The following is a 70,501-nucleotide window of genomic DNA, read 5'->3' as shown; positions in this document are numbered from 1 at the left end:
ATAAGACTTTTATCCTTAAGGAATATTTTTTGTCACACTACTTGGACTTTCTCTGCTTAACTGAGACGTGGATAACTGCTGGTGATTCCAGCGCCTTTGCAGAACTTTTGCCTTCGGACTGCTGCTATTTTAATGTCCCACGCAGATCTGGTCGAGGTGGAGGAGTAGCTACTATCTTCAGAGATCACTACAAGTGCAAGCAGGTTTCATTGGAATTTTATTTTTCCAGTTTTGAACTGTTACTGTTTGAAATAGCCTGTTCTCCCCCTGTACTGTGCACAATAATATACAGGGCCCCAAAATACAGTAAAGACTTTATAAAGGAATTTGCTGCATTTCTAACTGAAGTCACGATAAAATATGACTCCTTTCTTATTGTTGGGGATTTTAATATTCATGTGTGCTGTCCAGATAAGCCCATGGTTAAAGACTTTTTGAATCTTACTGATTCTTTTAATTTAGTTCGATGTGTGTCTGCACCCACGCAACAGTGTGGCCACACTCTCGATCTGGTTTTAGCCCACTTACTGCCTGTTTTTAATCTGAAAGCCTCCGATCCTGTTTTCTCTGATCATATGCCGGTTCTGTTTGACATCTCTTTATCTAGAAATGAATTCAGGGGGCTTGTCCCTGCAAAGACATCTCGTTTGTTAAATTCTTCCACGGCAGCACGGTTCTCCACCTACTATAAGCAGTTCTCCATTCCTGAGACACTCCAATATGTAGAGGAACTCAGTTTTTGGTTTCATACCACTTGTCAGACTGTCTTGGATATTGTTGCCCCTCTAAAAATTAAGCATCCTAAGACAAAGCTTGAACCCTGGTTGAACGATGAAACCCGTGCTGCGAGGCGTGTCGTAGGGCTGAGCGGAGATGGAAAAAAGATAACTTACAGGTCTCTTTACAAAGTTTAAGAGAGTGCTGGGCCTTATATCAGCTTACAATAAAACAAGCAAAGCGGAAACACTTTGCAAACATTATTATGGTGAATTATCAGAAACCACACATATTGTTTAAGTCAATTGAGACTATTTTAAGCCCTCCCTCTGCTCTTAGTTTTGAGCCTTCACTTGAAATGTGTGAAAGGTTTCTGCACTTCTTTATAAACAAGGTAGCCTCGGCTAGGGCGCAGATTATTTTGCCCACATCTGACCCCTCTGATCTTCCAGTTTGCTCAGCTGTCTTTCAACAGTTTGAGTCGGTTACTCTTGCTCAGCTACAGGAGGTGGTGGATCATTTAAAGCCTGTAGGCTCACCTTATGATCCTATCCCTCCCCTTTTTCTGAAAGAAGTTTTTTCTACCTTAGGTCCAACTATTTTAACCATTTTAAATAGCAGCCTTACTTCAGGTGTGGTTCCAAAGAATTTCAAAGATGCAATTGTGCAACCACTTCTTAAGAAACCTGGGCTAGATACAAACGCTGTTGAGAACTTTAGACCAATATCTAAGCTGCCCTTTTTATCTAAAGTCTTGGAAAAAATTGTATATGACCAATTGATCTCATACTTGAATGCACAAAATGTTCAGGAGATTTTTCAATCTGGTTTTAAAGCAATGCATAGCACTGAATCAGCACTTTTAAGAATTTTTAATGATATATTTTTATCATGTGATTCTGGTGAAAGTGTCATTCTTATTTTACTCGATTTAACTGCTGCATTTGACACTGTAGACCATGAAATTTTAATCTCACGTTTGGAGCAGTGTGTCGGTAAAACAGGTGTGGCTCTGAAATGGTTCAGGTCTTACTTAACAAACCGAACCTTTTCAGTTCGCTTAGGAAACTGTGAGTCCTCCCGAGCTCCGTTGTCTCATGGAGTACCACAGGGTTCCATTCTGGGCCCTATCCTGTTTTCACTTTATTTACTTCCATTGGGCTCAATTTTTAGAAAACACAGACTCTCGTTTCACTGTTAAGCAGATGACTGCCAGATTTATGTTCCTCTTAAAAAGAAAGATGGGTCGTCTGTAAATCGTTTACAAACATGTCTGGAGGACGTCAAGTCGTGGTTGGCGCTAAACTTTCTTTGTTTTAATGATTCTAAAACTGAAGTAATGGTGTTCAGACCTGCCTCCACTGCTGTTCCGTGTGTTGATTTGCAATCCCTGAAATCATTCTGTAAACCAGAGATTGTTAATCTGGGTTTTAAAATGGATCCTGAGCTTAAGCTTGAAAGCCAGATCGGGTTGGTTGTAAGGTCTAGTTTCTTTCATCTGAGGCAACTGGCCAAAATTAAGCACTTTCTTACGAGACAGCAATTTGAAACAGTAATTCACGCTTTTGTAACCGTTCGGCTGGATTACTGTAATTCTCTTTATTTTGGGGTGAGCCGATCTTCTGTTTTTCGACTGCAGTTAGTCCAGAATGCTGCTGCACGCCTTTTAACTGGCACTCGTAGATACGAGCATATCACCCCAGTTTTATATTCACTTCATTGGCTGCCCGTGCATTTTAGGATCCATTTTAAGCTGCTTTTATTTGTTTTTAAATGTTTGTCAAATGCTGCCCCTGTGTACCTCTCTGAGCTTCTTCATCCATACATACCTTCCCGGTCCCTCAGGTCGGCAGACCAGCTCCTCCTGAGCGTGCCCAGGACTAATCGTAAGCTCAGAGGGGATCGGGCGTTTGCTGTGGCAGCACCAAAATTGTGGAATGAGTTGCCTTTACATGTTAGACAGGCACCTTCCTTATCTGTTTTTAAATCACGTCTTAAAACATATTTATTTACCTTGGCTTTTAGCACAGCAGGACTTGTTGATGTCTCTTAATACGTTTCTTATTGATCACATTATTTTTAATTGTAAGATATTTTATATGTAATTTAAACTGTTTCCTCTCTGTTTTATATTTGTAGCACTTTGGTCAACATAGTTGGATGTAAAGTGCGTTATAAATAAAGATGCTATGCTATGCTATGCTGTTGATCTTATATAGTTCTTGGCATTCCAGGATCCAGGAGTGGGGCATCGAGTCACAGGCCTTCTTGTAATTAATCCAGGCAGTGCACAGGTTGGTCAGTCTGGTCTTGCAGTCTCAGCTGACTGCTCTGTGTACCAGCAGCTGGTGTTTTGCACCTCTGGTATTTTTGCCCATCCCTTTCTGTGCCCCACTCATGTGTTGACCCATGTGCCTCCTGATCCTTGAGAATCCCCAGAAGGGATCTGGATCCTTGAGGATCAGGACTGTCCGGCCTTCGGTTATTGTCTCTCATCAACTAGCAGCTGGTTCATTTCTGCTGCCAGGCACTCGTGGAGTGCAGTCAGCTTCTTCAGCCAGTAGGCATGAACCCTGTCGGCGTCTGGTGCTGTCCAACTCTTCATACTGGAGACCCTTACTTCAATGCCACTGTGATGGTTACTGGACCCTGTTCAGGGTCTGCCCTCAGATCCACTAGCCACTGAGCATTGCTGTTATGGGTTGCATCCTTCTCCCATATGCTCTTCCAGTATTGCTCCGTCTCTAGCCTTGCTGTTCTCATATTATTCCCCTGCCACTGAGACTACACCTTGGCTTGGATGTTTATTCTCCTGCCTTCAATCTTTCTAGTGTACATCTTCAAGCGGCTGGCCAAGGCTATGAGTCTTTGCTTGGCAGTTTCCAAGGCCTCAGGTGTGAACAGCTTGCTATATTTCTTAGGCACCTTCATCATCGCACCTTTCTGGATCTCCGACAGTTGGCTAACCTCCCTCCATGCTACCTTGATCTTAGCCTCTAGCCTCCTTCTCCATGGAGGGTACTGCCCCTTGTGGCTATTCAACTTGTAGCCAAGCATCTGATCACCGCTGCCATGGTGTAGATCAGCTTATTAGTCTCGGTAATGGTGGCTGCAGGTATCGTCCGTAGTGCTGAATTAACATCATCTAGCAGACCCTTGTCAGGGTGCCCGGTTCCTCAACACCTGAAGCGGACGTTGTTGATACGGGCGATGTCCGAGCCGGCATGCCTTCATATTTCTTTGTGTCACACATGTGTCACACACACATATATATATATATATATATATATATATATATACATATATATATATATATATATATATATACATATATATATATATATATATATATATATATATATATATATGTATATGTGTGTGTGTGTGTGTGTGTGTGTGTGTGTGTGTGAGTGTGGAGAGAGAGAGCGAGAAAGCATGCATAGTATGCAAATTGCTAACAAAAGCCATTACAATTCATCATAGGAGACAAATCAATCAACAATGGCTAATTAAAATTGTGCTGAACACAGTCCAAAAGCTTTAATCCGCCCAGAGGTGGAATCACCGGCACTATGGAAAAATCCAGCACTCTCCTGGACCATGACACCTTTAGGAAACTCAGCATTAATGTCACAATATTAGACAGTTGGGTTCCTCGTACCTGACCCTTTGATCAAAACTTGACCTTTTTCAATATTAATACATCTGCTTTTGATAATGTGTGAGTGAATGTATCAATGTGTAATTCTTAGTAAATTGGTAATCATTTTATACAAAGATTTATTTATGTATCTTTTTGGCATATCAAAGGACACTAAGTAAGAAATATCAGTCATTATCAGTCACAAAGTCCCACCCCTTCAGAACCTTTTTTTCCCAAAAGGGAAATGCTTGTGGTCTCACTGTTACTTGTTCACATTCTAAGCTGCAGATTTCATCAGATACAAACTCTCTGCCAAAGATGAGGGATTTTCTGACTAATTTTCCCTTTAGGGCTTTCAGCATTTTTGTTACCATCGTTGGCAGTTTTACTTACAATATTTTACTTGAGCGTGATATACAATGCACGTGCAAAAATGTAGCTCTAGACTGCTACCCATACATGCTCATACCATTTTGCATTATATTTTTCTTAATACTTTCGACAGACAAGACATTACAGAGGATCTGCAACTATACATGTGTGTGTGAATCATGCCTGCCACGTTTCAGGACACAGTTATGTGGCGTTTTCTGGAGTCAAATTTTCAAGGCATTTTGTGTTGGTGTGCTATGGGTCGTGTCTGTGCTCGTTGATGGAGACTGGTATGTTTGCTGTGAGAGGAAAGCACAGAAATCACAGTTAGCCTGCAAAGATAAAACCAACATCACAGCTGAGGAAAATGTGATGATCAATTCTCTGAAAAACACATCAAGGGTGAGTTTTTCCTTTTGTTGTTGTTGTTTTTTCTCTCATCTGCAGCATTTAATTTTGTTTTGTGTTATTCTAACTGATCTTTGATAATTCCTTTTCAGCTTATTGGATTCTCGGTGCTCCTTGGTATTGTTTTTCTGGTGGCCCTGAAGTCCCTGTGTTGTGATTGCCGTAAATGCTGTGATTGCTGTAAATGCTATGATTTCTGTAAATGCTGTTGTAGCAGAAGAGCTGTTTATGACGGAGTGATCTTGGAACAGGCAGAAGAGGTACTGAAAGAGACTTTAAGAGAAGCTGCAAAAGAACAGTTGACCAAACGCATCTTTGAGAAAATAGATGGAAATTCAGATGAAGCGGAACCTGCAGTGGAACCTGGAATGCAAAATAAAGATAAATGGATAAAAGATCTTAGAAATATCGCTGTAGAAATGATTGAAGGCTCAGAAAAACCAGTGCTTTCTAAACAACAAAAAAAACAGTGGAATGACCTACAGGAGGTTCCACAGGCACAGGGGGAGCAGCAAGTTGAAGATGACTGACTGTTTCTGACCTGACGAGTCTGCTGCAAAAGAAAAAAAATAAAAAAGTGAAAATCCAAAAAAACACAATTTGGATGTTTTGAATGGTTTGCTGAAATCAACTTAAAAATTTCAAGCTCATTGACAAAAATCTATCTTTTCCCTTTGAATGAGTTACTTTTCCTTTCCACTCCTGTACAGACTCACATCAACTGCATCTATCTATCTATCTATCTATCTATCTATCTATATATATATATATATATACAAATATATACACACATATATACACATATATACAAATCCTACAAATAAGGAGTAAGAAATGAAAGAAAGGAAAAGTATTGCTTGATACTTTTGGATCTGCCTATTTTTGTATCTACTTTACAGCCACATAGGGGTACGCTGCCATCTTGTGGCACTGCTCTAAAAAAGTATTTTTTGGTCCGTTCTTTACTTGTACTGTATTTCGTTACCCTGTATTTATACATGTGTAATGACAATAAAGTTGAATCCCAATCCTAAATGTTGCAGATATTTAAATTTTAAGTTAAAGAAGCAAAAATTTCAAAATGGCATTATTGTCTTTATCCAAGCATGGCATGAATTTGGTTAGGCTCCTGTCGAGCATGTGGAGCCAATGATGCTCTTCTTTGTTTGATTTTTATGGTATTTTCTAATTTTTTTTTCTATTTCATTTTCATTTTATTATTCCATTAACCCTTAGCTGCCTCCATAATAAAACTCAGATTTGAACTAAACAGAATCTTTGTTATTTTGACCACACATAAGCCCTTTGATCTCCTATATTTGAAATGTCAAATGCTTGTAAAGAGTTCATGTTGGTGTCCCAACTTCTGAAAAAAAAAGCCATAAAAACAATTTTATTCTCACAACAAAAGGTACGTCACTTCCACCAGCTTTGGATGTTATCAGTCCATTCAATGGGCGTTATTTGCAGAAAGGCCCATAGATATGGACCAGTAGAGCCTTCTACAGAGGAGGATCACTAACAGGAGCATGGAAAGACTCTAGAATCCACTCTCGGTGGACTCTGGTGGATAAGGCAGCGTTTACAGGTAAGGCCTTTTAAATGGTCAGCATTTATAGAGTGAGGATAAAAAGTCAGCAAGTGTCATCAATGTTAATGGCAGCTTCAGGTGGGTTTTGATTAAGCTTTTCACTGTAGTCTTCGCGTCTTCTCCAGCGGCTTCTGGAATACCAGAAAATACTGTACAAGATTGTCACGCATGCCACGAGCTTGTAGATCAATAACTGTCTCTTTTATTTTTTTTATTTTCTCTATTTAGCTGGGTAACATTGTCTGTGAAACATTTCACTGACTCCCTTAGCGTGGCATTTTCAGCAGCGAGCGTTTCCACCTGCTGCTGGCTGTACTCCAGGGATTCTCGCAAGGATTTAAATTCCCGGTGAAGAATCTCCACCAAGGACAGCTTTGCATCGAAACTGGACAATCGTTTGTCGATTGACTCCAGTATGTCGGCAATATCTTTACCGGCTGGCGATGTTGTGCCGGGAGAATCTGCCGGGCGACATCTTTTGGATGACGGCATCTCAGATTTGGCCGGGGAAGATGCACTCTGAGCCTTCTTCATTACGAGATCCTGGAAGCACTGATCAATGTGTCAGGGTCCTGGGTCTGAGTGACCCTGGACCCTGAGCAGTTATGGACTTGTCTTGTATTGCATGTATATTTGGTGTTGCTGTCCCTCTTCTCCCTGTTTGCGGATGTGTGTATGTGTTTCTGCAGGCGCCTTCAGGCCTGGTGGGTGTGGCTCTGCTGGCGGACTGGCCACACCCGAAGCTCCTGCCACACACCTGCTGTCATTCAGGGCTCGTGGGGGAACTATTTAGGAGAGTGTTGGAGCTCCCACCGGCGCGGGATCATTACGTTAGACTCCCAAGTCAGTGTGTGTGTTTAGGAAGTGCAGACCGTGTGTGTGTGCCCGCGGGGGTCAGTGTTTAACGGCCGCCTCTATTGTTTTCCTACAGGAGGAACGTGGAGAGGAAGGGCAGCACGCACAGGGTGTGCAGAAACTCTACAGCGGGGAGCACGAACACAGACGTCTGAGTGGGAGACACTCACGGGAGTCTTGGGGAGCAACAGGGATGAATGGTGCATTTATTGTTAACTTCACTTTAAATAAATCTGTCTTTATTCAGAGCTCCGCGGCTGGGTCCTCCTTTCCCTGACACCTGAGCTACAGGGGTGGCTGTAGCTCAGGTGTCAGAGCAGGTCAGCCACTAATCAGAAGGTGGTTCGATCCCAGGCTGCCTCCTGGCTGCATGCCAAATATCCTTGGGCAAGATACTAACCCATGTTGCCTACTGGTGATGGTCAGAGGTGGCCAGTGCACCACCGAGCCAGTCCATCCTGGACTTTCTGCTTTCTACCCTCCACTTCCACTCTCCTACTCAGGCTGCTCACTGGCCCGGGCAGCCGGTGGATTCACAGCCTGACACGCCGGCCCCGACGTCTACACGCCGCCTGCGCTCCTCATCACAGCCGGATTCCTGGACATCTCAAGAGCCGGCTGGGGTGAGTAATAAGGACAATTTTTCGTTTTCCTCACCATCTTTGTCTGTGTCTGCAGTGGATGATAACGCTGCTTTTAACCAGCCGTTAACGCAGGCAGCGTTACCTCAGTCAGAGGTCTCCACACCACTCGCGGCTTCACCATCTGCCGTGGCTGTATCACCGTTCTCTCATCTGCCTGCAGCCGCCATTCTGCCATCATCTTCACCACCTGCTACGTCGCTACCCGGACCTGCTCAGCCTGGAGCTCAGCGAGCCGAGGCCAGAGCCTCCGCCGGAGGTGGAGCTCAGCGAGCCGGAGCAGGAGCTCAGCGAGCGGGAGGAGCCTGCACCGCCACCAGAGGAGCTCAGCGAGCAGGAGGAGTCCGCGCTGCCCGCGCAAGACCTCGGAGAGCTGGAGGGGCCAGCACGTCCGCGACCCGCCCGGCCAGCACGTCCACGAACGGCACGTCCGCAACCAGCACATCGTAGATCAGGTGCCACATCTCGTGGTCGCTCGTCGGAGCTACGCCGCAGGCCGCTGGAGGAGCAGCGCCGCCACTGGACCCGGGGCAGGCCGCCGGAGATGCAGCGCCGCCACCGCCACTGGACCCGGGGCACACTGTAAAATCTAATTAGTTCACAGAACTCAAAACTATGTAAACTCGTTGCCTCAAAAAAAAAAAGTAAAGCTTACTTAAGATGACTGTTAGGACAACTTATTCATTGCAAGTCTGCAGTATTAAGAATAACTTGATATTTCCAACTGTACAATACTAATTGTTTACCTACTGACAAACATTTCAAGTTCAACTAAATGAAAAAAACAATTTGTGGTAATCTGAATATGATTAAAAATAATTAACTACACTTTTTGTAATGATGTTAAAATCAGCCCAACTTTTATTTTCAAACACAACATAAGTTGTGTATGTTTGGACTGGGGGGGGGCAAGTACAGGCCATTTCACTGCAGGGCAACCTGCATGTAAATGGCCTGTATTTGTATACCGCTTTACTAGTCCCTAAAGACCACAAAGCGCTTTACACATCCAGGCTATGTCCACACAAACCAGGTATTTTTGAAAACGCAGATTTTTCTATGCGTTTGCACCTCTCGTCCACACGTAAACGGCGTTTTTGGTCACTGAAAACGGAGATTTTTAAAAACTCCAGCCAGGGTGGATATTTTTAAAAACTCAGATTTTGCATTTACGTGTGGACAGAAAAATGGAGAAAATGCGGAAAACGCAGTGTCAAAGGTGTGCGCATTTTTTGACGTCACACTGTGCGCCACGTTATTGCTTCGGTGAAATGAATTTCTAGAATACTGTTACTGTTAATTCTACTCTCTGCAGTGTTTAAATGCTTACATATACACACAGTTACTGTCCCTCCACACATACGACTCGGTTCTGCTTCTATGCCCCAGCTTTGTTTACTTTTTCCCACCGAGGCTTCTAGACTTCTGATTGGCCAACATTTTTGCACGGTTAGGAATCTAGCGCCACCTGTTGCTTTGGCATGTTCATAGCAGCGTTTTCCTTCATTTCTGCCTTTATGTGTGGACGGGATTATTTTTTTAAATGAAAACGGAAAATCTCCGTTTTCAAAAATACCCGTGTACGTGTGGACGTAGCTCCAGTCATCCACACATTCACACACACATTCACACACTGGTGATGGCAAGCTACATTGTAGCCACAGCCACCCTGGGGCGCGCTGACAGAGGCGAGTAAAGCCTTGATTGATTGATTGATTGATTGATTGATTGATTGATATAGGACCACACATGCTTTTTTCCCCAATCGTTGCTCATTTGCCTTCTGCGAGTGCCGTATTGAGCACTAATGTACTTTCTTCAAGATAACCAGGCAGTTTTGATTAAACTGCACGGCAGTCACAGGTAGGTCGCATGTTTGTCCTCCTATCCATTTTCTAGATTTAAGCAGTATAGTAGCTTATTCGTGGTCCTGTCTGTGGAGTGGCCATTTTTTTAATTCCAACTGTTGTGGAGAGGGCAGCAGCACTACTACAGTTCCAAAAGTTCTAAGATCTAAGTTCTAAAAGTTATACTAGGGCTGGGTCTCTGTTTTTTTATTTTTTTATTTATTCAATTTGATTCGAATCGGGAAAATTTGCCTCAGGCAGTCAGAAATATTATAATTCTGATCACTTATCAGCAGAGATGGGCAGTAACGCGTTACTGTAATCTGATTACTTTTTTCAGGTAACGAGTAAAGTAAGGGATTACTATTGCAAAAACGGTAATTAGATTACCGTTACTTTCCCGTAGGAACGCTGCGTTACTGCGTTACTAAAACCGTGATTTTTTAGCAAAAATGTCTCATGACAGTGACGTAAGCGAGGGCAACGTTCGTGACAACAGCTGTGTGCAGATCAACAATGGATCATATATCGATTGTGGGAGAGAGTATGAGCGTGCAGCGTTTAAAGCGTGGAAGTACTGACCTTACTTTGAGTTTGATTCCATAAAAAGTGACAAAAACATTAGTGTCCGCTGTGCGTGGGAAGAAAACTTCTTTTTACAGCGAAAAAAACCCCTAAACTTCCAAGCAAGCACCGAATAGCTACGACGTAATGGGAAACTCACAGAGAAACTCGCGGATTCTTCCACTGACCGCGGCACACCTGCACCAGGGTAAACCTCCGCCTACCCCACTCCTGCTTTACAGGTGAAAATAGAGCAACAGGACCGCTGAGTGTTTGATTTTATTTATTTTCTGCTGTGTTTTACTTGCATCTATTTGAAAGACTGAGTGTAAACACAAAAAATATTTTAATTTATGTGCTGGAATGTGCAGACAATAGGTTTAAATTAGGGCTGGGTATCGTCACTGATTTCTAGAATCGATTCAATTCCGATTCACAAGGTCCCGAATCAATTCGATCCACGATTCGATTTAATTCGATTCGATTCGATTTGAATCTGGGAAATTTTGACAGTCAGAAATATTATAATTCAGATCAGTACATTTACATATTTTTGTATCTATTAAAAGGAAGCTGACACACGCAAGACTTTATCACAGGTGTGAGCATCACAGCAGATGCCTTTGTGTCAAAGTAGCTGAAGATAAAACACAGAAAAACATGAAGGTGATTTTCCTGGCCTGGGATTTTATAAAAATAATCTGCAGTACATCAAAAACGAAAGAAAACCATTAATCAACACATGAACATCACCTCTGAAGTTACAGCGGTTTTATTAGAGACACGGCTAAGCGTTTTGCATTTTGCTTAATTTTAAAAAGTTTAAATTTGTTCAGTATTGAACGGCAGAAATTAGGTTTACTTTTCGGAAGAATGTAAAAGGGAAAAAAACCGTCGGCCGACAGCACTGTAAACAACGGTAGACTTGTGCGTAACAAGCAAGCGAATAATGCAGAAAAGAGAGAGAGAGCTGTGCATGAAGTGTGATTTTTATCCTGAAAAGTCAGCAAAAGTCAGAGGGAATTCATGACGATGTTTATGTGAAGCGTAGTTTGGATCTTCTTTTGCTGCTGGTTCGGTCAATATTGTTTGGAGAGAGATAAAACTAACAGTCGTATGATCAGTGCAAAAAGGGCATAAACACACAGCGCAGACCCGCGGATCAGAATCAGCGAGCTGTCGGCTTTCAGCCCCGACCGTCAGCTGAGAAAGGCAACATCTCACTGATTCTGATCCGTCGGCGCTGTGTGTTTACGTCTTTGTGCAGAAGCCGTGTACCTGCTCTCATTTACTGTCTTAACTGTTTGGTGGTTGTTGAAATTTTGTGATCTTTCACCTGAGATTCTGGCATTTCGGGCAAAATAAATTTATATTAAAAAATCGATTCAGGATTTTAATGAATCAATTTTACGTTATCCAAGCCAGAATCGATTTTAATCGATAAATCGATTATAAAAACCCACCCCTATTTTAAATGTTAAACAAATTTCTTCCAGTCAGAGAATGTTGCATATAATTTAATTTTTGCTTGATCCATAAAGTTAAAAGGTTAAAACTAATAAAAATGTTTTAAAAAGAGACTTTTGGATTTGATTACATTTTGTATGATGGATTATGCAGAAAAAGTAGAATTGGGCTGAAAGATCTATCGCTCTATCACCTATTCAGGTTGTAAATCGTGTTTTTAAAAAGTAACTAAGTAACTAAGTAATTAATTACTTTTGAAAATAAGTAATCAGTAGAGTAACGGGATTACTTTTTTGAGGAAGTAATCGGTAATTAGTTACTGATTACTTTTTTCAAGTAACTTGACCAACACTGCTTATCAGTACATATCCATATTTATAGCAATAAAAAGAAAGCTGATACTTGTGAGACTTCATCAGAGGTGTGAGCATCACAGCACATGCCTTTGTGCCTTTATTATCCATTGATTAAAGATCCCTGATCAATGGCCATGAGTGCCATTCAGAGAAATTTGGTTGAATGGCTGCAATCATAGCATTGTAACATAGAGAAAGATGTACCCTTAGGTCCCCTCAGGGAAACCAAATAACCTCTGGCGAAGCGGATGGCACAACACAGAAGAGCTACCTCATCAGGCCAGTGGACACTCTTTCAAGGATGAGGATGTAACATCCTGGACAGGGAGGAACGCTGGTTTGAGTCATGGAGGCCATTTATGTGAAAAGGGAAAGACCATCTCTGAACTGATTGCAGCCATTCCCCAACTCTCTGTGAATGGTACTCATGGCCATTTATCAATGGTCTTGATCAATGATCTTTCATTAATGGTCTTTGATCAGTGGTTATTGATCAATGGTCATGACAATTTGCATATTAATCATCAAGGAGCTGACCTCACAGCCCATTGTTCATTCAGTGGTGCTAGTTTCAGTTATTGTGCAAATGTTTATAAGATTGGGGAAACCTGCAGTCAGCTGAGACTGAAGAAGTTACTTATACATGGCGCAGATTTTTGGGGGGTTTAAAAGCCACAGAGACGCAGTGTTTAGAAAAAAATGCGTCTCAACTATCCCGATACTCCTGCCCCATAAGGGATCACTAAGGGTTTTGTTTAGTCAGCAGTTGTCCTTCTCTCCTGGGTCGGCTGGAGCTTTCTTTAGGTCCAGCTGGGATAACCACATTTACTCAGGGCCATGATGCCACAGTTATGCTTCACAGTATGAGAAACACACATGGAGAATTAGACTAAGACACGCAACTTGCCATGGGAAGACAATAGCATATAGAGCAGACAAAGCCAAGAGACAGAGAGCGAGGGGGGGAACAAAAGTGGCTGACACAAACAAAGAAAACAAACATGAGACAGCAAGCGAACAAAGAGAACTGACTGAGGACTGACTAAGTTAGACAGTAACTAGGAACTAGAACTTAAGTTACAAAACTCAGAGGCAGCAAACATCAGAATCTCATTATTTTGCAAAAAATCACAAAAAGCTTAACAAACTCAAAAATGATGATGACCCAGGACCATGACAGACGTGGGAAGTAAGTAGCAGCTAATGAATAATGTCTGCTGTTCAGCTTTGTTTCATCAGATGCCCCTTAAAACACAAGTTGACAGTTTCCTGGCAGTTTCAAGTGTAATGTAGTGACTTGAATAGATCACAGGGTGACACTCTTGACCTGCGTATACACTGTAAATTCGAGCAATTTGGGGCATTTGTCCCCACAGGACACGGTAGTTTCTCATTTGCGTGGGCGCCATCTTGACTCAGTGTGATTGCTTTGTAAGAAGGTGAGTACTGTTAGTGGCATCCCCCATGAGTTTCGTTTAAAATAAGTATTATACTTTGTAAAATGTCCAGTCAAATTATGTATACATTGAGTGTATTCAGATGTTCATGTACCGTCTGATGAGAGTGTGAGGAGTTTGTAGTTTTATGTTTTGTTTGGAAATATCTGCTGCGATTTTGTGCTATGTTTCCTGTGTTAACAGAGCACTCATTCATGCACAGTAATACAAGACAAAGCATTAGCGCTTCAGCTACAGTTTGCTAGCAGTCTTTTTATGTTCATTTTGTCTCACACGTGCACCTGGACCCAGAGATTGTTGTAAACGTTCCTTAATTACATGATTATGTTTCGAACAATTTGCTTTTTTGTTGCACTTAACTATATTTTAATTTTTAAGCAAAGTGTTTACTGTAATTGCTTTGCAAGGGCCAGCAGCAGAGATGAAGTGGTTTATGCCCTGGTGTCTAAATAAATGGTGCAATGGTGCAATCCCAGCCACAAACTGAAAGCTTGTGTCTGACTGGTCTCTGTGCTGCACACACCAATCCAACACAAAGCAACACAACGCAGAGCTTGGAGCGTAGGAAAGCTGCTGCACTGGTAGGGTTACACAAGGTATTAGAGTTTCACTCAATGTTGTTAAACTGTTTTAAACCCTGATCTCTGCCTCACTACAGTTATGCCTCAGCCTATTGTCCTTATGGTGTAAAGAGTTTACATACTTTGCTGAAAATCCGCTGGAAAGATGCATTTTATTTATCTAAAGCCTAATTGCCCAGACAACTAAAAAACATATGTAATGTAATGTAAATAGAGGCCACTGGAGGTCACTGCTGTATCACTTTTTCTCGGTAACCTCTTGTTAGGTTGATATTCCAGTTATTTTCCTACAGTAGTTCTGTTCAGGCATTTCTTTCTTTCTTTTTAATTTTCTTTTCTTTTTCTTTTTTGCTTCTACATCTACATGATGATAACCTTTGCTTAAGTTCACAGTGATTTCCTGGAGGACATTTTGCCATATTTGTTGTATCAGTGGTGGATGTTCATGTTCAAGTTTAAAGTCTCACTATATAAGCAATGCTTGTGAGTCAAAGCTCAAGAGATCCTAATATGGTCATCTCAGGTGAGCACAGACTCCCCACCCATCTGCTTGTTGTTGTGAATGGTATAATCAGAAGAAAGTTAATTTAAAGGAAACTTGGTCTTAAGGAAGGAGGAGTTAAAACAGCTTATTTTACACAGAGGATGAACTGAGGGGCTGCACCAAGGCCCGATTTAATATTAATAAAGATCATTCTTCTTAAACTGTGTATCATGCTAGAATAAAAATATTGAGGTGGAAATGAACATTATAGAATCGTTTAAAGCTATAATATGTAATGTTGTTGATTAAACATAGTCTTCACAAAATTATATAATTTACATAATTTCCTCTCAAATTAGTAAAGTATTATCCATCCATCCATCCATTTGCTTCCGCTTATCCTTTTCAGGGTCGCGGGGGGCGCTGGAGCCTATCCCAGCTGTCATAGGGCGAGAGGCGGGGTACACCTTGGACAGGTCGCCAGTCTGTCGCAGGGCCAACACACAGGGACAAACAACCATTCGCACTCACATTCATTCGCACATTCACACCTATAGTATAGTAGTAAAGTATTATGATTCTAAAAATTTATAGCCAGGTATGGCTATCAAATAATTCATAGGATCAAAATGTGTGCAATCAAAGAGATGAGTTGTGAAAAACAGAAAGCTGTTAAAGGATAACAATATGAGGTTCAGATAATATTATGGCGTATGCAGGGATTATTAAATCATATACACATTATTGCAGTCTAATACGATCTGCCTCAACAGTAAAAACAGTAACCTGCTTTCAATCATATCGTAGAATAAGCAACCAACAACTGGAGAGCAGAAAGGTCAGGGCTCGCTGTCATCCTACCACATTCTGCTGCACTTACATCCTTACATATCCTCATGCACCATATACAGTCTGCACTCACAGTATTCTCTCGCTGGACCTCCTGCATCAGGTGACGGCCGTGTCGCCCCAACAACCTGGGGTTGTGCAGCAGGCATCATGCATGTTAGCTGCTGGATGGTTTCTATACTGTAGCGCTATCTAGTGGTCATAGTCATATCATGATATCCATGTGCTGTAGAGATTAAAGATCACAAGGGATGGAAGTCACTACAAAATAATCACAACTCCTAATAAAGTAAGGTATTTTACTTATTGTACCTTTAATTGATAGTACCACCCTGGTTTCAGATAACACTGGTTCATTTTAACTCCTGAATATAAGAGACAATACTTACATTACCAGATAATCAATATTCTAAAAATACAAAATTTTCTTTTCTCCTATTACTTCCGGTCTAATCAGCTGCTCTTTCTATTTTCTGCATCCTTTCTGTCTCTCTTTTGTTTCTTCTCTCCATCTTCTCCTCATGTCCCATTATGACACAGATGACAGTATGAGCGCTCCCTGTGTCATTAAGGGAAAGAATTAAAGTATTTTACTTGTGAGCTGAATTGCTTTCCAGCGCTGTGCTGAATTACCATAGAAACTAATGAAACAACTTCACAGGGAGCCGCTGAAGTCAGGAGCGCTGTAGTGCACTCAGACTCCCCTGTCTGAGTCATTCAGTCATTTTTGCCTTTATTGTTCATAAGGGAAATTTGGTTTGCAGACAGGCTTTGGAGGAAAACGCACAGCAGCTAATCGCACAGCATACAGAACATCAGCGAGGTAAACGACGGTGGATAAGAGCAGACGGGGAGAGCAGAGCAATAAGAAGCCACTGATGAAACAGAGAGCCGTTAGAGAGACCTGCGAGGCGGCATCATTGCATGTACAAATGAAGGCGAGTGATTGCAGCGGGACAAACAAGCCCGGAAGTCTTTTACCAAACAACACGCATGTTTTCAGTCTTTACAGAGGAAAGTCTCTGAGGTGAATCTGATCTGAGCTTTTAGGCTATACAAATAAACTTGACCTCTGACCTGCACTCATGCAGGCTGAGACGTATGATGTGGAGACAGGACTGATGAGGACCAACGTGAAAAGAGCTAAAGGGAAACCAAAAATCCAGCATCTCCTGAGATTCTTGCAGGAAGGGATGGAATGAACTCGTATTTGAGTTGTTTGTTTAATATTTCTCTTCTTGGCATCTTATCAAATGAACACTGGCTTAGTTTAACGTCAGCATAACAGGAAAAACCTGAAAAACCACCCGTTACTCTGACTTCAGAGTAAAAATGCTTATTAAAGGTGGCCTCTGCAGACCTGTTACCTTTCTTTTTGTGTACAAAACAAATCTTCGCTGTAGTACAATACAAAGCAACATGTTAGAGTACTCAGATTACTTTTTTGTTATAAACAGTAGCAAAATCATTAGTGTTCAAAAAATGTGTTGTTTTGTTACTTTTATAAATAAAAGGAAATCCCGTCTGTATGCAGACAGTGTTCGTCAGGAGCTTCAGTGGACCAAGAACAATGCAAGTTTTTTTACACCAGTGAGGCGAACACTACTTCACTATTGAGCTATACTGGACCACCTTGGAAACATGGAAGCAGTGACTGGGGAGCTCAGTATCTCTGCACAGACTGCTACCCCTGTGGCCAAGACCCAGACAGACGCACTAGAAAACCAATGAACAGATGGATGAACGTGGCCTTAGAAAACAATTGTCAGGTCAATAAACTAATACAGGTGTAACACATGACTATTGGTTGACATGAAAACTCAAAACTGTAGCTCCACAGTGCCAAATGAGGCTGGCTCCAAAAGCATGTCAGTCCCCATCGACTGTGTTAAAATATCCAACTTTACAGCATCACAAAGCATATTTACCGCGTGGTACACAAAAGTTTTCCCCTCTATGTCTCTTCCATCTTTGGACTATTTCCTCCTTCGTAATATTTCAGAGTGATATGATTTTTAAAAAAAAATTATTAGTCCATCTGGATAATTGAGTTAGGGGCACAACTGTTTTTCGGTGTTTGACGCAGGTAGCTAGTGTTGATCGGTTTATGTTAGGCCTCATCCACTAGTTCATGTTGGTAAACCTTTTCTACTGTTGGAGCATTTTTGAGTATTTTTGATGAACTGAATGATAGTTTATGGTTTTTCAGGGTGATGCAAACCACAAAACACGTTTGTGCATCTGGTTTGATGAGCAAAATTCTAGTATTTTAATGCATTAACTAATAAATATGTGTGTACGTACCTAGCACCCATACAGTTTAAAGCAGCTGGAAGCGGCTGTTATGATTTGGCCCTATAGAAATAAAACTGACATGAATATATGAATTCAGCTAGCTCATAAAGCTAACTAACATTAGCTGATAAATTAGCATCACATGCATATAAGGTTGCTAATGGCTCTAAGAAGCATAGCAGCAGTCAGAACACTAATGTCAAAAATTCATAAAGTAGTCCAAAACCACTGGGTGGCATCATGGTTACTACTTTTTAAGGCTACTTCCTATAATACAGCAAAGATTCAGTCTAAAAAGGTGGAGCCATGGAAAGTGACACATATTATTTTAAAGTAGGAAGCTGTTAAAAAAGGAAAATAAGAAAAGACAGACGGGACAAAGTTCCTTTTATAGACACTTGAAAAAGCAAGTCAGTGCCACAGACTCCCATGGTAAAATCTCCAGCTTTACAACTGATGATGTGATACTCATGATGTGGATGTTATTCAGGCCTAAAGTCAGATGTGTGTCAGCTGACATGGGCAGAATCCTGCTAGGTTTTCCCTCTACTAACCTGAGTCGCTGAACTGGACCTCTCTGTGTGGTACAGAGCACTATTCATCAGACATGGAGGTTTGTGAAGTGATCAAGTTTGGGAGTGACTGAGATGGACAGCTCAGGTTGGAACGTTTGGAGTGCAAGAGGCAAGACTGGGAATGATGTAGCCACATCAGAAGAAACATAATGGATATTCTGGGAAAAGTGTGTCGAAACCTTAGCTGCTAAAGAGGACAACAAAAAAGGTTACCGGATATATGAGAGAGGGCATGATGTGTACAGGGTGAGATGGGGCAGATTATTCATTTTGGAGACGTCTAAAGGGAGCTGAAGAAGAAGGCCTGGGCACCCGTACAGCTTCCTAATCGAGTTGCTAGCTGATAACAGCACTGCGCCCTCTTGTCCAAATATGGTTACTTCTGGTTCCCAAAGATGATTCCAGACTAAACACCAACACCAAGGCTTAAAAATGCAGAACCAAAACCAGTGAATGATATCATAGTAGTTGCATAGCTAGCATATGCTGGCGGGCAAAGTGCCACAACCAGCTAAAATATGATTAGATATTTAGTTTAAATGCAACATTTGTTTGAGAAACTACAGCAACACATTTCATCAAGTCTGATTATCACTATTATAATTTCATGTTGTACAGGCCTTCCTGTTGTGACTTTGTTTCACTTTCCATTTTGTATTTGCTTCACACGATGACCACAAAAAATCGTTTGATTGTGAAGTCGTTTTGTTTTTGTCTTTTTTTAATTGACAGTAAACAGCAGACCGCAGCAGCTAACAGCAAACACGGCCATCAGCTTTTCAAATTAGCTTTTTAGCTGCACATAAATGGCACCTCAGCTCTGAAAAATAACCTACAGCCACACCGCCACATAACCGTCTCCTGATATGAGAGTCGTGAACAGCAGAGTCTGTTTCTGTTCATTTTATTTCTGTGGTGAGTGCTAATAAAGTTAGCGGGGTTAGCCTTCCCGGCTGTGTCCCAATAGGTTTTAATCCTGGTGCTGCTCATCTGACAGCTGGAGAGAAAAAAGATGTGGAAAATCAGTTTGTACAGCCCCACTGTGAAACACTGCTGATAGCCTCAAACACACACACCAAATAAATACACAGAGTTAAAGCCTGTGGCGTGCAGTCTAAGGGGGACCCATAACCTTGGACGAGGGGAATAGAAAGCGTATATGTACGCAAAAAATGTGTGTGTGTGTGTGTGTGTGTGTGTGTGTGTGTGGTAATGAGTGAGTGGGTGGATGCAGAAAAGGAAGTGGCGACGAAGGTAGAAGTAAAGAGAGAACAACAGAAAGCAACAGCAACAGATGAGAGAGACGGAAGAAGAGAACAGAGAAGAAGAAAGAAGAGAGGAGGAGGAAGACCAGAAAGGCGGGAAGGAAGGATCGAAGGATACGGGGAATCTCTGAGAGGTGAGGAGGAGGGGGGGGGACGGGACTTGGCAACCTGAGTGTGGATGCAGTGTGAGATACTTGTGATGGACATACTTATAACAGGAATACAATATGAATGACAAACTTTTATCATACAAAGTTTATGCAATCTTTACTGCTGGATGCTAAAAACGAAGGTAAATCTGTTTTAGTGCATGTAAAGTACTAATATAATATTTTATACATACATCTACTGAAAATAATATGTTCAGACTAAATATTACTTTTAGGTGTTGATTAAAAAAATGATATAAATAAGATTCTTAAATAAAATGTTTATTCTTATAAATATGTCTCACACGCATTGTGGAAAAATCAGGATAATAAAATTAAATGTTTAAAAGAACTGACAAGATATACTGTAAAAAAAAAAGGTAGTGCATGAATTATTGTTATTATTTATGTAAGTTAATTTTACCTGAACAAATTTGAGCCTCAATTTCTGGAACAGCTGTTTGTGAAAACTGTGACCAACAAAACTTTCACAAACATGCTTTAGATGTGGAGCGTCTTCTCCTCCCACTTTAAAGTAATTTCAACATTTTTAAAAGCAAGTTGTTTTACAGAAATACTGAACCCGGCCACGACCGAGTGAATACATATTTCTGCTGATGTTAACTGTTTCAGATAACATCTTAAAAGTCATAACTGTGATCTCGTTGCAAATATTGTTTTTCATTGGTAAAATGTGTAGTTGATCACAAAATGTCTTTACAAAAGCTACTGCAGTAAAGTACAGTCAACTACCTATACTAACTATAACTGCACCATTGCTGTTTATTCCCCACAGACTGTTTTTAACTTTATATATACTGCATACAATAACATTACTGTATTAAGTGATGTTATCAATGTACGAGAAACCTTTCAAAATCCTTTATGGATCAATCTGGGTTCTAAATAGTTGTAAATAATCTTTCAGTGTTTTCACACTGAGTAAAGTGTTTTAATATTGGGGGGTGTTTCAGTTTGGGGGGGTACGTGCACCGTGGGTTCAGTATTTGCCCGTGTGATGTGATTCTTGGCCACTCGGCTTATTATGTCACCTGTAATAAATACAGATAAGTAGCGAAGGGAAAATCCGACCCTCTCTTTAATTTTATCTCTCCTCACCTGACAGCCAGCATGACAAAAAGTAGCAACCACATCAGTAATGGTTAAGAAACTGTTGCTAATGGTTACCAGTACTAACCACGATAATTAAGACACACATTACAAACACAGAAAAGTGTTTGTCCTTTTTTCCCTGTGCAGCCTTTATTCTTACGCTGGCTCTCAGTTTCTAAATATCAACTCAAACCAACCGTCAAACCCTGGAAGTCTTTTGGATGAGTTGCATTCATTTGCTCTGGAAGCGCTCCAGAAACAGAATCATTAGTAAAACTCATTAACAGTTTTGTTTAATATTGTCACTCATCTTTGTGTTTATTGCACATTACTTGTTGCTATTGAACTGCAGACTTCAGCCCAGTATTTTCTCCAGTAACATATGACTCAGTTTGTTGTGTAGCACGCTTTCAAAAAACAAAAAATGTCTTGTACCATCGGAGGTAAAGAAACTTCTGCTGTGAGACTTTTCACACAGAGCATTTGTCGTTGTGAAAAGAGCACAGCTGGAAACTGCTGGTGGAAATTTGTACGTTAATGTAACTTGACTTTAAAAAAACATGCAAAACTAGAGAAATTTCAAATGGATGTTCATCAGTTTATCACTTTGAACGACTTGCTGACCAATCAGCTTTATTTATCTCACATCTCCACCTACAGCAACCACAAAGATAGATTTAAAGCCAGAACGTTATCGCTGTGAGGCAACAGATGGAGCTAATCTCTGCATCGCTGTGCTGCTAAAATACAAAACATGTCATTCAAACCTTTTTATATAACTCAAAGGAAGAAGCAGCAAAATGTATATTTTTGTTACAGTATTTGGTTATAGACTGCCTTGAAAATCTGCACATTAACACCCAGAAGAAATGCTGCAAATATTTACTTTTTGCTTCCTGGTAACATGAAGTTTTGAGACATCTAAGAGCCACTTAAAGCCCAGTTATTAATCCTCAGGGCCTGTGTAGACTGTTCTGTTATTGTACCTGTGCTCCTGAGTAAGTATAATATGAATATAATATAACATGGCATAGAAAGATGGATGGATGGTATAAGACAGTATGAAAATACATAGTGTTTAACTTCTCTTACCAAAACATGATTGAAATTGAGACGACAGTCTTGCATATTTTCATTAGCGCAGTGGTGACTGGCTGTGAGGATTTGGTAATGAAGTCCAGACTCCCCGAGCATTCACCCCTTTAACTTCACTTAAATTCCACTTAGTGAAAGTGAAATTCAAGTCCCTTCCCTCTTATTGCTGCACAATATTAAAGTCCTAGATGCAGCTCCATCGTCGTGTTATTTTGGGGGGTTTTGTGCAATTTTTCTCAAAATTAGGATGAGCATCAGCCCCTATTAGTTAAATGGAAGAATGCATCCATCATTTCTGACAAAAAATAAAAGCAGGCCATTTGTTTTTTAGCCAAAAGGAGAAAAGTTGCTGGAAGCTAAAATGAACTCTTTGATCTGCAACCTACTGAAAAGTCTCCAGATGAGTTTTACATGTTTCCAGGTGACTCAAATGTGGAGTTTATGGCTCCATAAATGATTTGAGTAAGATTTTCGTTTCTGTTACTGTTTTTAATCCTAATATAGAATATGTAAAGTAATACGGGCAAACTTCTCAGTCTTTGTTAGCAAGCGTGTAAAAGTTCAAGTAAATTTAGCTTCCACTTGTCTTTAGGCTCCAGTGACTATTTAACCTGCCTGAATGCAGGTTTTAGACGCGTCTGCAAGATTAATGCTAGGTTTGTTTTGCTCTGTTAATTTCACAATATTTTCTAGAAAGCCTGATCCAACCCTTCTACTTGGATGTAGGAAGAATATCTTGAATATTACTAGAGATATATATTTCGGAAAGAAAACCAGCATTTTTGTGCTGACTACAGTAAGTGTGGTGCAGCATAGATACATAAATTGCTTTTGTAACACAGCAAACAGTCGCTGCTGATTCCCCTCTGCACTGATCCAGTCCCACATGCTGTCCACTTCAACAGGTGGAGTAAAATGCCTAGTATTACATTCTTTATTTCTCCAATTTAAAGTCATATTGAGATTAAAACGAATGAGAGCAGCTCATAAGTACAGTGTGCTGCTCTTCAGTAGGCTTCCAGAAAGAGCCCATTCAAAAGTGAGCTTTTAGGGAGATGGGAGATAAAACAGGTGGCTCGAGTGGAGTTTCACGATAAAACAAAATAAAAATGTTCTAAAGGAGCAGAAAGTCCTTTAAACAAAGTCACACATTTGGGGTTCAAAGGTCCAAAGGACAGAATTTTCCATTGTCAAGCGACGAGTGAAAAACAGTGTGGAGGTGTGAGGTTGAGTCAGTGTTTTCTCATAAAAAGGGTTGACTTTTAAGTTTCCTCTGTGGTAAATAGCCATCAGTGTCAGGGGGTGCAGGCTAATATTCCTGTTTGTTATTTTGCTGTTTTATATGAATGCGTGTTACATTAGTGCATGTTCCTGTACTGCTGCTGTTAGCGATGTGCTGTGTGATTTGACATGAATGATTCATGAGCAGCTGTTGCTGGTGTGTTAATAATCAACGCCCGGAGCATTTCACTCTTCCTCTCTTTCATTATCTCTCCATCTCTTTTTTCTTCTTTTTCTTTCTGACTAATTTTCCCTCTCACTCGTTCTCTCTCTCTTTCTCTCTCTTCCCTCAGGTCTCTCTGCCTCTCCCTCTCTACCTGCACACCTTGAACCAAGGTAATAACAGCCAGAAAAACAGGACAAGTCTATTCCTGCTGCTTCTTCTCTCTCTTTCACCTAATGTTCTGTTTTTTCTCCCTCGTTTACTATCACTTTCCCTCTCCGTTCACTTGTTTCTTCTTGCCCCCAGTGTGTCAGTAAGTAATTAGTTTCATTTGAGGAAGGTGGGAAAGAGAGAGAACAAATGGGGAGCACCCATTTATTCCAGTGCTAGTTAGCGATTTGCTGAGCTGCTGATTAGTTTATTAGTTGTGCGAGTAAAGTGAGCAGGAGCTTCAGTATCAGAGACGGATTTACATCTTACAGACCTGAATTACACAGAACATCATGGCTAAGAAACATCTGGTAAGCTTGATCAATTTCAGACATTCTTCTCTTCTTATCTCTGAAAACCGTCGATAACTCTTCAATAACTGTCCCATGTTTCATCTCATGGGACCTAAAAAGATGAGTACTTTTAACTATAAATATAACCCACAGCAACAAATTGTTTTAAATTTGTTACATGAGTGTAATTAGAAGCTCGAGAGGATGCGGTGTTTCCAGGAAAATGTTGTGCACAACAAGCAACCTCCTGAAGATTTAGCGTTTGCTATGGCCAGGGGTGTGTCCAGGAGGGGGGGTGTGGTGTTCATGTGTGTGTGTGTGTGTGTGTGTGTGTGTGTGTGTGTGTGTGTGTGTGTATTGTAGGACTAACATACAGTTAACTTACAATCCTCCACATGATTGGATGACAGAATGGATAGGACCAGCAGAGGAATGTAATGTAATACTTTAGCATCTTTATGTTATGGCGCGTTGCACTTTTACTCCAAATACTTCAAATATAAACAAAGTGCTTTGCACTCAATACCATTTATTTTAAAACTGCAGATTTTGAAATATAAATCAACTCGCATGTTATGCTGCATTCAAAATGTACCCAGAAATATGGAAGTAGTAAAATCACCTCCAGCTGCCACATTGAAGGTTTCTAGTTAGGTGACAGAAGAATCCCGATGTTTGCATGATTCAGCATAATAAGTTCATTTTGTCAGGAACCTGAAAATATGCAGAGCTGTGAAGTCGCCTCGCTGTTCCTGATTTTTTGCATATTCGTCAAACTTACATGTTTCAGACGTTTCCTGACCTCTGTGACCTCGGTTCTTTAAACATTTATAAAAAGCATTTTGCGAGGAACAAACACGTGAATGCTGTCATCAAAGCTAGCTTCTTTCATCTCCAGCTACTCACAAAAATGAAATCTTTCTGCTGTTTCAGAGACTTTGAGAGCGTTAGCTGTGCATTCATTTCACTTCGACTTTAAGAGTCTTTATTCAGGTGTCAGTCAGTCACTGCAGCTGGTCCAAAATGCTGCGGGACAGTTATTAATTTTCAGATGCAAGCGAGACTTCATGTCCCCCATATTGGAGCTCCTCCACCAACTGCCAGAGTTTGCATGGGTTTGCACCGTCTTGCCTCTGTGATCTTTTAAGTTTACACATTATGTCAAGATCCCTGAGGTCTGCTGAACAAATGCCCCCAACTGTCCTGAGGTCCAGATTAAAGCACAGAGGAACAAATAACTCCTCACCTCAGGACCTCCCTAACATTAAACCCATTTTTTATATCTGCTATTTATTACTGATTATCCAGAATTACTTAAACCATAACCAAAGAGATAAGGTGCCTCTGCAGCCAGAGAGCGTTAATATGCATTTTTTCTTATTGTCAGTTTGCACTCTGGGGTTCTTATAACATTTACTGTTTTCTAGGTAAAAGCCCAAATGAGCCGTGCACAAAAAGAAAACAAAAATTCATTACAGCAAGACGAGAATGTTTGACATCCATGAAAATCTGGTGAAACTCGATTGTCCATTTCCATCTAACTCCTATCTTGATTCTCTGTTAAACAGCACTTCTGAGAACTTAAACCAGTTTTGTGAATGCACAGATAACGTACGTGTTGATTTGTAATTCTGGTTTATTCCAGCCTGCTGTGTTTCCCATTAATGTGTCTATTGCAGCTCTGTGAATCATCCAAACTTTGCTAAGCTCGTGGTAGAGTTTTGACTCATGATCGAGTTGCATAACAACAGCATCAAGCACAAACTCTCTGCAGCTTTCTAAAGAAACACATTTTGTGAAGTTCAATTGAGTCTAAAAAATCTAAATAGTAATATATGTAAGTCTGGCCTTTATGTTTGAGTCTATTGACTGAGGCGTGTGTTTGTATGAGTGTGTTGAGTAAGTGTGGGCGTGCTGACTTCCTGCTATGAGGAAACTCTCTTCCGATGGAGACACGCTGAAACGTTTCAGGTCCGAACTGATGTGGAAACACACTGAACAGTGACAACACACACACAAACACAGACACACTTATTTACACACACTTGTTTTCACTTCATCAGGGTTCAGGCTGAGTTTGCTACCAGCGCTCATCGGGTCTCGTCTGTCGGGTACTGATGGCAGATCTGTGCTCCGTCTGACGAGAGCGCTGCCTCATCATCGCATTAATAATTTGTTCAGCATGTCAGATGACAACAACGAACTGTTGCGATCACGAGGGCTGTCAGCAGCGACACGTGGAGTGTGATCTTCTTATTTTGTTTGGAAACTCCTGAATGGCAAAACAGAACAGAAATTTAAGTTAAAGTGAAGCTGAGAAGCAACAGAGGAACAGAATGGTGAGTGCAAACACACTTTCTGTTTTTGGAAAACTGGCCACAACAAAAAGGCTTAGAAATGCCAAAATGCCGCTTTATTCAGTTTTTTTGCACTGTAGCTTCTCTAATTGTATACAGTTAAGTCATGCAGTTGCAGAGCCACATGTTTCAGCATGGGGCTGTAACGGTCATTCAGCTTATGCTGCCTGCATTCTGCTGTAATAACAATGACAATACAGGTTCTCAGATATTATTGCTTGATTTTTCACACAGTGCTTGTATTTTTAGCTGTTATAAAAAGCAGTGGGAAATATCTGTTGTACTACAGGCCCATGAGTCATATTCAGTATTTTTCTCTTATGATGCATTCTGAGTTACTGTGACCATAATTACATGATAAAAGCTGCTAATGTCTTCGTATTTCTTCCTGACGTGCCTAGACTGATGTTGTCACTCAACCAGGTTGGGCTAGAGGCAAAATGGACCTGAATCTTTGCCAGACTAGAGCCAAGAAGAACTACTGCTGATCCAAAATGCACAGGAGCAGAATACTAACAGGCATACAACAGAAGCAGCACCAGATGCATGATCATCTATTCAGAAATTCAATTAGTTATCGGGATGCATCAGTCTAATAGTAATAATGCACTAAGAGTGGATGTGAACTCACAGAAAGTAATTTATAAGCAAATTTATGTAAAAATGGACAGTCTCGGTTGTTGTGTCCTTGGGCAAGACACTTCACCCGTTGCCTACTGGTGGTGGTCAGAGGGCCCGGTGGCGCCAGTGTCCGGCAGCCTCGCCTCTGTCAGTGCGCCCCAGGCTGTGGCTGTGGCTACAATGTAGCTGCCATCACCAGTGTGTGAATGTGTGTGTGAATGGGTGGATGACTGGATGTGTAAAGCGCTTTGGGGTCCTTTGGGACTAGTAAAGCGCTATACAAATACAGACCATTTACCAAAAAACAGCTGAAATTCCAGCAATGTTTATTTCACTGAGGCTGGTAAAGAGAGCCTCTGTCTTCTTCGTGGTTTATATTCTGTGTCTCATATCAAAACACGCTGTTTTTTTCACGCCACGGTCGAAAACAGAGGTTAAAACATTTTGGCGTTGCTTTAAACGTAATTCCCAGTCAGCAATCTTTCTCAATCTTTCTTACTTGTATTGGCAAGTCACTTAAGCCTGTTTTACATTTTTGTGTAGATCTCACTGGCTGATTTTACACTTGAACATCACCTTTGTGACGTCTTAATTTTTTGTGAAGCAGTTTTACACATTTACAGAAAAAACAAGAAAAAACCTCCAAAATCATTTATCTACAGTTTAGACTAAAAATTAACTTCAGAAACAGTGTGTACTTCTTTTCCCAGAGTTCAGCAGACTTTGGTGGGTGCAGTGACGCTTGAGCATAGTGGCTGCTGATTGGTTATCAGCAGCTCTGATTCGCACGATCACTCTGCCAGCCTATCCTGCTTCCTGGTTACTGAAAAACTAAATGATGTGGGGATATTAAAGCTCCTTCTCTCTCTGTACTGCAGCATGCTGTGGTGAGGCGCAGATAAGGAGGACCCAACCACTGAAATACACCTATACTCACCATGAGCATGTCAGCAGTGCACTCCGCCTCCCCTCCTGCTGAGGAACCAGTGACACCCCCACCCTTGACCACACCTCCTCGCAAAGCTTCAGTCCGGCTCCAGGAGAGGTGAGCATTAACTATGCATAATCTTGCTTTCTAAAACCCTCAGTCCTCTAAAAATGTCATTTTTTAAATTTACACTTTTGTGACTAAAATGTGTTTGTTAAAACTCTCAATATATGTTTTCTTTAGTTAGTTTAAAATTGCTATCAATCATCTTTTTCTCTTGAATGTTTTCTTATTTTGCAGGCGGGGCTCTAATTTGTCTCTTCTTTTGGATGTGAACACTTTGGGGGTGGAGACTGTCTGTTCTGTCTCCACCCCAAAGGAGGTGTGGCTTCAGCTGCTTCACACCTCCTCACGACCACTCACACACACGCTGCTGCAGGAAGCTGCCATTGACACAAATACGCTGAATGTAGAGTACCAGGTACACTCAAAACATTGCAAACATTCAACACATTAAAATTAAGCAGAGACAAAAGGGAAATATGAGGTGAAACAAACTAAATATCTGCAGGACTTTGAACTGTTCCTGCTGTGCATGTAACACGTGCCAGCAGTAACTGCTGATTCTGGATTGAACGTGTTTTTAGGTCTACCTTCAGTAGATTTGTGATTTGCTTCATGTCTTACAAGCAGCACTGTGTCAAAGTCTAAACTGGCCCAACTTTCATGTTGATGATTGTCACTGCTGAATATTAGTCTTCACTGTAAAAGATAAACACCGCAGATGGCTCATCAGCTCAGGATGATGGGGTTGCATTCTGAAACTTCTGAAAAGTTCAGGTTTTGACACAGTGAAGCACAATCACTTTGTGTTGCACTTTGTACTGTCATGGACAATGGAAAACCCCTCAAATTGCTCATATTGTGAAGTCTTTATTGGAGTCTTTTGCCCAAAACAGTTGAAAACAAATGTCTATGAAATTTTTTACCTTCCTCCTCTCCTTCCTGTTTGTCTGACTGTATGTACCTGCAGTACAAAAGCAAAGCTATGATATCTAGAAAACATCAGATCCACCAATTACCTTAAAATCCTGAACATTTACTCCAGAATTAGTGCTTTCTAGCAGGTATGGAATAGCTTTCTGAGACTGTTAAACTCTCCAACTTTCAGGACAGTTTTAACATTCATTAATATTCCCGTCTCCCCAACAGAAGATCCCTCCGAACTTTGTGAACGCTGCTGACCTCGATGTTCCGGGACACATGATGAAAGACCGATACAAAACCATCCTCCCCAGTCAGTTACTGTCCGTCTCACCTCAGTAGAAAAGCTCTTGGTGTGTTTATTCCCATTTATCACCGTGCGTTATTTGTATGTTTGTCTTTAGACCCTGAGAGCCGAGTGATCCTGAGGAACCCGGACGATGAACCTGGGCCTGATCGCTACATCAACGCCAACTACATCAGGGTAAGAGTCTAACATTATTTCTTACCAAGTCAACTAACCCCACAGATTTCTGTCATCTCACACTCTATGTCAGGTGGGCCTTTCCCACCGACCACATCAGGTCTCTGTAATCTCCTTTTTTGTCTCAGCACAAATGAGCATGTTGTGCTCTTGTGGTTTTAGTTGCTAATTTTAATGGTTTAATGAAAAGTGTGATATATTTTCTGGAACTAATATATTTTTTGTTTAAATAAAAATTGATAGTATACACTCATCAGCAAACATCTAAGCCACAGGATCACAGGAAAGAAGCTCAAAGGATCTGGACATGTGGTCAAGATGATCTGGTGAAGTTCATTCTGAGCATCAGAATAGGGAAGAAAGGTCATTTAAGCGAATTTGAATATGGCAGCTATTTCAGGAACTGCTGAGAAATACTGGGATTTTCACACACAGAGTTAAAAAAAAGTCATAAAAAGAGAAAACATCCAGTGAGTGGAAGTTCTCAGGGTGAAAGGTGAATGACCGGACTGGTTTGAGCTGATAGGAAGGCAACAGTAACTCAAATAACCATGTTTCAGCAAAGGTACGCAGAAGAACATCTGTTAATGCACAACATGTGGAAACCTGAAGCAGGTGGGCTACAGCAGCAGAAGACCACATTAAGTATTCTGGAAAACAGAAGGTTGCCTGGTCTAATGAGACCGCCGACATGTTTTCTGCTGCAACATTTGGATGGTCAGAATTTGGCATAAAGAACATAAACATAAACATATTGTTGCTGACTATGTCCATCCTTTCCATCTTCCGATGGCTGCTCCCTATGAAATTTCCATGGCTTATTTCCAGTGTTGTTCCTAAAAACAGAAAAAAAGACAGAAAGTGACGGTTAAGAGGCTTTTTAATTCAGGCTCATGGTGGTTTAAAAAGACGTGTCAGAGGTCCTTATCAGAGATCCTTGCCGTACCGCAGCAGAGAGAAACTGAATCCTGGACATTTCTCCTAACTCTAAAATTGTGCTGGGATGATTAGGAGCTTTTAAAGGCTTGCACTGTCAGAGTCTGGGCTGTCATCTTCGGGGCTGCTGCATCTTCTATGAGTGTATATTTATTATCTATACTTGAAAAAATGTACTGCAGATAAAGTTTTTTGAAAATAGATACTGTTGTTGAGATCTCAGGTTCAGTAACAATGTCTTTTCTTTCATTTGAGCCGTTTCATTTTATTACTTAGTCCTGGATTAAATGAGTCAAGTGACAGAAAAGAAAATATGTTTCCTTCAGGGTTTTATTAAAAAGGAAACAAGCTGATAGAGTGTGTGACAGCGTTGTCACTCTGCGTGGGTGTCTTCTCGTTTGTGTGTGTCTGTGTGTGTTTTGTGCGTGTGTGTGTGTGTGTGTTGGACAGCTAAACAAACAGAAACTCAGATATGAGCCGTCGGTTTGTCAGCGTGGGAGTTTGCAACCAGGAAAACCACAGGAAGTGAGGGAGGAAGTGACATGTCCCCGACTCCCCCTCCCCCTGTCTTCCCTTATGGCCCACGCATCCCTCACACTGTGCAGCCTCAGCTCAATTTGTGTGTGTTTGTGGAGTGTGCGCCTGTGTTGTTAATTTTTGACAGTTTTCATGAAGCACCTGCTGCCTCTGCTGATGTGCAACAACAAGTAAAAAGTAGCATTCATTCATCTGCCCGTTCAGTTAAACTCCTGTTATATTTGGTGGCGTGCTGGTTGGACCCTTGACAGTTGTTATTGAATCTGAATCATTCACTTCCTGCCCTGTGAGGCCAGGGTGGTTTTAGAAGTCTAGGGGATATGATGAATGTGTGTGACAAAAACAACAAGTGACATTTCTTAATCTGCATTTGCATCCTGAGAAATGAAACAACACGAAGAAAACGGTCAGAGTGCATCCAGCTCTGCTGGAAAATACCTCATAGTTGATTTGTGCAAGCCTGGTCTGGAAATGCCCGGTCCACAAGTCAGCAAATGTGCTTGTCAGTCACCTAATCAGAGCTGAGATGGAAACAGAGAACACTAAAATAGAAATTAGGATGTAAAACATGCTTTAAACTGTGGCGTCGGGGCTGGGCAAACTGTGCTTTGTCTCAAAGACACAACTGCTGCAGCTACGATGCTGAAAAGGTGTCCCCTAGATGTCTCTACCACAAGTACAGAACTCTGTGGACTTTCTCTTTATTTTATTTGACAACTAAAGTCTCAGTTTCCTCCAAAATATCATTAAATATTTCCTTCCTATACCTACATTTTTGACACTAGAACCTCCAGTGGTTCTAGTGTCCTGGTATTGACCTCAGAGTAAAGCATTATACTGTGAGAAAGTTTACTGACTGATTGTTGTGAGATTTGATGCTCTTTATGTGGCAGGGCTACAAAGGGGCTCCCAGGGCCTACATCGCTACCCAGGGGCCCATGGTGCACACCGTGGGAGACTTCTGGGACATGGTGTGGCAGGAGAGGAGCAGTATCATCGTCATGGTTACGAGGCTGAAGGAGAACAACGAGGTGAGGAGACACAAGTGTTGTTTCCCTGTGTTCATTTCATCCTTTTGTGTAATAGCTGTGCTGCACCGCAAATTTGTGGAAAAACAAACTGAAGTAGTGACATTATGCAGCGGCACACCCTCCTCTGCACTGCTGTCGCTCTTGAGACACTCTCTGGTTGTCCTCATTTCACTGGATCTCCTCCATTGTGTCAAAAGTTCAACCTGAACTTTATTTCGGGGGAACAGGATGACCTCACAGGGTGCCAAATCTGTCAGGTAGCCTGAGTGATGAGCAGCCAAAATTGTTGTGGACTGTCAGTACACTGGGAGCCGTTGTATTCAAGATGGAGCACAGCAGCGCCTTTTCACCAAGGTTCAGATTGATTAAAGTGACAACGTTAAATTAGAAGTCGCAGCTGAATTCGCTGTTGCACAACAACACAGATATCGCACAAAATAACAACCACAGTTCTAGTCATGCATGTTTACTCACGCAGCTTCCTCTGTATTAAGAAATTCTGCGTGGGTGATTGGCAGGCCAGCTTTCATCAGTAAATATGATGTACAGAGTCCATTAAAGAAAGCTGCTTTTTATTATTATTTATTATATTTATTATATATATTTATGTTGTATATTTTCTACTCCATTTAATGTGACTTTATTCTTGTATTCTACTGTGCACTGAGCTGTGCATTCATGCTACATCCATCTGATTATGGATCTGAACACTTGGCTGTTTGTCTGTTTGAAGAAATGTGAGGTGTACTGGCCACAGCCGAGAGACAAGACGAAGAGGGTAAAGGAGGAGGACGAAGACACGGAGGAGAAGGACGGGCAGAGGGAGAAGGAAAATGAAGAGGAAGGAGAGACGAGACAAATCGGCAGATTCCTTATCAGAGTGAAAGACAGCCGAGAGAAAGACGGATTCACGGTCACAGATATGGAGATTCAGGTACAGTAGAGTTCGCAGATTTCACCTCCATGAGCCAGATGAAGCCATGTGTTAAATGTTTGTCATTTCTGAAGATCACTGTCTAAATGGATGACTGATGTTATTGCAGTCCTGCTCTACAAAGCTGCACTGCTTAAATGCTTTGTGGTTAAACAAAGATGGACCGATTAGACATCTGCAGAGGTGTTTGGGGTTTTTTCTGGTGAAACCACTCTGATTACAGACTTATGAAATATTTCTTAGGCTTTTATCAGCTTCTTAAAGCTTCTAGAAGATGTTATTAGGTTTGTACATTCATAGCAGTGAGTGGAAGTAGCTGAGTGAACTAAAGCAGAATCATGATCAGTGAAAATGAAATTACGTCTTTTAAAGTTTTTACTATTTCTTTTCCATGTGGGTTTCCTTGTCAGTCTAACAAAAACATCTTTGTAACGAATAAAAAAAACAATTCATTCACATTTTGCTGATAGGTTTAGTTTACTTAAGGTTTAAAACCTTTTTAAATTTTAGGAAGAAATAAAATAGTACTTTATTATAAATGCACGTTTCCAAAATAAAACCAACAGAAGCACCTGAGTCTGTGCACCTGGTTTTGTTTGATAACTGTGTGTTTGTGTGCTTTCAGCTCCATTCAGAGTGTCGACACGTCAGACACTACTGGTTCACATCTTGGCCTGACCATCATATCCCACAATGCATAGCTCCATATCTAAGGCTGGTGGAAGAGGTGGAGACGTACAGCAAGTCCCTCGTGCCGCCCTCTAGCTCTCAGGAAGTCTCTGCGCCCGCCTCCAGCCCTGGACCAATCATCATCCACTGCAGGTCAGTTTTAGTTTTCCTTCAAAAAAAATTGTGATTTCTCAAAATGGATAAAATTGGTTCTGGTTAGTTCACGTTACCTGATGAAACACAGACAGGTGTCATATCTTACTCAACTAAAGCGTCACTTCTCTCGCTTCATTTTGCTCACAGCATTGAGAGAAATAAACAAGTTAGCCAAATAAATAAAATCTGCTGTCAAGCTCCAGTGGCTACGACTCAATTCCTTTGATTTTTATTTAGTATATAGCACCAAATCACAACAACAGTCCCCTCAAGGTGCTTTACATAGTAAAGAAAAGACTATTTAATGATAGAGTGCAAACCCCAATAATCATATGATCCCCTCCAAGCAAGCACAGTGGGAGGAAAAACTCCCTTTAACAGGAAGAAACTTCCAGCGGAAACAGGCTCAGGGAGGGGCGGGGCCATCTGCTGTGATTGGTTAGCAATGAGTGGAGGAAGACAGGACAAAGACAGGCTGGGGAAGAGAGACAGAGATTTATAATAATTTATGATTAAATGCAGAGAGGTGTATAAACACATAGTGAGTGAAGAAGAATCACTCAAAGCATCATGGGAAACCCCAGCAGGTCTATTGCAGTGTAACTAAGGGAGGATTCAGGGTCATCTGATCCAGCCCTAACTTTACGTTTCTTAAAAAAGGAAAGTTTTAAGTCTAATCTTTAAAGTAGAGATCGTGTCTGTCTCCTGAATCCAAACTGGGAGCTGGCTCCACAGAAGAGGCCACTGGCCAATTAAATCTCATTATGAAAAAGTCACAAGAGAACAGAACAGCTGTTTATGCTGTTTATGCATTAAAATGAAGAAGTTGATCATTGCACCATGTTTTTATAAACAACGTTGGTAAAAGAGAACTAAGTGCTAACCAGCTACAGTTTCATTTTTCTCCTGCACTGAAATAAACGCAACAAGTCCCACCCTGGAAGGGCAAAAGAATTTTCTAAATAAAAGCTTGTGTGCAAAAAATTTGCTTCAAATAAAGTCACAAAACATAACTGATTTACAAACTAATTTTACAAAAATAACTTTACGTTTACTTGTGCTTGACGACAAGGCAGCTGTGTGACCATTCAGGAACATGTTTTTAAACTGAAGTATAGACCTCTTTGCACAAGAAGGTGCTTTGCAATAATCCAAAAAGACAATAATACAGTAAAATATAAAATACATTGTGTACATAAAGGAGAGTGAGGACCATAAACAGAAGTTAAAACATGCATCAATAAACCACTCTTGAAATACATCCGCTGAGAGCAGCGTGATGGTTATGGGTGAACAGACTGCGATGTGTCAAACCAGAGCCGCGGCCGATGTGTCGAAAGCTGCTTCCTGCCTGAGAGCAGGGGTGGCTGCCTTGACTGAGCAGCCAACCACAGCAGAGAGGACAGATAAAAGTTTAAAGCGATGGGGCTGCGGTGACCTGACACACGTCTTTGAGTACCAATATGCTGCTGCATGCCTGAAGCACACAGAAACCAGAGATTCTGAGCAAAGAGTAAATAAATCTGCTGTGACTGAGTTCAAAGAAAAGTCAGCACAAAGGTCATGGATCTTACCAACTTTTCTAGAAACCTTCCCTATCATCTCCTCCACATTAGCCGCTTTTTAGCTGAATATCGTAGGACTGTCACAAGACAATCTTTGTAATTGTTCCTGTTCTCAAGTAAGAACTGCATCCAAAGGTGGAGCTCTAAAAACTTTGATTATTATTTGATTGATCAAGATTTTGTTCTTTGTGTTGATGAGACAGATGGATGAGTCGGATGAATACAATACTCATCCTAAATCTACACTGCTGTTCTCCTAACATCTCCCCTGTCCTCCCCTCTACAGTGCAGGTATCGGGCGGACAGGCTGTTTTATAGCCAGCACTATCGGCTGTCAGCAGCTCAGAGAAACCGGGCAAGCTGATGTCCTGGAGACAGTTTGTCAGCTTCGACTCGACAGGTGGGTGTTTTCCTCTCTCTTTCCTTTGCAGTCCGTCTTTAACATGCAGTTGCATGTTTAAAACCTGTGGTCTGCTCATTTGCAGGGGCGGTATGATCCAGACCTCAGAGCAGTACCAGTTCTTGTACTCCACACTGGCCCAGTACAGCTCCCAGCTGCAGCAGAAACAGGTACACAGCAGCACCCTGCCGAGACTGCTGCCTGTGGCCTTCAGCTCTGAGCCCAGTGGTTTATACAAATGTCTAAAAACAACAAACAGATCATTCAAAAAGTCTAGTTTTCTGATTTTCCTTCTTTAAATGTGTTTGTAGATTTATTGCACATTGAGTGGCAGCAACTATAAAAACAGTTTTTGGGGGTCCTGGTGTTGTTGTCGGGTATGTGCCCTATGCGACAATTCATAGACTGTATATAAAAGATGGAGTCAATTGTGGCGGTGTGACCCACTAGTTGGGGCACAGTTTTTTAAACTAGACCTGGGGAGTGTGCCTGAATCTAAGCATGATACTGAGGGACACTATAGGCTCACAGGCTTGTCCATCACAAGCCTGTGAGCATACCCTACTTTAGCCTGTTTTTTAAGTGTATTTGCTACCACAAATGACATGATAAGTTGTACTGAGCTGTATTGAGTAAGTGCAACGGGAGCCACAGTCTTGTAAACAACCAGAAATGCAGCTTTAAGGCACTTCCACACTGACTCTGTTCATACAGTCTGTGGGGACTGTTAGAGCCTCGAGTGGCCATTATTGGCGCTGCAGCCACAGATTGCTGCCTAGTGTTAATATATGCAGTCATTGCTGCACAGCGCTTTGCACCAAAATAGTTAGAACTTGGTGGGAACTGTTTTCATCAACAGTTGGTGCGGTGGTGCATGTCTGTGGTGGCAGGATGATGTGGTTGGAACTGAATCCAAATAAACAACAGTTTGTGTGTTAGCAATGAAACATGTAACATCAGCCGCACCTTAATCACCTGAACCACAGCAGCCATCAGAGGACAGCTGCGTCTGTAATTTTTGGTTTGAGGTTGTAAACAGTGTACCAATTCTGAATATTTACAGAACCAGCCTGGCACACTGCCTCAGAGCCAGCAGAACCCAGAGGACCAGGTCAGCATACAGCTGCAGAACCTCGAGCTACACAGCAAACAGAACAGGAAGATCTCATAGAACCTGGATAACCAGCAGTGTCTTCAGAGAAGTCCAGGAGAAGCGAGGAGAAAGACGCCAGCAGCAGCAGAACTGATGCACCAGCAAGGGGACGAGGAGGATTCTACAGGGGCCCCAAAGAACTGGTGTTTGGCTCCAATTTGACTGAACAAGCAGAGAATAGGAATAATTAGAAGATCAAAAGCATCATGTTCATGACAGACTAAGACTGAATCAGACTAATTAAATAAAATAAGGCAGGAATATTCATTGGCTTGGCTGTGGTATTTTTCGAGCAGCTATTTACCACACACATTCATTTGTTTAACTCTAAATATGGCCTGCTAAGTATGAAGACATGTTTTAATAGTCAGAACATTTGAGGGTATCAAAACAAATCACATAGATCTCTTCATGAAATGCGACCAGGACAGTTTGTCACATCAGCAGTGGCATGTTTGACAATCACAAATCATTGGATCACCATGTTTCTCTCTTATTATTTGACCCATTCTGTTAATTTATGAAACAAAAACACCTCTTGAGCCTTGTTGAAATCTGCTGTTTTTTGATCTCCTTTAGAGACTAATGTGTATAAAACAATCAGATCAATAAATTATGAATATAAATACTTTTTCACTCAGCAATTTTTAAAGGACACATTCAGCCGACCAGCTCTGCATTAAATTTTTTTCAGAAAGTTTAAATATTTTAATTCTATGTTTTAAGCTTCCAATAAAGTCCTGTGAATAAGTAAGTACACCCTATGGAAATATCTGGACAGCAGGTAAACATGTAAGGACCCTTGTGTCCAGAGATGAGGGTGGTATGCTGAAGAAAAATGCTTCTTCAGCCCTTCGAGCAAAAATATTAAAAGATGTAACATTCTTCTGTTCAAACAGCGCACCTCCTGACATCAGAAATGATTTTTCGTTGGTGTTGCTGTGCATTCAAAATTCCTTCAGCTGCCAGCTGTTCAAAGTGAATCATCAGAAAGCAGATCAAACATTCAGGGCGCTGGTGCTTGTTTCTGGTCCTCTGTGTCATGGACATGAAACTGGGGCAGCTTTGCCTGGAAACAATGATCTGTGCCGTGACCGATGTTCAAAGTTTGTTATAGAAAAAATGGTCTTTTAACAAAATGTGATTCTGGTTTCAGATTCTGCCACGTGTACTATTTGTCCAATTATTTTAATTAAAAGCCTTAAGTCCTGCACTTGACATAATCAAGGCAAAACATGACCCATCCCATCTACTTTCAGTGCCTGTAAATGGGAAACACTTTATTAAAATTATGACTAATTCATTTTTACATTATGACTTGAATCACGGGTCCATTCCAGGTTCATGTTGAACTCTAAGATGAATGGCTTCATATTACTGGAATTATAACTAAGAGCCTACGATTTCACATGCAAGAAAGGAAACATACAATCATTTCAACAGTAAATGTGCAAAAGATGAATGTTTAAAGTGTTACTAATAATGCATTTATTGCACAATCAATTATCAATAGCGTGAATATTGCAAAGAAAATTGCTAATAATGCAGACATGCACAGTGAGTAAGTGCTTCATATTAGCTTTAATTATTCCAGAAACAAAAACATTTATTTCATAGTGGTGACTGTCCTCGCACATAATGTGCAATAACTTGTACATTGTGTGAAAGTTATTGCACAAAACACATTAAATCATATTTATATGATTTAACACAGAGCAATGAGAGAGCGAGATGGACGAGAGAAGCTGACAGAGAGGTAGGTCAGAAGAAGAGAGAGACACGGATCATCGATGTCTGCTGAGGCCCATCATTGTTATACATCTTAGATTTAAAAAAATTGTTGAAACCTGTTGTCCTTAATTAGATGGCCCCGTAGCAGCTGCCAGAGGGCAAGAGATGAAACAGGTTAAATCGAGGATGCGAGGGGTCCTTCTAAACATTTTTGGCCTTCGTGAGGCAGCAAAGGTGTACAAGCCCTGCTGGGAGGGCAGAGAGCAGCCGACAGTCTTCTTTATAGAGGGGATGTAAAAGGTCAAAATACATATATCTGGTTTGCAGAACGTCATTTCTAGAGATGTGCCTTAAAATTTGATCTGAAATGACTCGTTATTCGTCATTGATAAGATATTACAATATTTACTTCCCTTTACTGCCAAATGTGTTTCACGAATGACGCACCTCACGGTGTCCCCTAGTGGTGGCCCTGGTGCCATTCCCGAGTCAGTCCTTTATGAATTCATTTAAAGAAAGTGCTCCAAGTTAAATAATTATATAGCAAAGCAAACGTTTTAAAAATGAGAATGTGTGTTTTTCTAACGTGATAAACTTCTATTATTATGAAGTTTAAACCAGAAAAAAGGAAAAAAAACTTTGTATTTTTTTTAGCGTGAAAAGCCGAAGGAGGGCAGTGTTTCACTCATACATACGTCTGACTCCTCTTTGCTTTGCTTTCTTCTTCATGTATCAGCCCCACCCAAACAGGAAGTAGCCCCTAAACCCCCCCCCCCCCTCCCCAACACGTTAACTAACAATTTAAACGTACCTAATGAAAATTAAAACTGTAGACTAAAACAGCTTTAATTTTATTTACTGTAGAGACCTTCTTGTATACATGTATACGTGCCCACGCTAAACGTTTGTTTAATATAAGGTTTGAACATACGTTTTTTGTGTACTGTTTTATTTTGAAGGGTGCCACACCGGATGTGATGAGCTGCGTTACTTTCGTATTTGACATAGCCGTGAGTAAAAGGCGTAGCTAGTAAACACCACAGCAGACGTCCGAGGCTGAAAACACCGATTGATTAAACCCGTGCCCCGGTACATGCTAAGCCTACCGGTGTGTTTGGTTCTCCCGGTGCCGTCCGCGGTTGTCATAGTGACTGTCAGCCTCCAAAACACCAGAACTGTCGGGGCGTTAGCCAGCCAGCTAACAAGCTAGCATAGCCATCAAGACGTAGCAGCATCAGTCGCAGCTAGCATTAGCATTAGGAGCAGAAGACAAAGATGATAGCCCTTATCAACAAGCTGCTGGACTGGTTCAAGGCGCTCTTCTGGAAGGAGGAGATGGAACTGACCCTAGTTGGGCTGCAGTACTCGGGGAAGACGACCTTCGTTAATGTGATAGCGGTAAGGCTAATTTTTAACTGCTAGCAGATGTGCCAGCTGTCAGTTAGCATCTGGTTGCATCCATTGTTGTCCTGCAGCGGTGAGGTCAGCGTGTCTCCAACAGGAGTCGATAAGGTGGTTGTTAAATCAGTTTCTGCACAGAGCTGCAGCCCGACTTCATGCCCCCCCGGTGATAGAAGCTGCTAAGGCTTCGCATGAAGCCCATGATCGAGCGATAATTTATGACAACTGCTTTTACATTTGCACCGGTGGGCTTTGGACAGAAGTGAAGGCCACCCTTTGGGACTGGACTGTCATGCTTAGCCCTGTTATCAGGGCCGCTGTTGAGACTTTCATGTCTAGTGATGATGGGCGCCCCCCCCCCAAACAGCCCAACCCGACCCTGCCCAGCTCATGTCACTGACCTACCCTATCACACACTAGTCACCCCCCTGTCATACCTCATTAGCCTCCTGTGCTGCCCAGTAACATAGTTAATGATTGAGTGACCCACTAACATATATTGTCCTTAACTCAGTGAGGTTTCCTTGGTTGTCTTTTATTGATTTTGACACCATTATTGATTATTCTTATGGCTCATATTCTTTTATTGATTCACCATCAGTTTTCTGTGTGACCGATATTAGATCTGCACATGTTTTCACTTCTATTATCTTTAAGTCTGAAGATGCTTTATAAAATATGCTTTTTTCCCATAAATGCTCATCTTTCCCTTAAAAAAACTAGGAGAACAATGTTCTGTTAAGTTTATATTTACAATTTATAGATGTTCTATGTAGTTTCACTGTAGTTTTTGTTTAGGTTTAGTGTTAGCTAAGCTTGTTTGTTTGGGGGCGGGGGGGTTCAACTTTTTGGAAGCCAACTTTTTGGCCTTCATGATTTCAGACTTTTCTGTGACCTGCTGATATTTTGCAGATTCAGATTTTCTTTCTACGAAACTATAACTGAAAACATATCAAAACAAAAATCAAGCTTCAATGGTGTTTTCATAACAATGAAAATGATTAAACTTTATAATGGCCATGCTGCTGTAGCTGGCTCTGAGCTGTGGATATCCTTATTTTTCATATATATAGGTTCAAAGTAAGTGTTAAAATACAAAAGTAACACTTAGGATACTTCCTGTATGTTTTATTTTAGTGAGAACTCAATATTGTTTTTGTCTTTTCCAAAAGTCTTATTTATATTGTGGTTATCTGAACGGTTGATTCACACAAAGTGAGTAGCTAAACTTTCCAAATGAACTTTACCAGCCAGTGGATGATGTCAGAGTTACTCTCTGCACCTTTTATGATATAGTCTTTGTATAACTGTACGTTTCTTTGTGTTTTTCAGTCTGGTCAGTTCAGTGAAGACATGATTCCCACAGTCGGATTCAACATGAGGAAGATCACTAAAGGCAACGTCACCATCAAGGTCGATAGCTCCGTTTGCTGCCTTTGTCATGTGTGCTTTGTGGATTCTTTTTTTTTTTTTTTCAAATTAATTTGAAACAATAATCCATAAAACATGTATTTAGCATTATAAGGGATACAAAACAGCTGGGGGTTTTTGTTGTTTGTGTTGGGGGGGGTAGGGGTGGGCGATAGAAACTATATACGATAGAAACAATACAAATTTGGCCAACGATAGAGATTTTGACTATATCGCTCTATTGCGATAGCACATGTTGATGATGTCATCAAGCTGCGCCTGTTTTGGTCGAAAGCATCGCAACGGCTACAACCATTATCATCTGCAAATTATGGTGGGCGACAGTCATAGCAAAGAGATGAAGCACTTTTGAAATATGGGGAAAGCCAAAAACTGCGCTTCCTCCACTTCCGTAACAGTGATTCATTAATGTTGAATTCTCTCGCAGCTGCTCTGTTCCCATATTGTTGCAGTATATTAATAACTAACCTGGATGAATGATCTCAGTTGTTCTCCTGACTGAAGTTTGGACTGAAGTCCTCAATTTATAAATCATAGCAATCATTCTGGTACTTAGCATTATACACTATATGTGTCTCAGCTATTTCAGTAACCCTTTAAAAACAGCAATTTTAACAAAAATAATGATATTGGTATTATTTTTACTTTTTTATCAATATTATTTCTTTTGCCTTTTAATTTGTAGTTTATATTAAATTTGTAGTTCTCACTTAGTTTCTTCTTCCTTGTGTTTGTAGCTGTGGGATATTGGCGGTCAGCCTCGGTTCAGGAGCATGTGGGAGCGTTACTGTCGAGGAGTCAGCGCTATCGTGTAAGTCCTGGTTTCATTAACTGAGATATTCCTGACTATAGAACCTAAATGTAAAAATAAAAAGTGCAAGCCCTGAGCTGTAAAACTGCTGTGGGTATGAGTGGTCAGATTAATGAACACATGTTAGAAAAACCCTTGAAACTGATCTTTAGAAATGCAGGATTCTCATATTAACCCAGTTGTGTTGTTGAGATGTGACAGGAGCGCTGCAGTGAATGTGGGTCAGATTTATGTAACAAGAAGCACCAACGTTGGTTTGCAAATGCAGCTGAGATGCAGTAACAGTGATACTGAAAGGCTCCCAAACATTTTCATCAACCTTGATATCTTAAAATGTGAAGTTAAGCAAATTTTATTTGTCAAGTTGATGACTTTTTACACAGGTTTTCCATATACTGTATATTAACCATGGACAGTCTTAGCAATTAGTCCTTTGTCATTTTGGAGTGTTTTAGTGACTGTGTTTAGATGAGACGATGGAGTTCTTAGTTAACAGCTAATGCAAGCAATACATAAACTGTCACATTTAACACAAAGATACCTGAGATGCCCGCTGTCCTGTATTATTAGCAGATCATTGAAATAATAGAATTACTGCTGAACAGATTTTTAGACTCTTAACTTCACATAAAGTCATGATATATGTCAAATAATTTCATTAAGGGCTGCTATAGGCACAAACAACAAAACATGGTCAAGAGGCTCATTTCAGACATTGGAATCAGTTGAAGCTCCTAATTATTCTTTCTGGACCTTGATTTTCCTCTAGTGGACCTTAGAGGAACAAGAATTTTTCTCCCACTATTGTGTTGACTATTTTTCAGCCCTCGACCTTCCCACTTAATTTTTTCTTGCTTTTTGTTTTTTCCTGTTGCAGTTACATGGTGGATGCAGCAGACCCAGAGAAGATTGAAGCCTCCAAGAATGAACTCCACAACCTGCTGGACAAACCGCAGCTGCAGGGGATTCCTGTAAGAACAACAACCCAACTGACCCAAGCAGAGCCGAGCTTTCCCACTGAGCCCGACTTACACAAACACAAAGCTGATAGCGACACATGACATTGATGCACAACATGAAATGGGAACCAGCTGAACTTAGCAGAAGCTAAACAGACAGAAGAGCAGTTATCAAGCCACTAGAGGAAATGAGGGGAGAGCACATTTAAGAAATAACCAGAGTTAACTGTTTGACTTAGATCAAGCTCAGGCCTTTTCCTTATTTACGCAGGTAGTCTGCTGTTTACAGCTGCCATTTAACAAGTAAAATTAAATATTGCAATATGTTCAGCTGATTTTTGTTTCACCTGCATCTCCAGGTTTTGGTTCTGGGGAATAAGAGAGACCTACCAGGAGCTTTGGATGAGAAGGAGCTCATAGAGAGGATGTAAGTCCACGCCAACACGCTGAGTCTCACTTCTGACTCAGACCTGATGTTCCCCTGTGGAGTCGTTTGGTGCATTGGCTGTAGTATCATCACACTCAGTGTCCAAAATTAACTTTTTCACTGAATGCCTAAAAAACATCCAGTGAGCAAACATTTTTTTCTCAAGGCAAAACAACCTTTTGACGTCACATATTTTTTTCTATTTCTGTACACTTCCATACATCAATATTTGATGAATTCTAGCTCGAAAAACGAAGTTAAATTCAAAATCCTTCTGAGTGGAATACATTTTTCTTTGACCTTGTGTGTGTTTGTTTCTTATCAGGAACCTGTCGGCAATCCAGGACAGAGAGATCTGCTGCTACTCCATCTCCTGCAAAGAGAAAGACAACATTGGTACAACACAAACACACACACATGCTCATAAATTTAAAAAAACGTATGTTCTTTGTGCATTAGCCCTAAAGTTATGTTCAGAACAGTTTTGTTATTTTGTGGAAACAAAGCAAACACATCATTACATTTCCATGCCAAATTGAAGTTTCTGGCAAAAACCTAAAGGTCAACCAGCAAAACACTCAGTGTCTGTTAAATTGCACAAACATGTGTACGTGTGTTTGGCTGATAACTTTTGTCTCTGGACGCAGTGAAATCCCTGAGAAACATTAATGAGACCACAGAGACAAGAGGTTTGTTCAGAACACAGTGCAGATAGCCGATCCTTAACTTTGGTTTCCATTAAGACACGTGCTATGCATGCGTAAACCACAGAAACAATAGGTTGTGATGGTAAGCTGTTAAAAAATGGTTTGATTTTGTCACTTTAAATGAACGAGTAAATTTCATTCATCATTTAACAAGAATTTATGTGGACATCAAAGGATGTTGCAGTTGCTTTCATAGTGCTGTCGGGCTATTGAAAAAAAGCACTATGAAAGAGTTTGTATAGACAATTATTACCAAAAAAGAATAGAAAAACTGTCAGTATTAATGAATATAATATATTAATTATAGATCTTCATATTTATTTTATCCATCCATCAATCCCTTCTCTCACGTTTATCCAGTTCAGGGTCGCGGGGCCACTGGAGCCCATCTCAACTGTGTGAATGTGAGAAAAAGAAAGCTTTGACTTCTTATGAAAGCACATTGGGGACCTTATTTCTCACAGTCCCATTAGCATCCCTGTAATATGTCTGACACAAGTTTTTACATCTCAGTTATTAACTACGAAACATCAAGTGCTGAGAAGTATCATGAAACCAATTATTTCTTACTCGTTTTGTAAATGATATAGTAGTTGATGATGAGTCTGTTTATCAGGCTAAGGTGGAGTCAGAACAACAAAAGAAAACACATGTAGGAAGAAAGCGACTGGTGACTTCAGGCTGTAGGCGTTCAAAGACTCCAATATATTATAATCAAATATAATATATATTTGCACATTACCATATTCAGTACAAAGTTTGCCCCCTTTAACTTCAGATTAAACACCATTATAATCAAAAGAAGGTTGATGGTCCCATCCACAGTCATTTATTTTTACCAGTATGGCTCATTTATGGGACATCCACACCCTTTCTGGCAACGGCCTGAATGGAGGAACTGGGGATGTAAAGTGGCTTGCAGATGAGCAGCTGTGGGCCGGCTGGAGCAGCTTAACCAGCTCACTCTGTATATGAGATGTGTCAGCTTAGAAGAGCTGAGCCATCAACAGTCTGAGCTTACATCATGGCCAGCCTGAAGGGTACACGGTTTTCAATTAGTGTTTACACATATAAAACTTGTTAAAGAAACGAGCTTCAAGCCAAGAGCTAAAACTGAAAGTTGCTCTTTACTTTTCTTTTCTTCTCTGATTTCTGTTCAAGCGCCTCTATGCAATGCTGACATCACATCTCTCTCTGCAGACATCACTCTTCAGTGGTTGATCCAACACTCCAGGACTAAGAGGAGTTCCTGAGAAATGACACATTCCCAACAGTACAGGCCAAGCCCACCTACCCCAATACCCCCCAGCTATCCTCTCTGTCATCTACCCCTCTTAATACCGCCTAGCCCCAGTTACCTGATCCCTCTACACCTTTGGATGCACTGATACCTCTTTGTTTTTTGATGAAGTATCACAGCAGGTTGAACACATAAGAAACCAAAGCAAAGCCACGGCTACAGAATTTCCCCGTGTGCACTGATGCAGCCAAAATCAGCACAAGCCCAAAATGGCCCAAACAAACAACCATTTTGTTTCAATAAGCAAACTTTGGGCTGCTTGCCTGCATCTGCAGAAGGATCTAGATGGTCCATTTCTGGTTCTTCAAAGCATTATTCAAAGAAGCATTATGTAGAGAACCGACCTGTATTGTTCATGTATGAAGGCAGACACATTAAAACCTGTAAGTACTGTGCATGATTGCATGGTAAAAGACGACTGACAGCAGGAAAAGTGGTATCTGTGCATCTTTACAGATTCGCACAACAGCCGCCATCATTACCTGATTTTAAACGATCAAATGTTTTTCAGCCATTTTTAGTCTTAATGATCAGGAGAAGCTGTTATTTTCGATTAATGGCCACAAAGACACATGTTAAGCATTATTAGCTGGTTAATGAGCGGCTGTTTTGTGCATCTTTCCTAAAGATTTCCCATGAGCCTTTTCAGCCCCCTCCAAATGCCATCACCACAAATCATTTATTTCTTCTCGTCTTTCTCCCATTTTCCCGTTCTACCTCCATATCTTCCATCCTTCGTATAATCCTGAGAACCTCCTCTTCTTCCTCCTCCGTCTGTTGCAAACTGCTCCTCCACTGTATTCCCTCTCTGTTCCCTTTCTTTTCTTTTGGATGTTACCTTCGTTCTGTCCTTCCTTGTCACCAAGCCCCGCCCCTCGCCGTCTCCTCTCTCTCTCTTGCGGAGTGAGGAGTTAAATACCTTTTTATTGCACTGTTAATTTTGTTTTTTGTAAGATATTAATAATGAGAATAATGTTAATAATCTTATTGTGACATAACCTGATCTGTCCAGACTTAAGGAAATGGTACTTTAACTGAAGAAGTGTTTATGTTCATATCTCTGTAATAAGCTTTTTATTTTCTATTTGTTTTTTTGCTTCTTTCTTTTTTTTATTGTCGTTTTTTTTTTTTTTTTTTTACTTCATAAGTCGAATATGGTTGTCTAACTAGACTAGTGTTTACTGCTCTGAAATGTCTGCTGATTGGACAGCGGGGGTCATGTGATTACATGCAGCTATCACATCATGTTGGCCAAAATGAAACCGTGTAGTTTGCTTGACTTGGAGAAACCCTCACGTATCAGATTTTTATTTTGAAGCTGATCAATTTACAAGTTTTTATACACATATTTATTCACCTTATTAATACCTCACATCAGATTTGACAACGTGTTATTTATAATCACCACAAGATGGCATCATAAGTATCGCCCATATTTGTTCATCTGACTGCAAATATGGATTAAAAATTATTTGTCATTTTGTGCACAGAAAGGTCTGAAAATGATCAAATTCCATCGAATGAACATAAACAGAATTGAACTGAAATTGGAAAGAACTAAAGTTTTCACCAGAAACTGGACATAATTGCCAGTTTTTATTATTTTAAAATCCAAACAATATTCCTGTTCACTTTTTTAATATCCTGTTCATAATTAGAATTAAGTCATTATACAAATGAACTAAAATCAGGACCTGGTTAAGAAAGTTAAAAATTCAGTTTACTCTTTATTTCCCAGTTTGGATCACACGTTTTGGAAATGAGTCTTTCACATTTACTTGCATAGTTATATTTGTGTCTTTTTGGTCATAGTTTTGCATATTAAGTCTTGAAATGGATGCGTTTTCTACAAATCATGCACACATAAATGCACACATCGTTTCTTTTGACACTTGGGAGCCGTGAGCGTCTACATAAACTCTCTACAGCAAACGTTTGTGTATATATTGAAAACAACAAGAGGACTTTCTTTTGGGTGTTGCTGGTATCAAAATGATGCTACACAGATATCACTTTACTCTTATTTGTATAATTTATATTTATATGTTCAGTTGGTGCTCAGTTAGCTGGACTTGACCTGCAGGCTAATGTTGAACCTTTAGGTGTTGAGGCACAGTGTTGACAAGTTATCATATAATTATGTCAGGTCACAGAAGGTGGTTGAAGGTCTCTCTCCCAAAATGGTTTCCATAACGTAGCACTGGAACACGCTTAACATTAACATTGTTTAGGCATGCCACGTCACCCGTTTGTCTCATTTGGATTTCATTTTGGTCAACTCCTGTTGGATCACATGACATCCTGGTCCTGACAGCAGCCAATCAGACAGGAAAAGGAAGAAGCATTACGTGTTTGTTCTGTAATTTGGTTGCTTTGCTTAAATGTGGTCAGACTGCTTTACACTGTCGCGACGAATAAGGTTAGTCTGCCTTAAGATTTTAGGTAAAGCCTGTGTTCCTGTGACACAAACATATAGATCGGTAAATATTGTTGAAATTGGGGGGAAAAAACAGGATTCAAACAGCCCACTTTGCTAACATTTTCTTGGAAATCCAGCCAAACCTTTTTTTTAGATACCCTGCTAACAACCAGCAACACAAACTAATCTCAACACCTCTTGTAGCAGTGCAGTCACAGGAGGTCAAGTGGTTCTCTTAAAAGTGCTTGATTCGTCGAAAACATCAGTTTTAATTCAAAATATTCAATTTACAGTCTTAAATATCACCTTAAATGGTGATTGTTAAGAATGCTGTTGGCCCAGCTGAAAATCTCTAGAATGGAAGTTCCAACAATAAAAGATTGTGCTTCCAAGGAACTCCACAGATCACGGATCATGTATGCTTCTGAGAGGTTTGCTTGGTAGACGTATGACACTGAACTCTTAAAAATGCCGACTCAGGAAATCGAGATTGAATGTCAGAGGGTGCAAGATGCATGCTCCCACGCCAAAAAACTACGACTGAACTCTAGTTTTTAGCAACTCTGTTCAAAAGCCCTGAGAAAATTAGCTAAGCGCTCCGCACTGGAGGCTTGAGACAGTGCAGCCCTTTGAAGTTGAAATCCGAGCAACTCCGTGCAAAACTTAGAAGAATGTGAGGTTAAAGTTATACAGATATTATTATCAGTGGTATCGCTAAATCTGCAGTTTGGCCTTCTTTATCCCGACAGTGAAAAGCTGCTTATTTCTCAACAACCGCCCAGAGCCAGCGATCTGAAGGAGCTGTGTTCGTGAGCTGGCAGCCCCAGTAGGTGCAGCATTTTCATAACCAACCAATAGTAAGCACAACCAGCGCTAGAAAAGAGAAAACTGAATCTCCCTCAGCCTCAGAAAGCTCTGTTTGCTCTCCAGCTGCTCCAGGTTTCAGGTTCTGGTGTTTTCTAAACCAGACAACAGTTTCTGACTTTGTCCACTCGAGATCTATCAAGCCAGCAAAGTCTTTTCTTCTTTTTTTTCGGTTTAGTTATTGGAGCCATCAGACAGACTTATCTGCAGAGGGGAATTTACAGTAGAGTCTCTCCGTCTTTTACTTTTTATTTGGGAAAATGGACAGTCTATACCTGAACAGTGGAGATTCATAGTTTCAGTTCCACCTCGGCTCGTAAACTCTGACATTCACCAGCCACTTTGACTAGTTTACCAGCCTGCCAAGAGTCCATTAAGACAGATCAGCACCATTCAACAACAGCTGTTGGTTCTTTTTTGTCCTTGTTATTCTGAATGTGTGAAACTTGAAATCCCCCTGCAGGTCTGCTCTGATTGGCTCTGGCCTCTTCTGTTTGCATGCTAAGGACAGGAATTATATATCTGTGGGACCTGATGATGTAAATGCATATTCTGGTGTAACTTTACCATAAAATGGCCTTAATCCAGTGTGTCAACTTGAGTATTACCGTCAGAAAAGTAATGCAAGTGCACAAGGGGAGATGAAGGTAAAACAGTGCAATAAAGTATTGACATGTGCTTAAATATTGTGTTTTTATGACTGAGGAGAATCACACAAAGCTTGCAGTGCTTTTCCTACAGGTGAATACACTGGAATATGGTCACTGGGATAGAAAGTTTGACCTGATTTTTGCTTTTTTGGGTTTTTTTTATATATGGCAGATAATCTAGTGAAGACCAGTGATCCTGCATGTGCAAAACAATTGTGCAGGATGTGTTGTAAAATGTTTCATGGTCATCCTGTGCGCTTGCGTTCAGAAAGCTGTCAAGATTTTTGCATAAATCAGCAGCAAAAACCTGAAAAATCCACACCCTAAAACATGTAAATAGTAACAGTGTTGCACTTTTCAAACCAAGCTTTTTGTTAATCTTTCAAAAATTACTGCAGATACGTGTGCACCCAGTACTGCAAATCCTTTTCATCAGGTTTATAATTTTACATTTTTTTTGCAACTTATTGATTTATTATAAGTGAAACAGCTTTCACACCACTTCAACCACTTTAAGAGTTAACATTGCAACCTTCAAGAAAGAGAAACGTACCAAAACAAAGTAAACTAAAATTCAGCGATGCCCTAAGGTTTTGGTTTTTGGTTTTAAGTGAAGCCGACTCTAAAGAACAAAACGCGAAGCGTCTCTGCTCTGATGCTGACTGGATTCTTTGTGCTCATGCTGCTGATTCTGTTGTTTTGTGTGTCAGAGTTTGCACATGCAGGATGATCACAGTGAGACAGCCTGTCATTTTGAACCTGTTTGTACATTATTGGTTAATTAAGTTGATATAATGTGTTTTAATAGAAACATGCTTGTGTATGATACTAATTAAAAACTATGGCGAAAAGTGATACGTTACTTTTTTTTTAACCACATTTTATTATATTTGTTTGTAGATAGATAGATCCAACTATAAATAAGAATCCATAGAGTAAGTAATCCTCTAGGTCTGCCTTGAGTTTGCTCACGGTGCAATCAGACATTGTCTGAGCGAAGGTAATTAAATATCGAGCTTTAAGGGGAGCATTACTTTTTTCTTTATTTTGTAATTATTTATTAGCCTAAACAGGTACAAAATACGGCGTAACTGTAAAATTAAAAAACTTTTACTACACAGTTGACTGAGAGCTTCAGACTATAAACAAACTGTCAAATTCAGAACTGACTGAGCCAATCAGGGAGCAGTATTGTCTGTGACATGTTGGAAGAAACCAGTATATCTGATGGAAAATCGATGTGAAATTGAGCTGCAGTATTACTGATGAGACAGCAGGGGGCAGTGTGTCATGTCAGTTAATGTGTCTGAAGAGTGTGTGTGTGTGTGTGTGTGTGTGTGTGTGTGTGTGTGTGTGTGTGTGTGTGTGTGTGTGTGTGTGTGTGTGTGTGTGTGTGTGTGTGTTAGTGTTAGGTCAGCTTTCGGGTCAAATTCAGACTAATTTGTCACTTGAGCAGCTGAGCTCAGCTGCTCTATGACAAGCATGATTGCAGTGAGACTGAAGGCTGTGAGCTGCTCTGACGCTGCAGACCACAGAGAAACAACCGAAAACAGCAGTCAGACAGCAGATGTTGGCACAACTGATGTGAAATGTATCTGCTGCTGTATTTGTACACTGAGACAGTTCCCACGATAAAATAAATGACTTGTGGTCAACACTCATTATAATTCCCAACACATTACAGGGCTGACATACTGGAGGTATCGGAGATTTATAGCAGTTAAGGTGATTAATGATTAAAAAGACATTAATGATTAATCCAGAGGAAAAATGTGAGATGGTGTAACTGCCAGAAGATGTTTTGTAGGTTTGCTGTAGTACCCTCTACTGCCACTAGGTGACGCCACTTACTGTTTAATAAGAGGGCAATAAAGGGAATTTTACTGGTAAATAGCTGCTGTCAATGGCAAACTAAGAAGTTAAACATCTTTATTTTTCTCTCTTTTTTACTTTAGTTTTGAATGATCGAAACTAACTGAAAGTCACTCACTTGACTTTCAGTGGACTAATGACAGCTAACGCTAGCTTTCCCATTAGAGCAGATACATTCCTAAATATCTTATGTAGAAAATTCCTGTGTTAAGAGCGCAGACAACATAAAACATCTGGGTTGGAAAAATGAAGCCAACGAGGAAGTGCCTTAAACTTGCTTTCTATCCTTAACCCTGCATTCTCTGTGATGGCCAGCAGAGGGCGACTCCCCTGGTTGCAGACAGTTTTATAGACGTCTATGCTCATTGTCCTAAATAAACACTTTCCTTGCGAGATTATGGGTTCCAGCTCTAGTTTGAACATGAAGTTCATTTTATAAATTATTGTATGATGGATGGACATTCAACAAAGCTCTTAGTTTGAAGCATGTCGAATCCCTCCAGCACGGCCTCCCGAGGAATGTATGGTTGCATCACGCCAGCAACTCTCTTTCCATTCAGGGTTTTATTTTGGTGGGTAAGTGACAGTTTAGAGGAGAGAAAAAGCAGTGTGGAGCTCCGTTTTCTCAGCGATTCAAAAGCAGACGGACAAAAAAAGCAGAAGAAAAGAAGCTGAAAGGGAAAAAAGGAAAACGCTGGTCATTTGGTCATTTGGTTGTGACGTGATCGCACTGATAAAAACTCCCAACTAAGTCTAACCTTATCCTCATTTCTCCTTCTCTGCATCCATCCATTCCTCTCTCCGCAGACCCTCCCTCCATTTTTTTCTCTGAGCTACTTGTCGACAAGTGGGCAAAACTTCTCTTTCATAGTGTGAAGTGTCTGTGTGTGTGTGTGTGTGTGCAACTACTTTTATACCAATCGACAAAGAAGCAGGCCTCACAGTTTCCTGTCTGCAGTACAAGGTGGTCCCACCAGTGTGTGTGTGTGCATGTATTTGTTTCCAGTGAGAGTCAACCCAGCTCTCCATCGGGGACCCCGTCCTTGTAGCCATGGCAACGGTATTCCCCTCCTCCTCTTAACTCCTTTCCTCATCAGTTTTCCCACAGAACAAAACCAACATTGTGCTCCTGGTTTTGTGTGTGTGTGTGTGTGTGTGTGTGTGTGTGTGTGTGTGTGTGTGTGTGTGTGTGTGTGTGTGTGTGTGTGTGTGTGAGCGCGTGTGCGCGCGTGTATGCATGCATGAGACATTCAGGTCAGATTAGTTTGTGTTCATTGAGCTTGGACTCGAAGACACACAAATGAACGCACACATCCTCACACATACACACTTGTTGCTCTTCATTCACTCGGCCTCATCTTGGCGATAAGAGGGCCAAGATTCACACACACTTTTCCAGAGAAGTTCTCCATATCAGTGGATTTCACACGGGGAGCGCGAGGTTGCCTTTTCAGATGCAAAGTAATGAGGACGACAGAGAAACCTTTTTATGTTGCATGCACCAAACCGATCGAGCATTTTTTATGTTTGTTTCCAAAACTCTAAATTTATGAGTCAGCTCAATACCTGAGAGTGATTAGTGACCAATAATGAACTGCAGGACATTTGTCCTATCATGTGGAGCTTCTGAATTCTGCTGCAAACACTTATGTTTATGCTGTTTAAAAGGTCCACTGTGAGGGCTCAGAGCTTTATCATAAGCCGTATACACTGCTGGGCCAGAAAAAAAAGCATTGATATTTTATTGGCATGCATTCATGTTGGCATTGTTTAAATAAGCTCATGCAATGTCACAATATTTAATTCTGTCCAGTGTTTCTTTCATTTTTCACTGAGAGCTTGTATTGATAATAGCAGGGGTCAGATCACTGCTTCAAGCTTCTGCAGCGCGTCTCAAAGATTGTCAGCAGGGTTACGGTTACTCTGTCGACTGGTGGCCAGTCACTGTGTAAAAAAACTGATATCTTACTAGCTGTGATAGATGCATCACTTCATCAGTGTTTCTTCTTCTTATCCAAGGATGCCCATCACTCTGGAAGAGAGTAAATCATCAGACCTGGTGACCCTTCTGAATTACTCCAGAGTTCAGTCTTTCTGACAAGTCGAAGCCATTTTTTTTTATCATTAGCCATTCTTTGTCACATTATGTGTGAAAATGCTTTTGTTTTCACTTTGAGACAGAGCTGTGAGTTCCACTGTTGATTTGTTATCGTCTGATTTTCCTCAAACGTTTAAGTGATCATGTTTACTGAAGATTCTGGCATGTGATGGTTCACTGCATCCTTCCAGGTTTTAAAAATGCTTTGGACCATTTTTAACCCTGCGTTACTAGTGTCAAACATCTGCTTAGTTTTTTACTTTTACTTAATTTTATGCTCACGAAACACAGTAGCATCTTTTCTGACACCACAAGATTAGACGCCTTCAATGGACTGATGAATTTTGTTGTTTTGGTTTGGATTCATTTAAAGTAAATGTGGCCAAGCTAATGGGAGCCTTTGTTTTTGGATTAGAAGACTAAACATTAAGATATAAAGTACCAGGTGTGTGTGTGTGCGTGTGTGCGTGTGTGTGTGTGTGTGCGTGCGTGCGTGTGCGTGCGCGCGCGCGCGTGTGTGTGCCCGTGTGTGTGTGCGTGTGTGTGTGCGTGCGTGCGTGCGCAAAAGGCCCCAACAGTGCTAGCACAGTTGAGAGGTCCAGTTTGGTGGAGCTGAGCCCAGCAGACACTGATCTGCTAAAACTCTGCATCTCAAGATCTGGCAACCAAAGAGAAGTAATTCCCAACGCCATCATCCAGATGAGTGCGATACAGGAAACCTCCCACAGCTGTTATAAAGAAGGAAACTAGCCATAGTTTTTTAACACTGTACAGTTGGGTGTGTTGACATGATTTGTGGGGTCAAGGTCTCCCGATGAGTTTTATCCTTAGGATCTGTGTTTAAAGCAGTTTGAATTTGAATTTATTTATTTTAAAGGGACAGTGCAGTTTAACATAGTCCAAGTACAAAACATGAAACTGATGTAACACACATACGTTTATAGCTATTGCTAATTTTCAACAATTGTCCTTTGTTGGGCTTACAATCAAAACAGATACATTTTATTTTATCCATTATTTTTAAAGATTGGTTATATAAGGACACCACAGGCTGAAGTGTAGATGGTGCTGCTTGGGTCCAAACTGTCATACAATATGAAAAATGACAGAGAAACTTAATTCAATACAAGATGATTATGTTCCAGCCATTGTTAGACATCATTTAGATGTGCCGTTAAGGCAGGGGTAGGCAACTCCAGGCCTCGAGGGCCGGTGTCCTGCAGGTTTCAGATCGCACCCTGGGTTAACACACCTGAATCAAATGATTAGTTCATTACCAGGCCTCTGGAGAACTTCAAGAAATGCTGAGGAGCCATTTAGCCCTTTAAATCAGCTGTGATGGATCATGGACACATCTAAAACCTCCAGGACACCGGCACTCGAGGCCTGGAGTTGCCTACCCCTGCGTTAAGGTGTCTGCTGCCTCGCCAGGTGACTTAGCTGGTACGTGTATAACTGCATCATCTGCACAAAGTTGGCAGTTAGCTTTTGGACAACTGGCAGGCAAATCATTTATAAACAAACTAAACAGCAATGGGACAAGAACAGATCCTTGGGGAAAACCCATTCTGTTTTCCAACATGGACGACTTTTCTTTATCAACCCTCACACACTGCTCTCTTTTGTGAAGATGAGACTCAAACCAATCAACTGCCTGCTTTGAAAAGTCAAATTTTATCAACTCGGAAAGAAGTATGTCATGGCTGACAGTGTCAAAAGCCTTTTTTAGGTCAAGGAACACTGCACCCACAACATTACCATTATCCAGATTACACTTAATATTTTCAACGAAATAGCAATTTGCCATTTCTGTGGAAAATTTTGGTCTAAAACCGAACTGCATTGGATGAATGAGCTGATTAGTCTCTAAGTAATCAATTAACTGTGCTGCCACAACCTTCTCAACCACCTTGGAAATAATAAATGATCATAGTAATTGTTAGCATTACTATTATGACACATAATACAAACAGAAAATAAGCATTGGCAAAAAAGATAATAATTTATGATCAAAAACCAGATTACCTCATGAAGATGTGCAGAAATCGGTATTTGTCCCTGGTGGTCGGATGGGTGCTAATGTCATTAAATGTTAAAAAAAAACGTAAAAGTCTTAGATATTCTTTTCCACTCGTATTTATTTACTTATGTTTTGTGTTAATTCTTCCAAAACCCAAAGATGTATTATTTATAATGACATAATCTTTACATTTTACTGCTAATCTTAGTTTGTTTGTTTTTCTGTGCTTTCTTTGAAAAATACTAACAGTTATTAAACTGATGGCAGGCTAATCATAATACACATGTAAGAGTATTATTGTCTCGGCTTGTCCACCATTGTGCTGCTAAAACAATAGAAAAGTTTTTACATTACAACTAAAACTGTAAACATGAGGTTACAGTCATGAAATCCCAAACTTTAGTTTAATCATATAAAAGAAAAAGAGGCTATAAACTGCATTTAGAAATGTAGCAGTAAAGACGCACCAACCTCGACTACCGATGTGGGGCTCGAACCTGTGACCTTCCTGTTATGCAACTGCAGCCAGTAGTTGGTTCCCATCCAGTCTGTCCCAGTGACACTTTCGCATGACCAATGGAGGTCTAGTCGCCCCTGTGTGTGCGTTCATTAGTGAACAGAGGCGGTTTGTTCACCAGTTTGGATCACAGGGGCGAGCTCTCATCACTGCTAATGAGAACAACATCTCCAGCCTCCTGAAACACTCTGTTCCTCCAACTCTGACTCAGTCTCTCTCTCACTCTCCCTGTTTCTCCACCTCGTTCCACTCTTTCATCCACGATTCATAAGCAGATTTTAGAGGCGCTCAAATTACATAAACGTACCAAATTACATAAAGTTCAGCACCTCAAGTCTCCTTTTTATTGGATCAGATATTGGTCCAGTCCTGACTCAGAAAGCTGGATTGGGTGCTTACGATCCTAATCGACAGTTTTGTAATTTACACATACATGTGATGAACTCTTATTTTTTTAGAAGCATTCCCCCTTTACATATTAAATAGAGTTCACAGCCAATATTTAATCCAACTTTAAGAAGCTTTGAATAAACAAAATATATTTTAAAAATTACAGCTTCTTTTGTAATGAAAATTATTAATTGGTGGTGATAATCCATCAGTTGGGTTGATTAGATCACTATGGATGATGTGTGTCCTTACATATAGCCTATTTTCGGGGGGTTTTATCCTCCGTCTTTGTGTCCGTTTGTCCGTCTACAGGACGTTTACATTTTTAAATAACCTTCATTGGTTGCTCGGAGTAACCAGGCAAAGACAGGGCAGGAAAGACGCTCACACAGATTACAAAAGTTTGAGTTTCGAGATTAACAGAACTGTGTGTGTGTGTGTGTGTGTGTGTGTGTGTGTGTGTGTGTGTGTGTGTGAGGGAGAATTTGGGCTTGTATCCCATGGAGACAGGACAGTAGTGAGGTCATTGACATGCAGAGCAGCAGCGGCTCTGCTGAAGGAAAATCCTCCTCACTATTAGACTCTTCTCAGAGAGAGGATCCCTGTACTCCATTTAAAACAGCATGTTGGACAAATGCTTTAAAAGCTTTAATGAGATCCTCAAACCAAGAACTCAGAGAGGAACCAAGAAGCTACAATTAGGACCTTTAAATTCTCCACAGAGTGAAATTCATACCTGTTTCGTTCATTTATATTTACCAAAATACGAAGATTTTCTATGAAAACCAATCAAAGAATGCATAAATGATTTGACACATACATAAATGTATTACTAATTTGAGCTAAAGTGATGAGTCATTTCACTTTTTACTTGATTATTTGGCTGTTCCAGCGCATATATGGGATTTGTTGCTTTTATTTGCTTCACATTGTATAAATTTTAATGTTTAGTTAAAAGAAAGTCCTAAACTTAGAAGGACTTGAGTTTTTTTCAGTGTTGAAATTTTAAAACAGCTGTTGAATCCCAACAAGAATGAAAAACAGGTTCACTGACTGAACGCTAAATTTAAGAATTCTACAGCCGTGATCTTCAACAGACCTGTGAATATTACATGTAAGTTGATGTTTCTGAAATTTAGCATCACAAAAAAACACCTCGACCAGTCAGGGTCTGTGGAACCAACAGCATGTTGCAACAAAAAGGACACGGTTAAAAAGGGAAGTGAGAAGGACCTCAAACAGGCTTTCTGACAACTGTGGAAACAACAAGATGGATTTTCAGCTGCTGGACGAGGCTCTGGAAACCACCTCTCTCTTTTTAATCTTCTCAGGACCTTATAGTTGTAGTTCTCAGGACCTTCTCAGGAAGGTCCTGCAACATACAGCAGGGGAAGAACAGTACATTTGTATTTTGTAAAGTCCTGTTTTAAAAGCTTTGTTGCCCTGTCAGCAGTAATGTTGTCTTTCCACTTGTTCCCAGATCTTACAGTTTCTCCAGTGTGTTCACACTTATTTAATTGCTCTATGCCTCATCTTATTGAGTTTACGGGACAGCAAACCTTGTATAATATAAAGCAGCGGTCCCCAACCTTTTTTGCGCCACGGACCGGTTTATGCCCGACAATATTTTCACGGACCGGTCTTTAAGGTGTCGCGGATAAATACAACAAAATAAAACTAGTACCGGTACCGAAAAAAAGAAAATTTATTCATAGCACACGTGAAAAGACCCAGGAAAACCGAGTAAACGATAAAAACGATAACAAAATAACGCTGGAGACAGATAAAAACCCTGAAAACTATACATTTCACACCTGAGCCTCAACTCTCGCGGCCCGGTACCAAACGACTCACGGACCGGTACCGGTCCGAGGCCCGGAGGTTGGGGACCGCTGATATAAAACACAATCTACAGCAGTTTAAAGTTTACGTTTTTGTGGTTTTGGTTAGATATATTATGTCAAATGAAGAGAAGTCAATATGGAAAATCACATTTATTTTTGCAACATGAAGAATGAGTCTATGAAAGAACAAGTGGTGGTGCTGTCACTCCAAAAAGAAACCTGCAGCACCCACCAGGTGGTGTTTTAGTCTGTTTCCTATAGTGTGACATATTTAAAAAGCACTGGCTAAATTACCAGACTTTGCTTTCCAGCTGCACGGATTCAAAAGTTCAAACAAACTGTGAGAGATAAACTCTTGTAGCATAACTGTTGTTCCACCTGCTGTTGGTAAAGTTGTATTTTACAGATTCATGAAACAGACTTGAGGAATTTTTCAATTCAGTTTTATTTATATAACACCAAATCACGACAACAGTCACCTCAAGGAGCTTTATATTGTAAGTTAAAGACCCTGCAATGATACAGAGAAATTTCCAGAAGAAATTCTAATTTACATGCAGGTGGCTGCAGGAAGCAAACCTGTGAGTTTCTATTGGTAAAGTTGCTTATTGTGAAAGGATTCCAGTCTCCATTTCATGGCATCACAAGAACAAACTAAGTGTAGATTTAGATTCTCTCTAACAAACATAAAGTACAACTCAAATAATTTCTTGAAACGACCACGGTAACGTTTAAACTCCTGGATGCAGCTGAATTTCATCATCCTCTCGTTGCTTAGCCAACCCTTGGTGAATCCAAAACTTTCTTTTTCATTTATCAAAACAACACGACTCCAACAACTGCTCATCAGTAGCACAACGACACGGAAAAGACCAAAAAGAAGTATAAATGGTATTTAATCTTTCACTTTATCTAACTTTATCATTTCAATTTTTGATGTGGTGCAACAGTTTCTACCTTTGTTTCTAATGTTCATCCACATTTCTCTTCTGTTCTAACAGATAACACAAAATTATGGCACCAAATATCAAATTCCAGAGCTTGGACCGAGGTATTGAAACAAACTGTCAGCTTTTAGCAATTTAAATGTTGAGTTCGAAACTCTCTGTAACATAGTTTTGGTACCAATCCAATAGCAGTCATACTACTGAGGAGTCAAAACATTATCACCACCTGCCTAGCTGCACTCCACAGATGGAGTTATACTCTGTTACAGACATGGACACATGAGTCCATGAAATCACAGACAAAAAGTGGCATGTAGAGCTTCTCCCACTCTGTATCTGAAGACAACTTTACGTCATTTAGACCCAAGCAGAGTGTAGTATACTTCTTTATACTTCTTCCTACAAGGTTTCAATGACTCTCCAACTCATCTGTGCGGCCATGGTAATTTCTTCCATATCAAATGTGTAGTAACATCTTTTTACCACATATTAGACCTTGTTACCACAAAGTCAACTTGATTAACATCATCGGTGTCAACAATTGTGAGTTGTAGCAGAGCAGATCTTTTTTTCCCCTCCAGGTTTAATTTGCAGATTTGAAATAGTGACTAAAAAGCACTTGTTTAAAGGCTGTTCTGCAAATCTTAAAATAAGGCAGTCAACATTTTGCAAAGTTAGTATGACTAGTTTTTACTGGCACTTAGAGCCCTTTTCCACTAGTATGGATCTGCTCGGTTCAGTTTCACTCGGTGTTTAGGGTTTCCCCTGGCGTGTGGTATTAACAGGTACCAGGTATTTTTTAGTATCTACTTGGCTGCCGTTCCAAGTCCAATCCAAAAAACGTGATGTCAACAGACTGTACCCCACCAATTGGCTAGTCAATGCCGTCACTCAGTGAGTCACGAGAGTGAAACCCAGCCATTTTTGAAACCCAGCAAGGAGGGAAACGGCTCCACAGAAAACAACACCGTGGTCCCGGAGTCTGACAACAACTTTTAAACTGAGCAGCAGGTATACCATCGCCCCAACACCCTGTTTGTTTCACATCCAAGTGTCATCACGGGACTGCATTGCTATACAGACCCTACGCACACTAGGGAGTACCCAATTGTAATGGAAAATAACCAAAAACCGAGTCGAGTCGACTGGGTATTAGTGGAAAAGGGCTTTTACAGTCAGGGCTCTGGGCAGGGAAACAATAAGGCACCATCTGCTGAGCCAATGGTCAGAAATTCATCATGGTGACATCAGATATTACAAATGCATTCTTGTGACATACAAAAAACTAATAACTCATTTCCTGCCATACAAATATGTAATTAGTTACACATCTAGCATTAAAAATAAGCTACATTCATGGTTCTCTTTCTTCTTTTGTTCTAGTTGTTTGAGATTGACGGTCTGAGTGAAAGCACTGTGTTAAATACAGATTACATCTCTTAAAACTACACAGCAGAACCTCCTGTACAAACAGAGCACCTCAGTATTGAGAGGGTGAGAGTCCTGTTCAAAAACTCTTCAGATATCCTCCTCGTTTCACCACTTTCTTCATCTTATTGCTTCAGGATGGGTTTGTGGCCTCACGAAGCACCACATCCTTTCCCAAAACAGAACCCATAGAAATAACTTTAAACACATCCTGATTTTCCTTCCACAAGTGCATATTATGCATATATGAGCTGCGCAGTTCAATAAAATTCTTCCCTGGTTGTTGCTGAACAGATGCTGCAAACATTGCTGAAAGGCAGCACTGCACTGGAGGCAGAAATAATCTAACCTGAACCCTTTCTTTAAATTGTAGATGATGCAAAAATGTAGAAGCAAAAACTCTCAAGATAAATGGTAAATGTTTGTTGTCAACTTTTAGGAATTTCCATTGATTTCCATCAAAGTTCTTGGAATTTTCTGGTTTTCAAAGAAAAATAGTTTTAAGGTCTAAACTTATTTACTTTTGGTTGAAACGTTCAAACATTTCTAAAAGCATTTTTAAACACTTACTCTGTACACAAAGAGCAAAGTTATGTGAATATGAGCCGCTCATCATCCCACCCATAAACGAACTGTTCCAAAGTTTGTTTGGGACCAGGATAAAACCACCTGTAAAGGTCCTTGTTGTGTTTGTTCATCACTGTAGTCACACCCAGATAATTCATATTGAGAATCAGATTTAACTGCATTAAAAAGTGCAGGTGTGAGTGCACTCTAAATTAAATTTGGGAAGCTAAAGTTAACCCTCTGTACATTAGCATTATTTTTCCACTGGAGAAACTAACATGCAAACACAAACTAGTTCATAGCCAGAAACTGTTGTTAAAGAAAAAGTAAAATGCAGTGACCAGGATAACTTGTATCCCATTTTACAGGAAAGGATTTCACAGGATTATTTCTGCCTCAACAGCTACATTTGTTTAACTAATGTGAAGCTGTTTCGGGCTGGTCTGTGTCAATGAAATGTTTCAGTTCAATCAGTTCCAGAAGTTTTTCATTTTATATTTAAGCAGATCAAATGTTTATATTAAAATGTCATACTAATTTCAAATTTATGCTCAGCCCAGTTCACCTCTTATGACAGCAGGAAACTTCTATGCTTTGCACCAAACTAATGTTGCATATAAATGAGTTTAAATTAATGTTCCAAAAAAACACAACGAACTCGAGCCTCACAGCATCGATCTAAGGAGCGTAACCAAGGAAGACTTTCAAGACATTTCCATATATTGTGCAGCAGGAGGCCAGAGAGATGAGTTCTTTCAGAGTCCTGAAACAGGCTCCTGCATTTATAACAACTGGTTGTGCAAGTACACCATCTTCTTCTAATCTTGCTACAGATTAAACATTACTTCCTGCACTGACAGGAAGCTGAAGGGGGTAACTCTGAGTCCACATGGGAGTATCATACAAACGATATTCCGGTAGAAGAGAAGAGAACAGACAGAAAGTTGAAAAATATTTTCAAAATAGGGAAAAATGGAAAGAACGTGTAGAAGGAGACGATGGGTATACAGGTAATGTTGTAGAAAGGAGCAAAGGAGGAAAGACTAAGAGAAGAAGAGATGATCTACAGTCAGAGACAGACTTGTTGCTCTAGCTAGAGATGGACAAAATGGCTGACGTGTCTTTAGCCTTATCAAAGAAGATGGACGTCTCATTGGCCCCCTTGAGTTTGACCTGGGGAGGTCCTGGAGAGCCTTGGGCTCCGGTTGGCTGACACTCCTGACAGCAGCAGCAGCAGCAGTCCATGAAGGCTTGGCCAAGAGCCTGAAATGCAGACGATGCACAGCTTTGGTAAGTGACAACTATACGCACAAAATCAAACACAATACTCCAGAGGACCAATATGCAAGGAATTCAACCTTTTCAACCATCTGCCATTTCTCTAAATGGGTAGTGGACAGCAGGTGGTGAATTCTCTGCTTGGAAAAAGGCTTCAGTTGTACAGACGTCTTTGAGAAAACACCTTGTAGCTCGGTGGCAACCTACCTTACACAGGCACAGCAGCAGCACCGGCGTCACTGATGACTTGAAGAACAACAGGAAGTGATGTAACAGCACCAGCATGGTGGCAGTGTCTTCGGAGATGGTGATGTGCGTGTAGGCCAGCGTGATGTTGCAGACATGCTCGGGGAGAGCACACACGCCATACACAACAGCTAGAGCTAGTAGAGTGCAGTTCAGCTGTCGCTCCAAGGTTTGGTGTTGTTGACGCTTCTGGTTGGAGCGTTCGTCGAGGTTACGCTGCTTTTGGGTGGCGCTGGAGTCGCTGTTGACATTCCGGGTGGCCATTTGGCAAAGGATGGTGAAGAGGACAGGGAGGCAGAAGTAGCAGCCAAAACACCACCACATACGACCCTGAAGCACAGAGGTTAAAACAGTAAGAGCTGAAGGAGGAGAACTTTGGGAACATTCTGCTTTTGTCTGGGCAAAAAAAAGCCACAACAGCTTTTCTCCACAGCTAAATTGCCCTTTCAGGAACTCAGATCTTTCTGCTTTTACCTAAAATGTTCTGGACAGAAAACTAAATGTGGTTTCATTTATGACCTCTGAGCCAACCTGTGTGATGAAGCTGCTCCTCTGAGACAAACCCATGATATCTCTGTCCTTACTAAATCCTTACTCATTAATTCAATAAACCAGAAAACAAACAGAAATGCTTCATTTTTTTTACTTTCATTTGAGCTCCTACTGGTGCTCTTTTGATGGTGTCCAACTGGTGTCCATTTCTTCAGTGCTAGTGTACACAACATGTGGACGGCCACCAGTTAAAGAGAGAAGCACCATTATATACGCTCTAGGTCCAGATTTACATGTTCCGTGTCACCTAATCAACACACGGATACTATGTGTTGGTCAGTTCAGTGCGTACGTCTGCTTTGGTCTCACCTGGTGATACCTGAGCAGCAGGGAGTGAAGGGAATCAGGCAGGTAGAGGGACAGAGGAGAGGAGGGCGTGATGGTGCAAGAGTCGACCAGCCGGCCGGTGGATGGAGACACGGCCTGGCTGAGCTGCCATAGGAAGATTTCAGGGCTGGACAGCAGCAGAGCTGAGAGCCACACCAGCACCATCTTCATCAGCACTGAGCGACAGCGCTCCACCCGCCGAGCCTTTGGCTGGGAGGACGAGGTGGCGGCGTGGAAGCGATCGATACCCAGAGCACACAAAGTGAAGGAGGTGATGCCCAGAGACACAACCTGCAGGGAAGAGGAGGGTAACAACAGCAGTAAGTCAATGTGGCCATTCTCATCAGAGAAGGAAACTGTGCCAAAAAGTTAAACAGTTTACAGTAAAACTGCTAAATCCTCTTTTATTGAGTTCATGTTGCTATTTCTGAAATCAGTCTATTACCTTATCTCATGTAGCTCACCTGATGAAAAAGATTCAGTATGTCACATGTTCAAGTCCATATCATAAATATATATGATGAGAGGCATGGTTACTATGACATCACCAATAGGCTATGAAGCCTCAAGCTGAGCGTTTTGATTGTCTCCATCCTGGTGCTTTGCAAACAAGCTAACTGGGCCTAATGTTGAAACAGAGGACAATGCATGCTCAGTGGCTAATGACTTCTCGTGGAGCATAACCAACAGATCATCTCTTTTAAATCTAACACTGATCATAATGAACAGCATCAGTATTCTGTTTTATTTAGTCACCCTGGAATTGTCAATAGACCCCATTAAGTCATATGGAAAATGTTTACTGAGGTCAAAGTGTAAGACAGCTGAGGATTGTTTTCCCATATGCTTCTATACAAAATAGTCTTTTTGTTAATGTTATACTGTTAATATATCATAATGTATTAACAGTTCATATATCTGTGTGTAGTTTGCATGTTCTCCCCATGTTTGCGGTGGTTCTCTTCGGGTACTCTGGCTTCCTCCCACAGTCCAAAGACATGCAGTTATTGGGGTCAATTGGTGATGTTAAACTGCCCATAGATGTAAATGTGAGTGTCAGATGGAAACACAATGGCATCTCTGTGCCTCTGTGATGTGAGTAGCATAGATTTGAACAATGAGTATACCTACAACAGCAATCAGTACCTCCAAAGCTGCTTGATTCTATAGACGATGGACAGAGAGCCGGCAGTGTCGGCCATAGGAAGGCACTTAATCATACAAACACATTTTCATCTCCAAGTTGTTTTTTTTAACTGCCAGCAGGAAGTTGTAGAGCAAATCTTAACCACACTGTTTCCTATGACCATTCCAACCATTTTCTGTGTGATGGACCAAAAAACTGATACTCTAGTAGTGTAATATATGTAATATGCAGTTGTTTGGGTATTTCAAAGAGCCAGCGAGCACATTTCAGTCTGGCTGTCCTGCAGCACCATCTTTAATTAGTTTACTGGCAGCTTTATTAGTAAACTAATCTAGTAACAGACTTACATTTTGGACAATCAGTAACAAAATAACATAAAAACATGAATCACTCACAAGGTCTTAAATAATCAGGCCCCATCTGATCTTAATGACCTTGTAGTACCATATCACCCTATTAGAGCACTTCGCTCTCGCTCTGCAGGCCTACTTGTTGTTCCTAGAGTATTTAAAAGTAGAATGGGAGGCAGAGCCTTCAGTTTTCAGGCCCCTCTTCTGTGGAACCAGCTTCCAGTTTGGATTCGGGAGACAGACACTATCTCTACTTTCAAGATCAGGCTTCAAACTTTCCTTTTTGCTAAAGCATATAGTTAGGGCTGGACCAGGTGACCCTGAATCCTCCCTTAGTTATGCTGCAATAGACGTAGGCTGCCGGGGGATTCCCATGATGCATTGAGTGTTTTCTTGAGCCTGGTTCTGCTGGAGGTTTCTTCCTGTTTAAAGGGAGTTTTTCCTTCCCACTGTCGCCAAAGTGCTCATAGGGGCTCATATGATTGTTGTTTTTTTTTCTCTGTATGCATTATTGTAGGCTCTACCTTACAATATAAAGCACCTTGAGGTGACTGTTGTTGTGATTTGGCGCTATATCAATTAAATTGAATTGAATTAATCATCATTTCTTCTTTAATACTATCTACAGCTGTTAGTCTCATTAAGATTAGAAATGTAAAACAATAAAATTGAGGTCAGTTGCCGCTATTATATTGATTATTACAGAACTAGCACATGCCTGTAATTTTGGAAAGTTTTTTTTATATTTGTTGTCATTTTACACAAGTAGTTGTAAAGGAAATCTTAATCTTTGGATCTGCTGATGTTTTCTACATCAGCAGTTTGGGTAAAATTTCTGCTTCACATTTGTATTTGTGCAGTCAGCTGTCCAACAGCAGATGTATACTCCTTTAAGACTTCATAGGACAAAAAAAAGAAAAACAAATTATGTCGTTACACTGACTTCCTGCTTTTTTAACATAAGCCACACCCACCTCCATATAAGGCACCATGCAACAGGTGATGTCACCCAGGATCCTCCTATGGGATAGCTGGTTGAGGACCACCACTGGAAGGCACAGAACCAGAACTAGGAAGTCCCAAAATGCCATGCTGGCCAGTAGGTAGTTCCAGGCTGACCTCATGTAATAGTTGTTCCAGACAATGCACATGACTGCCATGTTTCCTACTACGCCCACTGCCAGCACCAGGCCGGCCAGGAAGAGGATGGCGTAGGCTGCATATGAGCCCTCCATCAGGGGGTAAAAGGGGTTGAAAAGTCCTGGAGCATCATGGTCAGTGTTGGAGCTGTTTGTGTGGAGGTTATCATCTTCATGAACCTTTCCTGCCACTGTAGTCGTTTTATTGCTGAACTCAGTAACTTGAGGCGCTGTAACCCATTCATTTTCAAAGGAATCACCAAAGGTGGACTGTTGCTCCTCCTCATCCGCACCACGGGCTTGGCGGCGGTTACGGTCAAGGTCCAGGTCCAGCACCTCGGTTTGGGGGAGGCTCTTGTCAAGGACGTAAGATTCATCCTGGGTTTTGACCGGTTTGCCAATCCAAAGGGGCTTTGGTTCGACAGGGGAGGAAGGTTTATCATTATTGCTGTGCTGCCCGTCATGTTGCCCAACACTCTTTGCATCAGTAAGCAGCAGCAGCAGATACAGACACAGCCACAGACCGACTGACAGAGCCATGATGCAAAACTTAATATGACAGTTTCCTTTTAAACTCAAACCAGAAGAGTTCAGGACTACCTGTTGCTACGAAATCTGTAAATAATTCAGTAAAAATCCAGAAATGTTCCCAGAAATTTCCAATCCACTGAAAACAACAATTTGTATGTTGGCAAAGTTTCCAATAAATTTCAATTAGATTGAGCAAGTCCAGAAATCCATAAAATTGCGTGTGGGGGGACGGGGGTCAAAAATCAACTAAAAAGGAATGCTAAGATTACTTTGAAATTGTTTCATAAAACTCTGCCCAGTTTAAAAATATTTCCAGTTATAGAAAAAGCCTGTTTCTGAAGATAGCCAGTCAGTTTTTCTACAAGTTTGAGGTCCAGGATAGAGGGGTCCTCTGTTATCTCTTCTCTTCAAACTGCAAACACCCCCACTTTACTCACTTTAAAACTTCCCTCTGTTTTTCCCATCCATTAATAATCCAAACAGGTGTTGAGGCTCCAGGAGAAGCGGGATGGTGGGGGCAGCAGCAGGGTGTGTGTCCGTGTCTGGGCTGCTGTGTCTTGGCTGCAGGCAGCGCAGAGACTGGGCGTCCTGGAGCTCTGAGGATCTCTGGGAACGAGCAGCCCTCTGCAGCACGGCTGGATGGAGCCTTTGTCGGGACACACAAGCATACAAACAAGGCTGGCACACACACAAATACACACATTTGTCTGCACGATCATGCACGCATACTTTCTTTTGCTCTTTTTGTCTCTCACCTTCTCTCACACACGCATTTTTAACAAATTCTCAGTTCTGCTGCCCCCTGGTGGTGGTGGGTGTACTTGGGAAGCAGGTGAGTTGACTGAGAAAGAGTGTTGATGAAACTGCTTCTCTTTTTGAGTTTGTACTTGTCTATGATTCCATAATGACACTTTCTATCCTGCGAAAGCGTTTTTTTCTTCTTCTCTCTTTTACCTGGTAGAGTTACAGTTACAGTTACACCAGTTAATACATCCATTATTTCATCTAGACTAGCAGCTATCATCTAGTAGCTATTTTAAAACATTTCAGGATATGTGTTTGTTCAGTCCTTCTGCAGCATTGTCTAAGTTGGTCATCTGATAGAAAACGTCTTTAAAAATTGACTTTTAAGTTTTCTAAACGTTTTTTTCTACTGGAAGTTGTACTTCTACTGCTATCATTGATTTCAATGTAAAATTCTTTCTCTGCCATGTTTTTATGGAGGGCTATACTCTCGTGTCACCTGTGCACACCTATAAACAGTGACTTAGCTGTGAGTGATCTCCCCAATGACAGCCATTGTACGTACAACATACAAGTGCATGCGTCCATGCACATATTAACTTAACTGGATGAAAAAGGTATTCTCTAATAAGACTAAATATCTTATGATGCTTTATTTTATTTTCAGTTATTATATATTTATTAATTGTAAGCCCTGCATTTTCCCATTTGATTTGATCACTGAAAGAGTAAACTGTGTGTCCTGTAAGAAATGACAAAACCAAAACTAAAGTTACAACTTCAGCACTCAGTAGGTGTAGGTAGGCAAAACTATGTTCTTGTTTTCAGTTTAAAAAAACATTATCTAAAAAAAATCAATAGAAAGCATAAATGTATGCAAGCAGGACAGACATCCATCCATCCATTTTCTTCCGCTTATTCGGGACCGGGTCGCGGGGGCAGCAGCCCAAGCAGAGAAGCCCAGACCTCTCTCTCCCCAGCCCTCCTCCAGCTTATCCGGGGGAACACTAAGGCGTTCCCAGGCCAGCCGAGAGATATAATCTCTCCAGCATGTCCTGCGTCTGCCCCAGGGCCTCTTCCTAGTGGGACATGCCCAGGAAACCTCTCCCAGGAGGCATCCTTGTCAGATGCCCGAACCACCTCAGCTGGCTCCTTTTGATGTGGAGGAGCAGCTGCTCTACTCTGAGCCCCTCCCGGATGGCTGAATTTCTCACCCTATCTCTAAGGGAGAGGCCAGACACCCTTCAGAGGAAGCCCATTTCTGCCGCTTGTATTCGCAATCTCGTTCTTTCGGTCACTACGCACAGCTCGTGACGATAGGTGATGGTAGGGGCGTAGATCGACCGGTAAATTGAGAGCTTTGCTTTTACACTCTTCACCACAACAGACCGGTACCAATCCATCTGTCGATCTCCCGCTCCCTTCTCCCATCACTTATGAACAAGACCCTGAGATACTTAAACTCGAGAAACAGGTGTCCACTGTGGTAAAAAACAGCTTTTACCAGTTGCGTCAGATTTCCAAAGCAAAGCCGTTCCTTCCTTTAAAGGACCTTGAAAAGCTTATCCACGCATTTATTGCATCCAGATTGGACTACTGTAACTCCCTCTACTCGGGCCTCCAACACTCCTCTCTTTGCCGGCTCCAGTTAATTCAAAATGCAGCTGCGCGTCTTTTAACAGGTACGAGAATTCATGAACACATAACTCCAATTTTAGCCAAATTACATTGGCTCCCTGTTAAATATTGTATAGATTTTAAAATTCTTTTGTTCACTTTTAATATTTTGAACAATTTAGCGCCCAGTTATCTTTCTGATTTACTCCATTCATACAATCCCAACAGAGCACTTAGATCATCCAACCACAGGCTCCTAGCACAACCTAGGACTCGAATGAAGTCGAGAGGCGACCGGGCCTTTGCATCCGTGGCACCCAGACTCTGGAACAACCTCCCTGTTTATATTCGCACTGCCGAGTCGATCCAGTCTTTTAAATCACGTCTTAAAACTTATTTTTTTACTTTGGCTTTTGATTCTGTCTAGTTGTCTGTTTTAGCTTGTTGCGTTGTTACCTATTGTTTGTTGTCCTCTTTTATTGTTTGTTTTAACTGTCTTGTGTTTTTATTGACTGTGAAGCACTATGGTCAACACTGTTGTTTTAATATGTGCTATATAAATAAATTTTGATTTGATTTGATTTGATTAAACTCCTCCACTTGGCGCAGGATCTCGTCCCTGACCCGGAGTGGGCACTCCACCCTTTTCCGGCTGGCCGGGCCTTAGTTCATGGGGCCCGGCTGGGCACAGCCCAAAAGAGGGATATGGGCCCATCTTCCTGCAGGCCCACCACCCACAGGAGGCACCGTAGGGGTCGGGTGCAATGTGAGTCAGGCAGCGGTCAGGAGTGGAGGTCCTGGCGGACCGATTCCTCCAGTTGGTTGGAAATCAGTTACTGGCTTTTGGGCTCATGTGGTATTGATCTGTGGTAATAACTGCTCAGCTGAGGTTTGATACATAGATTCTGATGCAGAATCAGAATAGTCCACTGCATCAGATTCTAGGTATGGAAATCTTATTTGTGATCGTGAGATGTTTCATTGTTTATCCACAACCTGCAGTTCAGCTTTCTTCTATCAGAGGTCGATATTGCTCCGTCTTAGCTAAGTCAACTAACACACACCTCCTCCAGTTCTTGGAGTGCTGATCAACATTCAGTCTGCACCTATGATAGAGCCTCCTGCAGTTCTCACTGATTCCCTCTAATGAAGATAAATAAC

General features: G+C 41.0%; 5 protein-coding genes across 7 annotated transcripts; 4 read left to right on the top strand and 1 right to left on the bottom strand.

Annotated features, from left to right (window-relative positions):
* Window positions 1-4,643: 4,643 nt before the first annotated feature.
* On the top strand, window positions 4,644-6,375 carry LOC147305547 (uncharacterized). The gene is made up of 2 exons (XM_086276207.1): window positions 4,644-5,134; window positions 5,233-6,375. The coding sequence occupies exons 1-2, from the start codon at window positions 4,679-4,681 to the stop codon at window positions 5,668-5,670; spliced, it is 894 nt and encodes a 297-aa protein (XP_086132333.1). The 5' UTR covers window positions 4,644-4,678; the 3' UTR covers window positions 5,671-6,375.
* A 799-nt stretch (window positions 6,376-7,174) lies between these two features.
* LOC147305546 (uncharacterized) lies at window positions 7,175-8,824 on the top strand. Its single transcript, XM_086278108.1, has 7 exons — window positions 7,175-7,294; window positions 7,421-7,561; window positions 7,663-7,735; window positions 8,013-8,153; window positions 8,265-8,461; window positions 8,493-8,694; window positions 8,739-8,824. Exons 1-7 carry the CDS (start codon window positions 7,175-7,177, stop codon window positions 8,822-8,824), a joined length of 960 nt encoding a protein of 319 aa, XP_086134234.1.
* Window positions 8,825-19,985: 11,161 nt separating this feature from the next.
* LOC147305545 (tyrosine-protein phosphatase non-receptor type 7-like) lies at window positions 19,986-37,772 on the top strand. 3 transcript variants are annotated; one of them, XM_086276203.1, is made up of 13 exons: window positions 20,002-20,101; window positions 23,899-24,289; window positions 26,335-26,610; window positions 28,128-28,294; window positions 28,478-28,658; window positions 29,390-29,474; window positions 29,566-29,645; window positions 32,012-32,149; window positions 32,883-33,083; window positions 33,709-33,905; window positions 35,760-35,873; window positions 35,959-36,043; window positions 36,937-37,772. In XM_086276203.1, exons 4-13 carry the CDS (start codon window positions 28,188-28,190, stop codon window positions 37,042-37,044), a joined length of 1,296 nt encoding a protein of 431 aa, XP_086132329.1. In that variant the 5' UTR covers window positions 20,002-20,101; window positions 23,899-24,289; window positions 26,335-26,610; window positions 28,128-28,187; the 3' UTR covers window positions 37,045-37,772. The 3 variants fall into 3 exon arrangements, with proteins under 3 accessions (XP_086132330.1, XP_086132329.1, XP_086132331.1); XM_086276204.1 differs by lacking the exons at window positions 23,899-24,289; window positions 26,335-26,610 and having other exon boundaries at window positions 19,986-20,101; XM_086276205.1 differs by lacking the exons at window positions 20,002-20,101; window positions 23,899-24,289; window positions 26,335-26,610 and adding an exon at window positions 20,240-20,259.
* Window positions 37,773-39,740: 1,968 nt separating this feature from the next.
* Window positions 39,741-50,598, top strand: LOC147305544 (ADP-ribosylation factor-like protein 8A). Its single transcript, XM_086277264.1, has 7 exons — window positions 39,741-40,155; window positions 41,491-41,571; window positions 42,327-42,400; window positions 43,278-43,371; window positions 43,719-43,786; window positions 44,112-44,182; window positions 45,694-50,598. The coding sequence occupies exons 1-7, from the start codon at window positions 40,033-40,035 to the stop codon at window positions 45,744-45,746; spliced, it is 564 nt and encodes a 187-aa protein (XP_086133390.1). The 5' UTR covers window positions 39,741-40,032; the 3' UTR covers window positions 45,747-50,598.
* An 8,297-nt stretch (window positions 50,599-58,895) lies between these two features.
* On the bottom strand, window positions 58,896-67,618 carry gpr37l1b (G protein-coupled receptor 37 like 1b). The gene is made up of 4 exons (XM_086277414.1): window positions 66,284-67,618; window positions 63,795-64,103; window positions 62,895-63,263; window positions 58,896-62,672 (listed from the first exon to the last, which is right to left on the bottom strand). Exons 1-4 carry the CDS (start codon window positions 66,986-66,988, stop codon window positions 62,499-62,501), a joined length of 1,557 nt encoding a protein of 518 aa, XP_086133540.1. The 5' UTR covers window positions 66,989-67,618; the 3' UTR covers window positions 58,896-62,498.
* Between the last annotated feature and the right edge of the window lie 2,883 nt (window positions 67,619-70,501).

The sequence above is a fragment of the Aulonocara sp. 'chitande type north' Nkhata Bay genome, linkage group LG20, assembly GCF_057382095.1.
Source record: "Aulonocara sp. 'chitande type north' Nkhata Bay isolate Kocher_YH1m ecotype deep benthic linkage group LG20, A_spYH_male_GT1.1, whole genome shotgun sequence".
In the NCBI taxonomy this organism is placed as follows: Eukaryota; Metazoa; Chordata; class Actinopteri; order Cichliformes; family Cichlidae; genus Aulonocara; species Aulonocara sp. 'chitande type north' Nkhata Bay.
The sequence above is the reverse complement of the archived record's forward strand: the minus strand, read 5'-3'. Positions and strand labels throughout refer to the sequence as shown.

Coding starts and splice junctions, on each gene's coding strand:
- LOC147305547 (XM_086276207.1), top strand. CDS start 4,679: ATGAGGGATTTTCTGACTAATTTTCCCTTTAGGGCTTTCAGCATTTTT. Junction 5,135..5,232: donor CTCTGAAAAACACATCAAGG/GTGAGTTTTTCC, acceptor ATTCCTTTTCAG/CTTATTGGATTCTCGGTGCT.
- LOC147305546 (XM_086278108.1), top strand. CDS start 7,175: ATGTTGTGCCGGGAGAATCTGCCGGGCGACATCTTTTGGATGACGGCA. Junction 7,295..7,420: donor CTGGAAGCACTGATCAATGT/GTCAGGGTCCTG, acceptor GTGTTTCTGCAG/GCGCCTTCAGGCCTGGTGGG. Junction 8,462..8,492: donor CTCAGCCTGGAGCTCAGCGA/GCCGAGGCCAGA, acceptor CCGGAGGTGGAG/CTCAGCGAGCCGGAGCAGGA.
- LOC147305545 (XM_086276204.1), top strand. CDS start 28,188: ATGAGCATGTCAGCAGTGCACTCCGCCTCCCCTCCTGCTGAGGAACCA. Junction 29,475..29,565: donor ATACAAAACCATCCTCCCCA/GTCAGTTACTGT, acceptor GTTTGTCTTTAG/ACCCTGAGAGCCGAGTGATC. Junction 33,084..33,708: donor TCACAGATATGGAGATTCAG/GTACAGTAGAGT, acceptor GTGTGCTTTCAG/CTCCATTCAGAGTGTCGACA.
- LOC147305544 (XM_086277264.1), top strand. CDS start 40,033: ATGATAGCCCTTATCAACAAGCTGCTGGACTGGTTCAAGGCGCTCTTC. Junction 41,572..42,326: donor AAGGCAACGTCACCATCAAG/GTCGATAGCTCC, acceptor TTGTGTTTGTAG/CTGTGGGATATTGGCGGTCA. Junction 43,372..43,718: donor CGCAGCTGCAGGGGATTCCT/GTAAGAACAACA, acceptor CTGCATCTCCAG/GTTTTGGTTCTGGGGAATAA.
- gpr37l1b (XM_086277414.1), bottom strand. CDS start 66,988: ATGGCTCTGTCAGTCGGTCTGTGGCTGTGTCTGTATCTGCTGCTGCTG. Junction 64,104..66,283: donor GCATGGTGCCTTATATGGAG/GTGGGTGTGGCT, acceptor TCTTCCCTGCAG/GTTGTGTCTCTGGGCATCAC. Junction 62,673..62,894: donor TGCTGCTGTGCCTGTGTAAG/GTAGGTTGCCAC, acceptor TCTGCATTTCAG/GCTCTTGGCCAAGCCTTCAT.